This window comes from Benincasa hispida, chromosome 2, assembly GCF_009727055.1.
Source record: "Benincasa hispida cultivar B227 chromosome 2, ASM972705v1, whole genome shotgun sequence".
In the NCBI taxonomy this organism is placed as follows: domain Eukaryota; kingdom Viridiplantae; phylum Streptophyta; class Magnoliopsida; order Cucurbitales; family Cucurbitaceae; genus Benincasa; species Benincasa hispida.
Window position 1 is genome coordinate 53,119,991 of NC_052350.1, and position 72,089 is coordinate 53,192,079.

The 72,089-nt window shown below is 35.0% G+C and overlaps 1 protein-coding gene across 1 annotated transcript; it reads right to left on the bottom strand.

Moving 5' to 3' along the window:
• Window positions 1–3,011: 3,011 nt before the first annotated feature.
• LOC120071550 (probable RNA-dependent RNA polymerase 5) lies at window positions 3,012–38,281 on the bottom strand. Its single transcript, XM_039023879.1, is given in 21 exon segments — window positions 3,012–3,597; window positions 4,075–4,238; window positions 4,343–4,481; window positions 5,434–5,599; window positions 5,751–5,896; window positions 6,319–6,544; window positions 11,773–11,995; window positions 12,087–12,235; window positions 12,867–12,973; window positions 13,891–13,962; window positions 14,061–14,135; window positions 18,750–18,890; window positions 19,063–19,150; window positions 19,247–19,445; window positions 25,552–25,741; window positions 27,008–27,082; window positions 36,405–36,534; window positions 36,627–36,676; window positions 36,678–36,787; window positions 37,134–37,977; window positions 38,145–38,281. Coding segments are annotated over 20 exon segments (3,051 nt in total). The 5' UTR covers window positions 37,498–37,977; window positions 38,145–38,281; the 3' UTR covers window positions 3,012–3,360.
• Window positions 38,282–72,089: the final 33,808 nt, after the last annotated feature.

The window sequence follows — 72,089 nt, forward strand, 5'->3', positions numbered from 1 at the left end:
AATATTCGAAGGCTAAGAGAAGGAACTTTATTTTTTTCCACCTTCTTCATGCTCTTGTTGTTGTGGAAGATTTTCTAATGGAAGTCTATAATTCAGGCTTTCTTCTTGAATTTGTTCATTCTTTTCCTGGTTCATTTGTCTCTCTTTCTCCTTCTCTTTTTTCCTTTCTTTCTCCTCCTCTGCCTCAACTTCTATGAAATATTTGAAAATTGATTGATATTCTTCTTCTGTTGGATGCAGTGGTGTCATGCAAAACTACAAATGAACAAAAGTTAGATTATTAGAGAAAAAAAAAACTAACACCATCTGTTATAGACAGTGATAGTAGTCTATCAGTGTTTATCAGTGATAAACAGAGATAGAACACTATCACCATCTATCTTTAGAGTGATAGACATTGAAAATGTTCTCATTTAAGAAATTACTTACATATTAGGTTTCAAAAATATTCTCATTAAAGTTCTTCATTCGTCTGACTCCAAGCACTCACATGTGATGATTCTTGGACCTTTAGTTCCAAGTTTCCTTCCAAAATCAACATCTAAATCATAAAATTTTGGGATTGTCTCAAAAACCCAATAAACTAATGCTAATGGGAATCCTTAAAGGTAGACAATATCCTTCTCAGTATACGATGCTCTCTTAAAAATTGATAGGTTAAGTTGTAAGACAATTTTCCCCAATGATAGTTTTTGAAGACTTGTTCATCATCTAAAATGTCTAGATATTTGAAATTGACATGGTTGTGTTATTGCTTAGGGATTAAAAGAGCTTCTATGATGTAGAGATTGGCTAGTTTAACTTTCAACGACTCTTCCTCCTCATTGTGCAATGCTTTGAAAGTTCTCTCTATATCTCTCCTATTATATGATCGCCATGAAGAAAAAAAGTATTCCTAAGTTCATACACTTTTCTTTGGCCTAAATCTAATTGAGAGAATTTGTGGCCCTTCAATCCAGTTACTAAGCAAAATTCCTTCAACCCAAATTCTACTATATGGCCATTGAAGTTAAATACAAGGACATTTGGTTTCTTTGTATAGCATTGTTTTCTTACTAAGTAGTTGAAGAATTGGTTGGGTGTTTTGGTCATTTTAATATTAAAAAAGTGTCCAAATAGATCATTTAAAACTTTTGGAAAGATTGTGTCATCTAATTTTGTTCTTATCAAATTTAAGACCTCTACACTAAAGTAAACTGTAACTCTTAAGTATATGTTCTCATTTTCCATGATCAATTTATGTTTTCCCTATTGAAAAGATGTATTTAACAATATATTAGAAAGTAAAATTTGAATAAGACCAACAACAATTAAGATAACTATCAATAATATTTAACAATATTTATCAGTCTATCTGAGATAGAAAGAAGATAAAGCACTATCTCTGTCTACTTGAGATATAAATTTATCAATAATAGATGCATTGATGTTAAAGTTTTTGCTAAAGTTTCTAAGATAGATAGTTTGCATAATGCACAACAAGTATGTATTGATGTTAAAGTTCTATTGATAGTTTACTGTCTTCTTCTCTTTAGCTTTGTTTGCTTTTACTCTGATTATTGATGATTTAGCTTTAATTATTTTCTTTCTTTTATCTTTGCTTTCATCAACTTTGATTATTTTTTTTACTTACCATCTAGTTAAACAAAATTAGGTTCAATAATGTTTAACAAGTATGATTAAATAGAAGAATTAATGAAATGAAAAGAAAAGAGAATGATTATTACCTTAAAGGATATGATGATAGATTGTAACCTTGAAAAATTGAAAGCAGCAACGAAGAAAATGAAAATGAAGCAACGTGGGTATTGGTAGAAACCGACATAGATCTTTTGTCGTTGAGGTACAGAAAGCGACGAGAGAAAAAATAAGGAATGGAGGTAGAAGCAGCGAGATAGAGAACGATAGACAGAGATCTTTTGCCGTTGCATGAAGATGTGGAAGACGGACGCAGGTATCGGGCGAATTGGATAGTCCGATTTAATCATTATCGGGTCGCAATTTTTTGTGTGGGTAGGGATAGTTTCGATATTTCACTCTTTGAGGTAGGCTTTCTTCCACTAGTTTTAGGTTCTTTTTAAATTTTGCTATCCACGATAAATTATTTGGGCATTTTTATTAAATTTGAAAAGACCCCGTTAATTTAATTATTTTTTATTTTATTAATTAAATAATTAATATAACAATAAATTAAGTAATGTTAAATTTGTATTGATCTCTTACATTTAATTAAGTAATTATTTGCTTTTAATTTCTATATATAAATTATTGAATTGAACCCAAATATTTAATTTCTAGATATTAATTATCTTACCCATCTAAACACAAATATTAATTATTCAAGACATTTAAAATCTAAACATTCAAATCCCAAATTTTAATGTCCATGGAGATCTAAAAGACTCCTTAATTAACTTTAATTAAATAATAGAGATAAGCAAATTTGGAATTCCAGAAGGAATCTTTAAACCTTCGGCCCTTTTCGCTAATAAAGTCATCACTCTAGATACTTTTGATCATTTCAACTAATCTATTCAACAAATACAAAAAGAATGTATTTTTTTAGAGAATAGTTTTCCCAACATTAACTTTACAACAAAGCACACAACTGTGGACCGCCGCTCGAAGTTGAGTCACTTCTTGCTTTGGCTGTCACTAATCAATATAACAAAAATTCCCATTTATAAAAAAGCTTATAGTTTCATACATTTCTTTTATATTTTTCCTCTTCGGCTTTAGGATTCGCACCACTGATTGAAGAAAAAAGCATTTCTGGAGCCAAAGATAGAACCAAACTCACCCGTGCTGATTTCAATCTACGTCTTTGACTAGTTGATCATAACAGAATTCCATCTAGTACTCAACCAAAATGTACGTGCATGCAAATTGTTATGATCGACTATAAAAGATAAATAGAAAACGTAAAATAAAAAAAAAATCGATACACAGATTTACGTGATTCACTAACAATATGTTAACTACGTCTACAAGGTAGAGGAAGCATAGTTTTACTAGAGCAAATACTACAGATATCAGAGTTGATACACCTCTATGATTAAAAAGTTAATATAGTATATTTCTCTAAACCATACGGTCATAAACGTAAAGATGGTAAATACAAAAATAATTTGGGCTTACACATTTGGTCGTTCGAAGGCATTCCAACACAGGCCATGTTCGTGCGCACGTGGAAGGGGTAAGAAAGAGAGAAATTGGAGTTTAGATACATATTGCTAAAGGAAAAGGCTAGGACATGTTAAATATTTAGGTTAAAACATGTTTCTATGAACCCCTAAGATTTTACATTACATTATTTACATCTTGAGAATATGTACATATGTGCTTACAATATTACGGAATTTAACTAAAAATCTCACGCATAACTGAAGGGAGACAAAGAAAGCTCCTCTCAGAATGTTCTCTAGCACAAAGCTTGAAGAGAGCCGAACCTGCAACTCTCCATGCAAAGCCGCAATAGCTCACACAGTTATAGTTCATGGCATACTCATATGTAACCTGATAAATTGCAAGAGCCTCCTGGTATACATCCTCAATCGACCTCGGGCTCCCCTCGAGCTCTTCGGCACCATACAATATCTATATGCCCAAAAATAAAGAACAATTATGATAGCAAGAGATGCTCTTTATTCGGTATTTGATCTTGAAAGCCAAGAATGACAATAATCCAAAAACTCCGAACCCTTTTTTTTTAAAGCTTAAATTTGTTTGTCATTTACTTAAGATGCAGTAGATTCCATAAAGAGAAAAAAATAATAATAATTAATGAAGCTACCACAATTAACCAGTAGAAATTTAACGTGTTTTTTTTTCCTGAAACAAAAACAACAGTTTTCATTGATGAAATAAAAAGAGATTAATGCTCGAATTAAGCAAGGAAACTAGAAGACTAGGAGATCAACAGGTGCACTCGGATATCTCAACTGGATTGACACACCCATACGTCCTCATCACTTCCCAAAAGAAAATATTACTAATAAAAAGTAATACAAAATGACATAAAGTCTAAGCCATACAGAAATTTAACACGTGATGATCACTGGATTTTGAAGTTACCTCCTTGTACTTTTTAATGGTGGCTTCAGCAGCTACGTTTTTGGCATCAGGGTCAAGATGCATGGCATCTTTCATGTCGCGTCTATACAACTCATAAAGAAACTTCCATTTCATGAAGATATAGTCAGGCACTTCCTCTTCAAAGCAAGGAAGTTTTTGAACCTCTGAATAATGCAGTACAGATGCATTAGGAGCCTTGAAAGAGATTTTTTTTTCCCATGTTATTAAGTGAATAAAAACATTGTAATCATGATACGAAAACACTAACCAATGTTTGGCACTTCTTCTTGATACATGTTAACGGTATCGAAAATTTATCCAAGAATTGAAGTTGAAACATATGAATTTTTTCCCCTTTCCATGAAATGAGGTAAAGTTCCCGCCTTTTGGTGTTTTGGAACTTCAATCTATCAAGTGGGAAGAAAAATGTCACTCGATAGAAGGAATTATTCAGTTAACAAAGGAATTATTCAGGAACAAGTCCACATGAAGGCCCTTGATTCAAAATTATCATTCGATCCTTGTTCTAACATATCAACTGTCAAAAATGTGGAGGATAACAGCCATGGCTTTAAGAGCAACGTGGCTTATGCTAGAAATATATATCAATACAAAACAATTCCATTGTGGACGAAATTTAAAACAAGGGGAGGACAAGCCTTGAACCTAGGGATGTTGCGAGAACAATGGACGGGAGGTACACTTCAGGTGGAAAAAAACTCTTTCCCGATGAACCTACTATTGTTTTCTCTCATTTATTAGAGATGATAAGAAAGCTCTCTCTATTGGAGTGGGAAGTTTTCGTTCCATGCTTAAAGAGATGCCCCCTTTTTGGAGATTAGAAGGGTGCTTCAAAGACTATTGATATTGTAATCTATTCATTGACATTGGGATAGTTATCTAGCGTTACGGGATCCGAACACAGTCTTGGAAGAGAACCAAGCGTCTTGGATGTGCTTAGTAACCTTCTATAATTTCCTTTGAAAAAGTATTACATTTCTATTTCTGTTTCTTTTTTTCTTTTTTTTTTTTTTAATTTCAATCTCATTATCGAATTTTTATCACCTTATTTCCCTTATAAAAATAAAAAACAGTATATTCCTTATTATTTTAAATAATTTTTTTTAAAAAAAACAGATCAGTTGCAATTACCAAGGCAGATTTGAACAAGTTCCATGTAAGGTAATTCGAGAAATAAGTGCTGACCACGACGGACCTCCTAGTTATTGTCTGTTTAATAACAAATTCCAAATCATGTATTGTTTCCTAGGAAATCTATGGAGAACATAAATTGTATCACAATTTACAATATCATAAAGAAGAAACAGAAAACCTTCAATAGGTAGACGTAGAACTGACCTTTCTCCCGCATTTTTTAGGTGCATCTAAAGCATCATAATATATATTGATCAACTGGAGAATCTTTGCCCTTACACGATTTCTTTCTTCTTTACGATCTTCACCCAGCATTAGAAACTGATCCATCAATGCCAGCCAGTTATCAGCTGCAACACTCTTCGCATAACTGAACGTACCAGAGGATAATTATTGGAAAACTTCGTCTCAGTCAAACATCAAAAGAATGAAACAACACACCTACTGCTTAAAAAACATAACCAGGAAATTTCAACAAACCAAAAATAAAAACACATGGACAGATATACTTCACCACAGACCTTGGATGAAACCTAGTAGACAAGAATAGTTTAAATAGCTCGTTCTCCAATTCCTCAGGAGAAAATTCTTTTGGCTTTTTATTTGTAACTCCTTCCATTGAAGGACTTGGCCTCCATGGTTCACCTGGTCTAAAATACTCTAACAACTGAAAAAACCTCAAAAAACAAAAAAGAAACTCAGAATGTGTACGCAGGGACTCTGAATTAATTTATTTTCCAGAAAATATAGTTTGAAGACGTGAAATCAAAAAACATCATCATAATAAATGCAGACGATCCAGAAATAGACAACACTGACAAAAAAAACCATAGAACTAATTAAGCATAACTCTAAGCTTAAAAGGCATGCGTGAACATCAAACCAAAATGTGAATGCATGCATCCACTCCACAATAAATGAAGGCAAAACAGTTTTTAACCAAACCCTGAGCAGAAAATTATGACAAAACATCCCCAAAAAATAAAATATCCATGAAACCATTGAACTAATAGGTTCATATTTGAAAGTTGAAGAAACCAAATTCAGGTTAAACTTTGAGGCCCGAAGTTTGAGGGTGGAATGTGTTACCTGCGAATTTCTCGAAACCCAGTACATATCACCATCAAAATCACCACCCGCTATTTCATCAGCTACTGAACGGGGACCCTTAGAGGAAAAGAATATAGCATATTTTGCATTTCCCACGACAGGAACCAAGGCCTCCACATATTTAGCTGTTAAAACATGGATATCACCAAAATGTAGTCCAGGATTGCGATAAACAAGAACCTTCCCATTGATTTGTCCATTATCACTAGTTGAAGGAAGAAAACAGAGCACATTGATACCAAATACATGTGTGAAAAGGGGAACAAAACAACAGAATAAAGAATAAAATTAAAAAAAAAAAACAAAACAAAAACAAAAACAAAAACAAAAAACAACAAAAAAACAAAAAACAAAAAAGTAAAAGCAGGGATTTCATGTAACACAAGTAAATTGAGTCTTATAATCCTATCCTATTTCTTGGATGTTTGTTTGTCAATCGATTGAATAGCAATATGAACTTGAATGAGATTTTTAAAAATCTTTTGAGGTCTACATTTACTATTTTGAGAACCATGAAAATATATTCTCCTATACTTGTATTGTCGAAAAACAGCTTGTAACCCTAAGAGTATTTTAGTAATTATATGTACCCTAGGGCTTCCCACTAGTCTATTTATTTGGCTTATTCTCTTGTACTTTGTGTATCAGAATTAATGATAAAAATCAATCTCTATCGTGGTTTTTTTCCCTATACTAGAGTTTCCACGTAACTGTGTTGTTATTCTCTTCCCTACTCTTTTATTTTTAATATGGTATCAGAGCAAGGCGATGAAACCCTAGCCGCCATTGATGAGTCCCCGTCAACAACCAATTCCGAGATAGCTGTCACAATTAAGGAAGCTGTCCAACAATACCTAGAGGCTGCCTTACCGCATCTTCTTCAACAAATGAGGGCCAGACCGGCAACCCAATCTGTCGACGGACAGATTAGGTCGTGCCCAACCATAGAGGATCGCACCCAACCCAGAACCATCGACAGCGCTCCGATTGCGCGCGAAAAGAACCCTATCGACGGCGGCGTCCAGACCCACTTCAGATCTGTCGAAATCCCGAGTTTCGATGACCATCAGAGTCCGATCGAAGCCCTTACCATTCTTTCCGATCGAGTACAGCGGACTAATCCGTCGGGTGCAAACGAAAATCAACGTCCGTTCGAAGCCCAGCCAGCCATGCAACAGACCCATTTCATGGCGAACTCTTGGGTGCTCGGCTACTTAGTGGATCCGTCGGGTGCTCGAGCACAGCAGACTAGTCGTGGCTTTGGGTTTGACCAGTAGCCACCGGTGGATCAGCCTGCCCAGTCCGACTACAGTGGCGCAGGTCCCATTCTTTTTCCGGTAAGTTCTCCAGCAGCCGCAAGTAAGGTTTTTCCCGGAGAGATTCAGAAAAGATTTGTTCTTCAGCAACAACTCGCGAATTTTGGTACGATTCTTGGCACGAACTCACCAAGTGCTCAACCAGAGCCATCCAATCTTCAGTTGTACTATGAAAACCCGGTAAATTCTTTCCCTATTTTACCCACTACAAATATTTTGCCTGCGTTTCCCTCAGCAGACAATACGACCTGCCTGAGTATGATTGGAATCAGTACCATCGCCCAGTCAGGCAATATATAGTCTTTTGGTCTTATTAGTGTTCACGGTAAAAAACCTTGGATTGTTGACTCAGGGGCGACAAATCATCTTACTGGTACCTCTGATCAGTTTCTCTCATATTATCCAAGTGCTGGTAACAAACGAATTAGGATTGCAGATGGGTCGTTCGCACCTGTTGCAAGAAAAGGGCATTTATCTCCGTTTGAGGGTTTGGTTTTGCAGGATGTTTTGCATGTTCCTAAAATTTCGTATAATTTGTTATCCATCAATAAGATTACAAGAGATCTGAATTGTCAAGCAGTATTTTCACCGACTTTGTTTTATTTCAGGATCTAAGCTCGGGGATGACGATTGGCACTGTCCGGCACGATAGGGGACTCTACTTCCTGACTGATGATGCTTCCTCTAGGAATGAATATAGGACTAGCCTCGTCTCCTTAAATTTTTCTGCTCTGAGAATGATTTTCTGTTTATGGCATTACCGCTTAGGACATCCAAACTTTCAATACATGAAATACTTATTTCCGCATTTATTTCGCTATATTAATATGTCTTCTTTAAGTGTGAAGTGTGTTCGTGCCAAACAGAGTCGTGTCTCCTTCCACTCCCAACCCTATAAACCACCCAAACTCTTCACCTTAGTCCACAATGATGTTTTGGGTCCCTCACCAACCACAACCTCCACAGGGAAACGCTGGTTTGTCACTTTTATAGATGACCACACTCGGCTTATTTGGGTCTTTCTTCTCACTGATAAGTCCGAGGTGTTATCTGTATTCCAGCAATTTTATGCCACTGTAGAAACACAGTTTAATGCTAGGATTGGTATTTTAAGAAGTGACAATGGGTGGGAATTCTTTAACGCTTCCTTCCAGGAGTTCCTTGCATCCAAAGGGATTATCCACCAGAGTTCGTGTGCCTATACTCCCCAGCAAAATGGGGTAGCCGAGAGGAAAAATCGTTATTTGGTGGAAGTTGCCAGGTCCTTAATGCTATCCACATCACTCCGACTTACCTATGGGGTGATGCCATCCTTCCTGCTACTCACCTAATCAACTGAATACCTTCCCGAGTCCTCAATTTTCAAAACCCATTAGACTGTTTGAAAGAGTCCTACCCTACTACTCGTTTAGTCTCTGATGTATCACTTCGAGTTTTTGGCTGTGTTGCCTTTGTTCACTCCCATGATCCAAACCACACGATTACCCCCCATGCTAAAAAATGCGTCTTTGTTGGGTATCCACTCCACCAGCGTGGGTATAAATGTTACCACCCATCCTCTCGCACATATTTTGTTTCCATGGATATCACCTTCCTTGAGGATCAGCCCTTCTTCCCTATTGGCCATCTTCAGGGGGAGACCTCTAGTGAAGAGACTAACTGGTCCACATAATACAGTTCCCTTTGAGTCATCTCCTATTCCTGAACATGTCGGTCCTATCCTCCCTACCAATTAAGTCCCATGGATAACATACTATAGGAAGAATCTCAGGAAGGAAGCAGCGTCACCTGTTGCATCTCAAGCTCCGGTCCATGAGTCAAACCCGACATTAGGTACGTGTATTCTTGAAATTAATGAGATTGATACTTGTACTAAGACTAACGAGTGCAGAGAGGAAAAATGAGGAAAAGGAGCTAACAACACCACTATAGCAGATGGGAAGACAACAGTGAATGACGATTCAGACACAACTCTAGAAAATGTGAGTGATACTAGAGATAATGGTGAAAAGGTGGTGATTTCTGAAGATGAAACCCAGGCAGAGGAGACTAGTGATCACAGTGGAAACTCTGACAGTCTGAAGGAGTATGATGCTTCTCTTGATCTTCCAATAGCCCTGAAAAAGGTATTCGGTCATGTACAAGGTACCCTATGCATAGTTACATGACATACAGTAACCTGTCATCTGAATTTAGGGCCTTTACCACTAGTTTAAATACAGGGGTGATACCGAGTAACATACAGGAAGCAATGGGAACTGAAGTTTGGAAGGCTGCTGTTATGGAATAGATGAGGGCTCTGGAGAAAAATGGAACATGGGACCAGGTGATCCTACCCAAAGGGCACAAGACAGTTGGATGCAAATGGGTTTTCACTATAAAGTACAAGTCAGATGGGACTGTTGATCGGTACAAGGCCAGGTTAGTTGCCAAAAGGTTTACTTAAACCTTTGAGGTAGATTACTCCGAGACATTCTCTCCCGTAGCTAAACTCAATACTATCCGAATATTGCTATTAGTTGCAATTAACAGAGCCTTTACATCAACTGGATGTAAAGAATGCCTTTCTCAATGGAGAACTTGAAGAGGAAGTCTACATGAATCCTCATCCCGGATTTGAAGATCAGTTCAAGCAGCGAGTCTGCCAGCTGAGAGTCGCTATATGGGTTGAAACAGTCTCCGAGAGCCTGGTTTGACAGATTTGTCATCTTTGTCAAAGGACAAGGGTATACCCAAGGGTACTCAGGTCACACACTTTTTACAAAGAAGTCAACTCAGGGAAGGTAGCAGTTCTCATTATGTACATTGACGATATTGTGCTCTCCAATGATGATGATGATGAAATTATGAAACTCAAAGCAAAGATGGCCAAAGAATTTGAAATTAAAGATCTTGGGAAGTTAAGATACTTTCTCGAAATGGAAGTAGCCCGGTCAAGGGATGGAATCTCAGTGTCCCAACAGAAATACACAATTGATCTCCTAACGGAAACAGGAATGACTGGGTGCAAACCTGCTGACACCCCGGTTGAATATAATTCAAAGCTTAGCAATACTAGTAACAGTGTCCTGGTCAATAAAGAAAGGTATCAGCAGTTAGTTGGGAAATTGATATACTTATCTCATACGAGACCCGATATTTCATATGTAGTGAGTGTTGTCAGTCAGTTTATGCAGGTCCCTTGTGAGGAACACATGACAGCTGTTGAGCGCATCCTATGATATCTGAAAAGTACACCAGGTAAGGGGTTAATGTTCAAGAAGTCTGATAAACGTTGCATTGAAGCCTACACTAATTCTGATTGGGCAGGGTCTATTGTTGATAGAAAATCAACATCTAGGTATTGCACATTTGTTTGGGGTAATCTGGTGACCTGGAGGAGCAAGAAACAGGGAGTTGTGGCCAGAAGTAGTGCGGAAGCTGAGTATCGGGCTATGAGTTTAGGGCTATGTGAAGAAATCTGGTTGATGAAAGTGTTGTCAGATCTTCATCAAGACAATGACCTTCCAATGAAACTGTTTTGTGATAATAAGGCAACAATAAGTATTGCAAATAATCCTGTTCAGCATGACAGAACAAATCACATTGAGATCGACCAACACTTCATCAAGGAGAGACTTGACAACGGAAGTATATGCATTCCTTATGTTCCCTCAAATCAGCAAAGTGCAGATGTGCTCACAAAAAGGTTACTGAGACAAAGCTTTGATTACTGTATCAGCAAGTTGGGCCTTATTGATATTTACGCTCCAACTTGAGGGGAGTGTTGAAAAACAGCTTGTAACCCTAGGGGTATTTTAGTAATTATATGTACCCTAGGGCTTCCCACTAGTCTATTTATTTGGCTTATTCTCTTGTACTTTATGTATCAGAATTAATAATAAAAATTAGTCTCTATCATGGTTTTTCTCCCTGTACCAGGGTTTCCACGTAACTGTATTATTATTCTCTTCCCTACTCTTTTATTTTTAACATGTATATTTATCGTCATTCCATTTCTCCTCCCCTAGCTATGAAGCTGACTAGAGGGTTAACACATATTACAACGCTTACCTCAATGCTTCAATGGAATCAACTAAAACTAATTGAAATATCATGCATGTAATGTAATACGTACAGGATAACACAGACTTCACTGCTTTCAAGTGTACAGGTGGGATCGGCTGTCCCCATTAAATAATAACAATCAGGCACGTGAAGCCTTCCACTTTTCAAGCTCTTTTTCTCCTCCCTCAGTAGCATAGACAGCCGATATTGCAAGTATGATTCATCAAGAGGAATTCCAGATAAAATCATCCTTGCAACTAGAAAGTCATCCATATCACCATTGTTAATGGATACTGCAAGAGATCAACCGAGAGAGAGTAACAATAAATAAGTCGCGTTAGTTTGAAAGAGATGAAAAGAAACCAGGTCAGTTACGACTAATACCTCTTAAAGCCGCACGCTTACTAGAGTAAACACCCTGAACATCTTTCAAAGAATCCACAAGGATATTCATGAAATACTCTCTCGGGACACCTCCATAGTTCAAGAGTGCTATTAAATTTCTTGAAAGAAATGTCCTCTTCGGGGGATTGCTGACAGATGATTAGAGAAAGGAAACTGCCACATTATTCAGAAACTCTTTGAAGGTAAATACAAGTAAAAGGCCATTGCAGGGGAACTTGCAATAAGACCTTTAAAGAGATTAGCAACCATCATTGGTTGTTATGTCCAACAAAAAAGCCCACAGAACCATTTTGTTAAAATTAAATAATTAATTATAATAATAATTCTTTGTAAGCAGAATCAATTGCTTTTTCTAAATTATCCTCAAACATAAATTTCCTATTTCCAATGGTAAAAAATGTCGATGCAGCAACAGTTATAATACAAAATAATAACAAAACTATCATCTTCTCTCATAAGAAGATCACGTCCCTAGAGCTGCAGGTAGCAGAATTTAGAAATCTTATGGAACTTAATTTAAAAATTTTAAAAATAAAAAAATTGCAACTCTCTAGAAATTGATACACAATTGGTAACTATATCAAAGATTCCATACCCTCAAAATCAAGATACTTTCATCTGAAACAAGAGTAAAGAAAAATCATGAACCATTCCAATTTGCACTGGGCATGTAAATAAGGCAAATTGAAAGGAAAATGACATTTAACAATTAGCATGCCAAACGCAAAATAGGGGAAAATAAAATAAAATGATGGATACCTGGTCCCTACTAACTCCAGTGAATTCTCTGTTTCAGCATTTTCAAGATCCGGATCGTTTTCAACTTTGATCATAGAATTGCGAATTTGAATTGTTCTAGAAGGAAGCTGAAAATTTTATGTTAACTAACAATGAGTAACAAGAAACAGTAGAATTAAACATAGCAGAAACATTGATTCTATCAGAAAATTACAGCAATACAAATAGGAGGGGAATTCTCTAATTGCATAAATCTTATAAAATCATACGATAATCAGATTTCACGTTATGATATTGGTAACTTGAAGGCCTCTCTATTTATCTCTTTATTTGTGAGACTTGCACACAAAAGTTCCAAACAAAAGATACTGATGTTGCATTCAATTATACAATGGTTTGAAAAAAACATGAAGACATCAGGAAATCCAACTCATTGGTAAACATGTATTCACAAACTGATTGGCATAAGCCGCATGATCAACACATAACCCCACTGTTGTATGTCTTATTATACTCCAGATGTAACTCAACACTCACTTCTGAAAATAAATATAGATATTAGATATAGCCACCACAATTTATCAAAAAATAAAGATAAAACAAAATGATTATCCTCCACACAAAGAATGGCCATCTTTTCTCAGCCCAAATAAATTATTAGCAATGAATAATGATAGAGCCGAAGTAGGTTTTCTAAATGGAAACACCAATTATATGTGTCAATATATTTACAAATCCCAGTCATCACATTTTCATGGATCATGACTTTTTAAAATGCTCTGTAATAGTAGAAGAGTAACCGTGAATATGATATTGGAATATAAAGCATCATGATCACTTCTTCTGGGTACAGAAATGGATAATCATACTCGATGGAGAAAATTTTAGAACCTAAATAAAGAAGGCAATACATACATATGCGGTTAATTACCTACAAGCGTAGCTTATAATTAAGGAGTAATCGTTACTACAAAACTCAGGAGCAAAATGGATATTAAAAAAAAAAGCATATAATTCATGCTCCTCTTGTACCAGAAAACTATACCTGTTTATTCACTAGAAATGTTCCTTTAACTGCAAGGCCGTTGTAAAAAAGTCGGAACTGAATTAGCAAGGGCTTCCAACAGAAACAGAATCAAATAAAAGTAAGTGTCCACATAAAAATAAACTCCACACATTCGATGAAAACTAAACAGAAAATCAAGATACACCTACTGGTTCTCGCAGTTCAAGTCCTGGAAGCGTTAGTTGCAAAGTCTTATTCTGAAATCCTTCAAAAGCAGGAATTCTCTACCGAATTTACATACTTTAGAAAAATATAACCAGTAAAAAATGCGAGAAGGTAAAAAAAAAAAAAAAAAACATTATGCAAAGAAGACAAGGTAGCAGAGGGAAGTGACAAATTCCAAAAAAAACAAACAGACATCATATCCTGGGACTCGACTAAACAATATAGATTTTCTCAGATTCACATGCAAAGATTTAAACCGATGCATTGTAACACATTTGCTAAGATATACATGAAGTTATGTGCATATTCCAAGTCCTTTTCAGTCAAAATTAGGTTATCTGGATATTAAATATATTTTTTTGGGCCATGCTACTGGCCAAAAAGGATATAGATTTTTTGATCTTCAGACAAAAAAAATATTTGAGTATGGAAAGTGTCTTTTCTAGAAAATCAACCTTTCCAAGTTTCATGAAGTGTGTGATGACAAAGCAACATTGACCACTTTAAAGAAGAAGCTTGCAAGTGTTTTTCGAATCAACAACCCAAGACCAGTAAAGTACTTCCTGGGAATGAAGTTCGTGAGTTCCAAAAAAAGTATCTTTGTGAGTCCAAGAAAATATATTATAGAATTACTTGGAGAAAAAGGGTTTACTTGGATGCAAAATAACTAAGACATCTACTGAACCAAACTTGAAATTGGAAGTGCAAAAGATGAAGCATCAAAAAATAAGGAACGATACCAAACCCATGTTGGAAAAACTTATCCATGTCTCTCACACATCCAAATATTGTCTTCACAGTAAAGGACGTCCAAAAGTACAATTTAGAAGAATGATCAACTAACGAGCAATGGAAGATATAATTAATCCGAGAGTATTGGTTTAATATGTGAATCATCAATGATTTAATGTTATCCTTAGTTTCATTTTCCTTTTATGTATTGGGTCCCTCTCCCATATTAGAAGCCATACATCTTAGTAGTGTATAGAGGGGGAAAAGGGAACCAACGTATCTCATCCCATTAAAACTTAGGTAAACTATTTCAAGAAATATATAAGGAATAAAATTCTGTAACTGCCCAGGTAGCCAATCTTTCGTCCAACAGTGATGCTTCTTTTTGGTGGTGATGTAGCCTAAAGGAAATAAAAGGAGAATTCTCTCCAAGGATCAAGATTGTTGATCTTTTATTAGAATGAATAATGTGTTTCATACCAGAGGGGGAAGTTCCTATTTATAGAGTTTTACTACAAGTTGGGATAAAAAGAGAATTAATCTAGAATATTACTTAATTACCCAATTAACCCCTATTCTTATATTAGGTGGGGTGGGAAGTTGCCCTATCTGAATAGGTCAGCAGTAGATTTTAGACAAGGTTACAGTGAATGTGGTTCAACAAATAAATTGAATATGCTGAATACTTCTTGAGTTACTTTTCAAAGGAAATAAAACTTCATATCGAGGAAAATATAAAATAAAATAAAGAAAATGGGATAATAGATCTCAAGGTCAGTTGTTGACTTTGTTAGCTAATCATTCCTAACATGTTTGTAGGTAATATAGATGATATTCTTGTCAAAATATTGATGAAAACTTCTACTTAGGATATTATGGTCGCGTGGAATTACGACTCTATTCATGAGCTGGAGTCAAGAAAAAATTAATTGACATTTCAAGCAGCCTTCTAGCCTCAAGGTTAACCTTATGTCAAGAGAGGTAATTGGCATGTGTGTAGGTAAAAAAATATTTGTCTGCGGTATCAAAATATTTAGTACATTGAGCTGTAACTCAAAGTATAATAAAAAAAGATTTCACTCTTATCAACACCACTTGTACATTTGAACAAGATAATCGAGAACGTCAGTGAGCTTAATTGGTGTAGCGAGAGTTTGTAAGTGAGCTAAGAGTGAGTTAGTTAAAATAGGTAGTTAGTTAGTTTGTTATTCTACAAGCTTTTAATCATTTCATCTATAAATAAAGCATCTCCCCCTCATTTTGAGGAAGAGAATACATTCATTCAAATTCAGTCCTTTGGTATAACATCAACTTGGTATCAGAGCACTTCAAGAATCCGGGCTAATGGTGGGAAGGACTGCCCACTCGAGAGGAGGAGACAACCTGTGCCAAGATCAAGAGGTGGAAGAAACCCCCACCCTCTCTCCAAGAACAACAACACAACACTTGCTGTCCGTTGAGAACTTTTGGGGGGAATTCATGGAACAGTGACTAGCATTCAAGAAAGTATGGAAACCCTCGCTCTAGAGTTGAGAGACTGGCTGCAACACCTCAAAATCGGGAGAACGCTCAACCATTCGTGCAAGAACGGGGAAGAAGAGGTAAGCGTGGTGCTGGACAACCAAGAAATTTCCAATTTCAGCAAGAAATTCATCAAGAAAGAACTCCAAGATTGCATGGGTAGCTCCAAGAAGATCCCAGAAGACGTTTGAATGTGCAAGAATGACAACAAGAATTCCAAGATTGGGATGCTTCGAGTGAGTATGATCAAGAAGAAGAGTTATATGCTCCAAGGAGGCAATGAGAAGAGAGGTATGGAGGTCGAGGTGACTCATATGATTACAAAGTGAAGATTGACTTGCCGACTTTCAATGGGAAGCGTGACATCGATACATTCCTCCATTGGATCAAGAACACTGAGAATTTTTTCAATTATATGAACACGTTGGATCACAAAAAGGTACGTTTGGTAACCTTCAAGTTAAAAGGGGGAGCTTCCACTTGGTGGGATCAATTGGAGATCAATCAGCAATGGCAAGGCAAAGAGACCAATTCGACGTGGGGAAAAATGAAGTGGTTAATGAAACAGAGGTCCCTTCCTCCCAATTATGAGCAGACCCTTTACAAACAATACCAAAACTGTAGACAAGGGCAGTGGCAAATTATGTGGAAGGATTCCACCGATTGGGAGCAAGAACAAATTTGGTGGATTCATTAGCGACTTACGGGTGGACATCAAAGAGAAGGTAAAATTACAACACTATTTTTTTTGGATGATGCAATTTGTTATGCTGAAACAGTAGAGGAGTTGAATGATTTACGCTCCAAGAAAACTTCAAGAAAAGTTCATTGGGATGCTTCTGTAAGTAAAAGAGTAAACAATACCTTGGACCATCCTACTCCACCAATTTCATCCAAGGAAAAGAATAAAGAAAAGCAAAAATAGGTTGGTGAGAAGGAAACTGGCTTACATTGGGAAAATATTTAAGGTGCGGCCAAGTGGGGTACTTGTCTAATGAGTGTCCCCAACAAAAAACAGCAGCATATGTGGATAAAGAAGAGGATTCATTGGCTGGATGCAGCGAAGATAATGAAGAAGAAGACAATTATATTGATACGGATGAAGGTAATAGGGTGTCTTGTGTTCTCCAAACGGTGCCAATTGCTCCAAAAGGAGATTTTAATCCTCAAATACATTGCAAAATGTTTATTAAAGAGAGAGACTGATATATTAGGTCTTTGTAGTTGCTGAAGAGACAAAAAATACAAAAACACCCTGACTTGGTTCCGGGTGCTGCAATCCCTCATCTTCCTCACTATAGGATGAGTCTTAAAGAGTATGAGATCCTCCACCAACATATTGAAGAATTGTTGAAAAGGGGCACATTCAATCAAGCCCTAGCATATGTGCGGTGCTAACCCTTCTTACCCCTAAAAAAGATAGTAGTTGGAGGATGTGTGTGGATAGTAGAGCCATCAATCGAATCACTGTGAAATACCACTTTCCAATTCCTCGAATAAGTGATCTACTTGATCAACTTGGAGGAGCCTTGAGTTTTTAAAAAGAGAACTTGAAGAGTGAACACCACCAGATTCGAATAAGGTCGAGGGATAAGTGGAAGACTACATTTAAGCTCTACTTCTCATTCGCAGACCGATGGCAAACTAAGTTATCGCATTGAGTTACCTTATGACCTACATATTAATCCAATATTCAATGTTGTCGATCTCAAATCTTATTTTCCCCCGACGACTACCAATTGGCGTCCTAATTGTCATCCTCAAGGTTGAGTATGATTTTAGGAGGGTGGAATTTGAACGAGAGTTTGAAAGTAATACTGAGTTAGTTAAAATAGGTAGTTAGTTAGTTTGTTATTCTACAAGCTTATAATCATTTCATCTATAAATAAAGCATCTCCGCTCATTTTGAGGAAGAGAATTACATTCATTCAAATTCAGTCATTTGGTATTACATCACTAACCTTAAGATATAAATAATAATTGACACTAATGCTACTTATACAGGTATAAAACCTTGATTCTAAGAGGCAAAAGATAATCAATTCTCCCGCAAAAACTTGGCAATGGGGCTTCAAAAGAAAACCATAGAGCTTGATCCTTGTTGAAATTTATAATTTTTTAGAGATTTTTTCAGTGGTCAGCATTGCACATTACCAAGCATAATTTTGTGGAAGGCTTGATTTTGGTTAATAGTAAAATGCTTGATTTTTAGTGGTTTTTTTTTCTTTATATATTTTTACTTATGCTTTTTTTCCCAAAGAAAAAAGTAAGGAAATTTCGTGGAAATGAAAGATATGGTAAAAATTGCAAACTTAATTTATTTCTAGGTTCAAGTTGAAAACTTGAAATATCATATCAAGTTAGGAAAAAATTTTATTTTTATTTTTTGTCTAATTTTTTATAAACATGAAATCACAAACCTTAAGATCAGCATCATGCTTTGCCTGCCCTTTAAATACATTCATAGGGCACTCCAAAGCCAAGTCCACCGATATAAATCCCGTTCCGTCTGTATGTATAAGAGGTTTTCCATCTCTATAGATGACATTACCATAGACATCCTACAGCTTGGAAAAAACCAAAATAAGTAGCCATAAATAGAATGTGCAGCAAAAAAGTCCATAATCATTACGACGAGAAGGATGGAGTAAGAGGGATTTGAATTTTCAACTGTACGCCCCCTCCCCCTCCCCATCCCCTCCACCAAAAGGCAGGAGTGGTAGAGTATCGTACTTTGCAGGGTATATCCCTGATTCTTTGAACATTTACAGTAGATAAATCAATTTTGAGGTTTAGGGTCTTCGACAAAATGAGTGAAAACCTATATAACACAAATAAGATTACTAATTAAGAACATTCAGGACAATGGCATAGAAGTTGCCAAGAAAAACATATGAAATCTCTATCACCAGCATACCTAGCCATGTAGCTTGCTACACTAGACACCATATGTGCATGCATGAAAAGATTCCGAGCTTCAAAAACTGTTCTATTTGATAATTTATAAGGTTCAATCTTATCAATATACACATCTGACTCCATTCTGACAAAATAGCATTTCACAGCTGATGTGGTTGGATTCTTCTTTTTTTCCTCCTTCCCACCATCTTTGAAAACTATTTCATAAACATAACCATCGTAATAAAAATTACCCCATAATGCATACACGAAAACATAAGAAAATGGCTAAAAAGTCAGTAATGGCAAAAAAAAGAACCTAGAATTCTGAATCTTAATCATTTGTCTGATGAAAATATCACATGCAGACTGCAGCTAAAATACTGTGTAGTCTGTGAAGATAGAATAGCTAGAAGGTATTGTCTCAAAGACCTAGGACCATTCTACTAATGTACTGCGGTGATTACACGTGTATTGAATTTTGGATGACAATATAACGTTAGGGAGAACATAACTACGTAAATGCCCAAAAATATTACTACATGAGCAATGAAAACAAAAAACACAACCAGGCATAAGATAACAGATTTAACTAGCCAAGTATCGATACACTTGGACCAATGTGCTGAACAAAGGTCTTTCATGCATCCATACTAACCATTGAACCCAAAATCCGATTATTTGTGAAGAAAGTCATCATGCACTGTTGAATATGGGAAATCACCTCTTACCTTATACATATGATTTTATTCCCTGTAATTTGGGTTTACTTTTATTCTTTCCATATGTACATTTTTTTACTGTTATAATGTTTTCCTTAATTAGTTATCATAGGTGTATATATAAGGGATGCTCCCTCTTGTAAAATCATCATAAGAAATATAAGAAAAGTTTTGTATTCAACATGGTATCGTATAAGAAAAGTTCTATATTCAACATGGTATCAGAGCCAACCCTATGAATCTTTTCTATAGGTTTCACGTCCGAAACCCTAGAAAAGAAAACAGAAAACCTCAAACATACCTAGTAGCTCCATCGATTCCTTGCGTGAAGCTTCACGCCCAAAGAAAAACGCATTAAACCCAACCAACAATCCGAAAATCTGAAGAACAAAGTCTTCGACCGATGATTCACAGCCCAAACACATTCTCTAAAGCAAAAACGTTCATCCGACGACCACAAACACGTTCATCAACCGGAAGTCATCGACCGTGGGTGCCGATTCCCAAAAGTCTCGTCTCCGATCATGAGTAGTCGCGGATCGTGGGTGGAGATTGCCGAAAACGAAATCGCGGCAGCATCATCGACGAAATCTCGAGGGAACGGGTTAAGTTGAGCTGGGTCGAGCAAACGAAGTCGGGTCAGCGTCTTCTGGGTCAGGTCGGGTTGACGGAACCGCAAGTGAATGTGTCAGAAACTGCACGGGTCGCGTGAACGGAGTCGAGTCAAACCGGGTCGAAGTCTTCTGGGTCAGATCGGGTGAAATCTCGGGTCTGGCCGATTTTTTTTATCAGTTTTGACGATTTTTTATCAGTTTTTCATCGTTTTTTTTTTCCTTTTTCCTATTTCCTGCTTAATTAATTATTTTGCCAATCAACAATCTTTTATGACATCCATAAATTCTAACAATACTGAAAGGACCGTACTTCCAATTACTAATCACAAATTAAATGGAAGGAATTACTTGCATTGGTCACAATCAGTTATGATGTTCATATGTGGAGAAGGAAAGGAAGATTACCTGTCAAGCAAAAATCATATCCCAGACCAAGCTAATCAAAGATACAAGACATGGAAAGCGGAAAATAATATGGTTATGTCATGGCTAATCAACTCCATGACGACAGAGATTGGTAAAGGTTTTTTACTCTTCTCAACTGCAAGCGAAATCTGGGAAGCAGGTCGTGAAACTTATTCTGACCAAGAAAATACTGCAGAGTCATTTGACATTGAAGTCATGAGCTATGGCAAGGGGATATGCAAGTCACTCACTATTTTACTCAACTATCTCGACTTTGGCAACAACTGGATGTATTTGAAAGCCATGAGTGGGAATGCGCTGCAGATGAAGTTACATTCAAAAAGATAGTTACGAGTGTTCAAATTTCTGCTTGGCCTTAATGAAGAACTCGATGAGGTACGTGGTAGAATCTTAGCTATTAAACCATTACCTAACATCAGAGAAGTTTTTGCAGAAGTGAGAAGAGAAGAAAGCAGGAAGAAACTAATGTTAGGAGTGACTGCCAATTCAGAACCTGAAAGATCAGCCTTACTTGCTCGAAACCTTGGTAATGAGGTACATACAAATATTCATGATAACCGTTACAATCGAAACCAGAACTACACAGGAATTGAGAATCGACAACGAAAACCAAGACCATGGTGTGAACACTGAAAAAAACCAGGACACACTAAAGAAGTGTGTTGGAATATTCATGGAAAACCTCCAGATTGGAAGCCCAACAAAGGTACAGGAGACAGACGTGGAAAGGCCTATCAAGCAAGTACATCATCAAAAGGTAACGTCAACCCTAAATATAATGTGTTTACTAAGGAGCAGTTGGACCTTCTCCAAAAACTATTCGGCCAACCGAAACCTACTCAAAAAACATCAGAAACCAGCATAGCAACAATGATACAATCAGGTAACTTACTTTGGGCCCTTAATGCAACCAAAGAAAATTGTAGTACTTGGATTATTGACTCTGGTGCATCAGATCATATGACAGGTGACATCTCACTTTTAACTAACTACACACATTGTAACAGTCAAATTACTGTAAAGATTGTCGATGGTACCTATTCTAAAGTAATGGGAACTGGAAATGTGTTTGTATCTAAAGATCTAGTATTAGAAAATGTGTTGCATGTCCCAAATCTTAAATGCAATCTTCTTTCCATAAGCAAACTAACGTATATGAAAAACTGCAGTGCAACTTTCTACTCACATAATTGCATATTTCAGGATTTGAATTCGGGGAAGATGATTGGCAATGCTAAGGAAACCTCGGGTCTCTACATACTAAATGCTCTTAAACCTCAAGTCAAGGAGTTAGGTCTTAGCAAATCTCCTTTTATTTCTAAAGACTATTATGATAGTACATCTAGTTCATCTAATTTTGTTGTCTCTAAAGATGATTATGTTAGTACGTCTACTTTTGTTGCTTCTAAAGACAATTATGATAGTACAATAATGTTATGGCATAATCGTTTAGGACATCCCAATTTTCTATATTTAAAACGAATGTTTCCAAATATTTTCAATAAAAGTTCTCAGCTGTTTCAATGTGAGTCTTGTGAAATGGAAAAGTTGGCTCGATCCTCATATCCCGTAAGCGCATATAAACCCTCTTATCCCTTTTCTATGATGCATAGTGATGTTTGGGGACCTGATAGAGTTCAAAATGTAACAGGAGCTAAATGGTTTGTTTCATTTATCGATGATCACACTAGACTTACTTGGGTATTTTTAAAGAAAGAAAAATCTGAAGTTACTTCCATATTCCAGAATCTGTTTGCCATGATTTTCAATCTCTTTAACACCAAAATCTAAATTCTTCACACTAACAATGCTAAGGATTATTTTAACACTTCCTTGAAAAATTTTCTAAACAAAAAAAGTATTGCCCACCTGAGTACATGTCCTAACACTCCCCAACAAAATGGAATTGCGGAGAGAAAACAAACACCTCCTAGAAGTTTCTAGAGCTTTAACGTATCACGCTAACACCCCCCACCTCTTTTGGGGAGAAGCGGTTCTAACAGCCACCTACCTTATTAATAGAATGCCCTCTCAAATATTAGGCTTCAAAACTCCCTTACAAAAACTTAAGGAAGTATTTCCACATGATAGACTATTTACTCAAGTCCCTTTAAAAATATTTGGTTGCATAGTCTTTGTCCAAGATCATAGACCCAATAGGAGTAAGTTAGATCCTAAGACAATAAAATGCATCTTTCTCGGTTATGCTCCAAGCCAAATGGGATACAAATAATACTCACCAACTACAAAAAGGTTCTATACATCCATGGATGTAACCTTCTTTGAAACTCAACCTTACTTCAAAAAGCAAGACACCATTGAACCTTCCACCCTCATAGAAAACAGAAAACTTCTGGAAAGCAAAGAAACCCAAAAACTAGATCTCTTTGAAGAGAGTGCTCCATATGTTCCTTATATACATGAAATAGATATTCCCAATCAAGGTCCACCAGAAAGTAGGAAAGACCCTATAGTCTATACTAGAAGGAAGAACACCCTTGAACATGCACCAGTACTCAATCAAAACCCAACCGAAATACAAGAAAATCATGTCTCCAACTCCACAGCTGAAACACTTAATGAAGATTGATCTTCCTATTGCAAAACGGAAAGGGGTAAGAACCTATACGATGCATCCCATACAAAACTACCTGTCCTACAAAAACCTCTCTCCCAAGTTTAAAGCATTCACAACCACACTATCCCAAGTTTACATTCCGAACAATGTCTATGAAGCCCTCAATGACATCAATTGGAAGCAAGTTGTATTAGACGAAATAAAGGCCTTGGAAAAGAACCACACATGGGAAATAATAGACCTACCTCCAGGAAAGAAAACAGTAGGATGCAAATGGATCTTCACCATCAAGTACAAGACTAATGGAGAAATAGATAGGTTCAAAGCTAGACTCGTCGTCAAAGGATTCACCCAGTCCTATGGCATTGACTATCAAGAAACATTTACCCCCGTAGCAAAATTAAATACTATTCGTGTCCTGTTTTCCCTAGCTATGAATAATGATTGGATTCTTCACCAATTAGACATAAAGAATGCCTTCCTTAATGGAGACTTAGAAGAAGAAGTGTATATGGATATACCGGCCGGTGTAGAATCTACTCAAACCATAAATAAGGTATGCAAACTCAAAAAATCCCTATATGGCCTAAAACAATCCCCTAGGGCGTGGTTTGATAAATTCTCAAGAGCGGTAAAGGAAAACGAGTACTCACAATGTCAATCTGACCATACTCTCTTCGTCAAACATTCTTGCACAAGTAAAATAGCAATTATCATTGTCTATGTAGATGACATTATCCTTACTAGAGACCATGAAGAAGAAATAAGAAATCTAAAACTTCTTTTAGTCAAGGAATTCGAAGTAAAGAACTTAGGCAACCTTAAATACCTCCTAGGAATGGAAGTAGCCCGCTCAAAAACAGGCTTGAGCATTTCTCAAAGAAAATATGTCCTTGACCTGTTAAAAGAAACTGGAATGCTTGGATGCAAGCCTGCTAATACTCCAATTGACACTAACAATCACATAATCAAAGAAAACAATCACAAACTGGTTAACAAAGATCAGTATCAAAGGCTAGTTGGAAAATTGATTTACCTAACTCACACAAGACCTGATATCTGTTTTGCAGTTAGCTTTGTAAGTCAATTTATGAATAGTCCAACAGAAGACAATATACAAGCTGTATACAGAATACTCAGGTACTTGAAAGGAACTCCAGGAGAGGGATTATACTTCAAGAAATCTAAGAGAAGAAACATCAAAATCTTCACAGATGCCGATTGGGCAAGCTCAAAAATAGACAGAAGGTCAACTTCCGGATATTGCACCTTTGTTTGAGGAAATTTAGTCACCTGGCGAAGCAAGAAACAATCTGTAGTATCCAGAAGCAGTGCCGAAGCAGAACTAAGAGCTCTAGCTCAAGGAATATGTGAAGGAATGTGGCTTAAAAGCATTCTATCTGAACTTAAAATCAAATCAGAAGAACCAATGGAGATACACTGTGATAATCAAGCTACTATTAGGATCGCCAAAAACCCAGCCCATCATGATCGTATAAAACATGTGGACATTGATCGGCACTTTATTAAAGAAAAAATTGAAAACAAAAGCATCTCACTCAACTACATACCTACCAAGAGGCAAATTGTTGACATACTAACAAAGGCCCTTTCCAAGAATATGTTTGAAGACTTAAAAATCAAGCTGGACTTAATCAACATATATTGCCCAGCTTGAAGGGGAGTGTTGAATATGAGAAATCACCTCTTACCTTATACATATGATTTTATTCCCTGTAATTTGGGTTTACTTTTATTCTTTCCATATGTACATTTTTTTTATTGTTATAATGTTTTCCTTAATTAGCTATCATAGGTGTATATATAAGGGATGCTCCCTCTTGTAAAATCATCATAAGAAATATAAGAAAAGTTTTGTATTCAACATGCACAATGAAACAAATACAACAATGGTGACTGTCAATGCTGCCGGTAGAGACAAGCACAACAAAAGAATCCATTAAAAAGAATCATAAAAACTCACCAAAAAAACGATATCGACGCAATCCAACAACAATGCCATCTCTAGCAATCTTATTATAAGCATAAAAAGAACCACCAGAATGGCTTATTGAATATCTATCAGCTACGTCTTCAGCAAACTTGACCATCAAAACATTGTCATCGCCTAAAACCCTTTGCAGATGAGTTCTAGTATCGTTCAAAAATGGACCCTGAACAAAGATTCCATGTGAAACTGCAACTCAGAAACTTCTTCAACAGTGAATGACATTGCCAAGAAGATTGAACTCACACAATTGCAAATAATTGTTTATTGTATACAGCACGTATAAATATAGAGATTTTGCACGTAAAGTCATTCCCCTCTGGAAAAAAAAAAGTTGAACACACCTACAATGTTGATTGCTAAATTTTGGTTTGGGATGCTGGGTAAGTTGGCTTATTTATTTCAATATTGTCCATCCATCAAAATCGGCAATGCTAAAGGACAAAAGAGGAAGATAAAAGAACACCTTCATAAAAGAATAATTAAACATCAATTTAGTGTCAGCCAAATTCCATGCAGGTTAGGTTAAAAGCTTAAGCTTAGTAAAGCAAAGGCCTCCTATTTCACCTTTACAAATGCAGGTATCGTAGTCAATTAGTAATCAAGCACGCATGGAGGAAATATGAGAGAGAGAGAGAGAGAGAGAGAGAGAGTCTATGCAAAAGTTGGGTAGAACCACTAAGATTAATTTGACGCCTGACATTAAACACAAATACAATTATTTTCACGACAAAGTTCAACATTTCCTTGCGACTGTCAAATTTACGTTTTTTGGGCAAAAACCAAAAAAGGCACGTGGAAAAATAAAGTTTAATGGTTCAAGTCTCAATTTATTATCCGCATGGTTGCTGTCTGTACTGTAAAATCACCATTGAACCAAAGACCAAGGCTCAATTTCATGGTAAATTTAATCTTTTAATGATACTATAAAACTCTTTACGTGTGAGCTTAAAAATTTGCATAAGATCCAACTATTTGGGAAGGAAAAGAAATGTTTGAATATAAAAGATCTGTTCCATTACCATGTAGTAAAATTATTCTGATCATTACTTTAAAAGTTGTAGCATTGTGCTGGAAAAAATCTGAAAGGAAAATTGAAAATTTATAGTTCATCATTTCAGAATATTATCTGGGGTATACAACGATCTTTTTGAGTAATACTAAGATCTAGGATTGAGAACTGAATTTCTGTGATTCGAGGTATTTTTAAAACTGAGTATATCTTTTCAACTCAACCTATCAATGTATCTTCAGAAGAGGGGGGATTATCTGGGATAGATAGAACAGCAACTAAGACATGGCATTTATACACTAACTATAAAAGTTGACAGCAAACATAAAAAAAAGAGAGTCAAACTTGAAGCCAAATTGGTGGATAAGTCATCATATGTGCAATATTATCCATGGTTAAATACTACTGGCGTACACTGACCTTGAACATGTACCTCCCATCCAAAGCAACATAACAGTGGTAAATGTGTGTTTTCCTACGATCCCAATCAACATACTGCACGAGAGAGATAGAGAGAGAGAGAGAGAGAGTACATAAGAACAACAAGTGCCACCTCAGAATGTGTCACAGAAACAAGTTCCCAGTATAACCAACTGACAAGTGAACGGTAGATTTATTCCAATAATCAAGTTCAAGCTCTATAACAGCTAGAAACTCACAAAACAAAAGGTTCATCAAAATTTAGGTTCAGATAATTAAAAAAGCGGTACCGTTCAGCATGGTTCCCATAAAATAGCAATGTGCTCCTTTTTGTACAATGCAATCTAGCAATAAAATCACAACATCACGACCTAGTAGGTTGTGTTCAGGCTTTTCTTTTTTCATTATAGACCCAGCTATTTTTCATACTTTCATTCATCTTAATGGAAGCTGCTTTATTATTTAAAATAGCCTAGAATAACAGTTAGTTGTGTAATGTTATATAATGATTAACTCTAATTTTTGGCTGAGGATCTGTGCTGGATTTGTATCTACAATGCTAAAGATGAGCTATGTTCAATTGCTCAACATATCAGAATCCATCAAAAAATGCTCATAGTAGAATGACATCAACATAAACTTTATTTGTCCAGAAGCTTATAATAGGTCATCCTAATAGCAAATTCATAGATGTTCCTTGAATAGATTTTGAAGTGAAATCATACGAAGCTACTTATATATTAAAAAATCTTCAAGTAAGATCACAGTTTCAAGCTGATATGCATTGGACATCGAAAATAGCAATGACCATTCTGAGTTAAAGAATTCTCACTTTGAACCCATGGAAAATAACCCTCAGCTCAAGGGGGTTTGAGTTAAAGAAGAGCCACTTCCAAATGAAATGGAAAGTAAGATAAGCTATTAGGAACCAAGGTAGTATGGGCTACCTTTGTCCCACATTGGTTAGAATGGGATGATCAATGTGGTACTTAAGTGGCTTGGTTCTCTCACACTTCAATAGCTGGCTTTTCTCCAAGGTGTACTTCAGAGCCGGCGTCGACGTGCCAGAGAATAGCACCAGCGGAGGGTTCTGACCGGGTGTTTCTGAGTGAAGTACTATCGGTCTAGCCATCGGAACGTCAGCTTTCCAGGGATGGGGTATTGTTAGGAACTAAGGTAGGCTACCTTTGTCCCACATTGGTAGTATGAGATGACTAATGTGGTAAATCTTTAGACATATATATATAGTCTTTAGACACATATATATATAGTCTTCCACTTGAGAGTTCTCATGAGATGACCAATGTGGTAAATCTTTAGACATATATATAGTCTCTATAATATCTAGTACATACCTTCCCTTCACCAACTATTTGGTTCTCTAGGGAATGAAAATAGAGGAGTTTTATCAGCAGAAAAATTACACTCCAACTAAAGGTACTTGTTGAAATTATATTTTAGCCCTAAGGGCGTTTTTGTCTTTTATCAGTCTAGGGTTTCTCATTGTATGGTTATTTATACCTGTTCCTGTATTGTGTATTGTGTATCTGAATTAAAAATAAAAAACTCTTATCGTGGTTTTTTCTACCTAGTCTAGAGTTTTCCACGAAACTCTGGTGTTTTCTTTTTCTTCCCTAACTTTTCAAGATGGTATCAGAGCATGGTGATGAGAACGTCGCTAGAATAGAAGAGATTCAGTCTTCGACTCTAGTAGGGGATGGAACTCCAAGAGAAAATTCTAACAGTGCTGAAATTAGGGCTACCATCGACCAATATCTACGGTCTTTACTTGGATCAATTCAGATCCAACCAGCCCTAATCGATCCAGCCATCACTGCCGTCGGAGGACCCCCACCGCTGCTGTCGACGACTTCAACCACACTATCGCCGCTGCCGTCGAGACTCGACCACACGCTGCTAGTCCAGCCCAGATACAAGCGTCTGCCTTCAACGTCCTCTGTATTCCAGCCGTCGGGTTTTACAGATCGCAAACCCGATTCCACTCCAAATCCCGTCGGCGGAAATTTCCCAGGTCAGTCATCTTCCCTTTCTCCGGTTTTTTCCCTTCCGACATTACCCAGCTCTTCCTACCCTCCGAACACACCCGATCTCCTAATCTACCAGAGCCATCGTGTCTTCCGAACCCTCCGAATATGCCCAATATGTCGGTCTACCAGAACCCACAACACCACTTGAACCAGCCGGTCCAACCGAACCCCTTACAGCAAATTCTTGTCTCCCGCTATTTGCCCTCTGGTCAGCCGACTCCTCCCATTGGTTTTCCCACACCGACAGAAACGATATCTTCAGGGGTTATAGGCAGAAACAACCTACAACGATTCATGGTGGGATTGTTAGTGTTCAACAGCAACTGGCAAACCTTCAGCAGCAAATTTCTGCACTTGGGGCAGCCGTTAGATCTTCGACCAATCTATCAACAGAGTTTCTACCAGATACATACCCGGGGGTTCCGTTATGTTCAGAAACTCCGGTAACTACTTACTCTACTTTACCTTTCACAAACATTATGTATGGGTCTGTAGGCAATTCTGCAGGAATTTCTATTGGCGAAAAACTTAATGAACAGAATTACTTATCTTGGTCACAATCTGTGAGGATGGTTCTCGAGGGGCGACACAAGTTTGGATACCTAACAGGAGAAATACCCAAACCAAACCCTGGGGATCCTCAGGAACAGATATGGAAGAGGGAGGATTCTCTCCTTCGCTCAATTTTAATAAATAGTATAGAGCCTCAGATCGGGAAGCCTCTTCTTTACTCAGCTTCTGCTCGGGATATCTAGGAAGCTGTCCAGAAACTTTATTCGAAGAGGCAGAATGCTTCACATCTGTATACCTTGAGAAAACAGGTACATAAGTGCAAGCAAGGGACACTCGACGTAACATCCTATTTCAATAAATTATCACTGTTGTGGCAAGAGAAGGATCTATGTCGGGAAATAGTTTGGAATTGCCCAGTTGATGGGGGTTCAGTATTCGAAGATTGAGGAGGCTGACCGTGTTTATGATTTTCTGGCTGGCTTAAACTCGAAGTTTGATGGTGGTTGGAGCCGAATTTTGGGACAAAAACCAATGTCGTCCCTAATGGAAGTTTGCTCAGAGGTCAGATTAGAAGATGATCAAACCAGCGCTATGAATGGTACAACGCTTAATACCCTGGACTCTGCTGCGTTTGGAGTCAAGTCATCGGGTTCAGAAAATGACAAATAGAATGGAAAGACCCCTCCAATATGTGAGCATTGCAAGAAACCATGGCATACGAAAGATCAGTGCTGGAAATTACATGGCCGACCTCCAAATGGCAAGCGGCGTCCTCCGAACGACAAATCTAAGTCCGGTCGCGCCTTCGTTAGTGAAGCTGTTGATGGTGCCCCTCCAGGGACGAGCCAGGTGGATCCAGGTACGGTCGGAATCGGCAATATTGCACAGTCAGGTACCTGTCTCTTATACACATCTAGATGTGTATAAGAGACAGGTCAGGTACTCCCCATTCCTTTTGTTTCTTTGTTGAGGGAGATAAATCGTGGATCCTTGATTCCGGAGCAACGGACCATCTAACTGGATCATCTGACCACCAATTCCTCTCCTATTATCCAAGTGCTGGAAATGAGAGAATAAGAATTGCAGATGGGTCATTTGCCCCCGTTCCAGGAAAGGGTCACTTATCCCCAATTCAAGGACTGATTTTGCATAATGTCTTACATGTGCCAAAAATGTCATATAATTTGCTATCAATCAGTAAGTTAACCAGAGATTTAAACTACAAAGTTGTGTTCTCACCAGATAATGTTTCATTTCAAGACCTGAGCTCGGGGAAGATGGTTGGCACCGCCCAACACAATATGGGGCTCTATTTTCTTTCCAAAGATGCTTCTTTTAGGAGTTTATCTGTTTACTGTCTTCTCTTACTATTACTGAAACTGATTTCTTATTATGGCATTTTCGTCTTGGACATCCAAACTTTCATTATATGAAATATCTATTTCCCCATTTATTTCGTAATGTGAATATGTGTCATCTTTGTCATGTGATGTTTGTATCCGTGTTAAGCAGCCTAAGGCGTCTTTTACCTCACAACCCTACAAACTTTCCCGACCCTTCCACCTGATACATAGTGACGTTTGGGGCCCTTCGAATGTCACAACGGTATCAAGTAAACGGTGGTTCGTTACCTTCATCAATGATCACACTCGTCTTACATGGGTGTTTCTTCTTACAAACAAGTCTGAAGTGACGACGGTCTTTCAACAGTTTTACACCACCGTCGAAACCCAGTTCAATACCAAAATCGCCATTCTTCGAAGTGACAATGGGCGTGAATTTGTTAATCAGACCCTTCGTGAGTTCTTAAACTCTACAGGAAGCGTCCACCAAAATTCTTGTGCCTATACACTTCAGCAAAATAGAGTGGCCGACCGGAAAAATCGCCACCTCATTGAAGTAGCCCGATCCCTCATGATACCTGCACCCTTACCCTCGTATCTATGGGGGGATGCTGTTCTTACTGCAACTCATCTCATAAATCGAATGCCCTCCCGTGTGCTCAAATTCCAAACCCCCTTAGAACATTTTAAAGAATCCATCTCGTCCACTCACCTTTTCCCTGATGTTCCTCTTAGAGTTTTTGGGTGCACCGTGTTCATCCATAATCATGGTCCTCACCAAAGTAAATTTGCTCCTAGGGCCCAAAAATGTGTCTTTGTTGGGTATCTGCTCCATCAACAGGGATGATGGCAGTAATGAAGCACCAAGTGGTGCTCAGGGGACTGAAAATGAACAACAGTTGGGTACAGATCAACAAGTTGACAAGACCAATGAGATTGAGGTTGATACTACCTTGGATTTGTCGATAGCTCTGCGAAAAGGTACTAGGTCGTGCACCAAACACTCTATGACAAGCTTTTGTCTTACAGTAACCTGTCTACGAGATTTAGAGCTTTCACCACCAACCTAGATAATGTGATAATTCCAAGCAACGTGCACAAGGCTCTGAAAATTCCTGAATGGCGAGGTGCAATTATGGAGGAAATGCGGGCCCTTGAGACTAACAAAACGTAGGATCTGGTTAGTCTTCCGAGAGGTCACAAAACCGTAGGGTGTAAGTGGGTTTTTACTATCTAATACAAGTCAGATGGAACTCTCGACAGATATAAGGCCAGATTGGTTGCAAAAGGATTCACTCAGACGTATGGAGTGGATTACTCATAAACCTTCTCACCTGTGACAAAACTTAACACTATTCGTGTCCTCCTTTCTGTGGCTGTTAATCAAGACTGGCCTCTCCATCAATTGGATGTGAAAAATGCATTCCTGAATGGTGAACTAGAAGAAGAAGTTTATATGAACCCACCTCCAAGTTTTGAAGCACAATTTGGCAATCAGGTGTGCAAATTAAAAAAATCCTTGTATGGCCTGAAGCAGTCCCCTAGAGCTTGGTTCGATCGATTCACCACCTTTGTTAAATCTTAGGGGTTTGTTCAAGGGCATTCAGATCACACCTTGTTCACTAAGAAGTCAGCACAAGGAAAAATAGCGGTCTTGATTGTCTATGTTGACGATATTATACTGTCAGGAGATGATTCAGCAGAGATTGACAGGTTAAAACGACGAATGGTAGATGAGTTTGAGATAAAAGATCTCGGTACCTTGAGATATTTCCTAGGAATGGAGGTAGCAAGATCAGTAGAAGGGATCTCAGTGTCTCAGAGGAAGTACACACTCGATTTGTTAAAAGAGACTGGAATGACAGGGTGTAAACCTACAGATACACCTGTAGAAGCCAACCACAATCTGATAGAGTCAGCAGATGATGTTCCTGTAAACAAAGAGAGAGATCAACGGCTTGTGGGGAAACTGATATATCTGTCACATACCAGACCTGATATATCATATACAGTTAGCTTAGTCAGTCAGTTCATGCAGGCTTCGTATGAAAGACACATGGAGGCAGTCACACGGATCCTAAGGTATCTTTAGTCTTCTCCTGGAAATGGCTTGGTTTTCAGAAAGCATGATAAAAGGTGTATCGAGGCCTACACAGATTCTGACTGGGTTGGTTCTGTTACAGATAGGAAATCTACCTCAGGATACTGTACCTTTGTGTGGGGAAACTTAGTTACCTAGAGAAGTAAGAAGCAAGGCATCGTGGCTAGAAGCAGTGCCGAAGCCGAATACAGGGCTATGAGCTTGGGTATATGTGAAGAGATTTGGTTGAAGAAGGATCTGGTAGATCTACATCAAGAAAGTCATGACCCGATGAGACTTTACTGCGATAATAAGGCGGCCATTAATATTACAAACAATCCTGTTCAACATGACAGAACCAAACACGTTGAGATTGACCGACACTTCATCAAAGAAAAACTGGATAACAGTAGCATTTGCATTCCTTATGTTCCGTCCAGTCAACAAGTTGCAGATGTTCTCACCAAAAGGTTACCCAGACAGACTTTTGACACCTGTGTTAGCAAGTTGGGTCTCATTGACATCTACGCCCAACTTGAGGGGGAGTGTTGAAATTATATTTTAGCTCTAAGGGCGTTTTTGTCTTTTATCAGTCTAGGGTTTCTCATTGTTTGGTTATTTATACATGTTCCTGTATTGTGTACTGTGTATCTGAATTAAAAATAAAAAACTCTTATCGTGGTTTTTTCTCCCTGGTCTAGGATTTTCCACGCAACTCTGGTGTTTTCTTTTTCTTCCCTAACTTTTCAAGAGTACTCTTTAGACATACATATGATGTACCTCTATATATTTGGTCTATAATATTTAGTACACACACCTCACCTCCCTTTTTAGACATATAAGATTAGGGGTTCTCTACCAAAAGTTATGAATTCGGAGATGTCACATGTAGTTTTATGATTTGATTGCTTCGACTTCTTCATACGTCGATGTACCCACAACGATATTGATGATCTTATACAAGAGGTGAAGAAAGCAAAAAAGGTTATGATATGTAATCATCTACTGCACCAGTCTAGCAGTTTTATGATTTGATTACTTCAACTTCTTCATACAGTCAATGTACCCACTACTATATTGATGATCTTATACAAGAGTGGTGCTTCACTTCTAAGAATCCTTGCTGCTTCCTTCACACTAGAATATCCCATCATCCACCAATTCCCCAGGGAGGACTCGTGAGGAAGCCAAAAATATAGTTGTTCATACAAAAAAAATAATACATAACAAAAAGTTTTCATGAAATAGGACTTCATGGTCAAAAAGTTTCATTCCAAAGTCACCCAAGGACTTTCATAGGACTTCAATGAAATAATCATGCTTCGATGCTAGTCAGTTCATAGAATGGCTCAGAGGCATAGGATCTGCAAAGCAATGAGGCATGCAACCACTACACTGATAGTCTAAAGATTACATGTAACTCGACATGCATTTCTCTATGATGACGTCTTGTGGGCCCATGAGAATATTATTAGTTAAGGGACCAGGAGTCTATTATGCTTTGCTTTATTTATATTGGGGGCAGGGGAATATCTTTTTGCATTGATCTTGTAATTGGGTCTCTTTAGAGAATTGAGGAGAGATTGGGAAGCTCTCGAGTCCTTCCTCCATTGTTGATAAATAAAATTGAGGCTGAAGCCTACCAGTTGACTTTTCTTGACTTGATATTGCTTTAAGATACGTATCGGCAACAAAACATTAAACTTGGTCAGAATTCACACCTCCTCAGGACTATTCATACCTTTAAAAATTTTGTTGTCCATAATGGATGATGAAAACACTTTCTCCAACATCGAGAAACACAATCAATTACAAACCAAAGGCCCTAATGGTCTCCAAAAAGAAATCGTCCCAAACAAATGTTATAATATTAAATTTCCAAAGCATGTGGTTTAAATTCTCAGAAGGATGTTTCCACAAAACACAAGTGAGGACGTAGCAAGCATAGAAGAAGTTCTTTGTATAGAATATATAGTGTTCTCCCTTGTACTACCTACCAGACACATAAAATTACCTTATTGGGTACTCTAACTTTCTTTCCACAATGAAGAAAACAAATAGGGATTGAGAGTAAAAAACCACGCAGGAGGGAGAGAGGGAAAAACACCAACAAGAGAATTGGAACTCCACAAATAGACATCCTTGAGCCTATGGTAAAAACAAAACTAGTGACAAAAAAAGATCAACAAAGAGACATGTGAAGCTTCTCTATCAGTAAGCAAAGATCAACAAAGATCAACAAAGAGACATGTGAAGCTTCTCTATCAGTAAGAAGACACTTGAATGGAAAGCAAAGTAATATGGAATCAAATCCCCAAAAGGAGGGAGGGCCAAGGGCCTACAAAAGTGGATTCCAAAATTGGAAGACAGGTAATAAAAGGGAAAAAATGACAGGGGGATGATAGGAATCAAGTAGAACTTGTTATTGAATTCAAAGGATACCTGAAGATATTACAAACTAATCTTCTACCACCTAACAAGAGTACTCAAGAACACAAAGAACAACAAAGAACGGTAAGAATAAAAATATATATTGCAATAACAATGAAAAAACTACAATATACCATAGTCTTTCGAGAGGGCTACTCTCTCCAAAATTTCCAACAAAGAAATCACTACAAAATTCTTCACACCTTGCTCTCAACCCCACTCCCTCTATTTATAACTCAAAGCCCTAACACTTTTACTATCTAATTAATAACATGCCCCTTCTAGTAACCATACTAATATTTATTAATAATCCTACTATTTCCATAACTAAGGGTCTACATCTTCCTCCCACTCTTGAGAGAAGATTCCCACACTAACTTCCAAAAGCAAGATGACCCACTATACCACACGTACAACTATATACACTCCCTACTCTAATTGTCTGTGGTCCCACTGGACGATGCCTCCCCTCCTCTAACTAACTCTTTTCCTTTTCTATCGCTCCTCTGATATTTGTATATAACTGGTGGCTTATCAGGGGACTCCATGCCATACCCAATTCAAAATTTGAAAAAATAAGCGAGAAGGAAAACAAGACAACGGCCTTCGATTTGTCTGACATTCTAAGTTACCAAAATATTTATCACGTGGTTGGCAATCTTTATTGTAATCCAGAATTAGTGATCTATCCATTTTATTTATCAATGAGACTCTTGCGTCCCTAAAAAAATTACCATTAAATTGATTTTTATAAGTGGAATTCCATGCAGTCTATTAAAAGCCTCGACCTTCTGACTTCATTTCAGTAGTTAGACCATTGATCAATTAGCACCAACTCGAGGTATCTTCAGTGCTCACGCTGATTTGAAAGCTAAAAGCACCTCTTTTAGAAAGAAAAGGCAGATTTTACTTTTAACCCTTCATGCTGTTTTGGCATAAACGAAAATGATCGTGCAGCAATTAGAAGTGATAATCAAATTTACCACTCGTCTGTCTTCCTTCTTAATGTATTTTTCACCAAATGTTTTCCAAACTACAGCCTCAAACTTTTCCATGGACAACTGACTCAGACTTTGAATTTGATCTGCTGTTGTGACCCTTTCAAGGCTTTCTCTGCAAGAATTAAGGGGTGAAACCACTTCATTTTCCGCATAAAAGGATGTAAATTAACAACAAAATAAATATAAATGCAAGAAATTGTGTACCCTCCAATGTAACTCAGTATTAAAAATGCCTTTCTAAACTCAAGTTCCCCCCAAAGCCACAAATTGTAGAACCTTTGCTCTATCTAAAACCGAAGATGAAAAGCTTCTGGATTTTTCTGGCATTGCCGGCTGAATGCTTGCTTGCTCAGCAGTTCCTAGCCCTACAGAAAGTATTCTCTAAAAATAACTGGCACAACATTCCAATATCTGGGGACCAAACAAATAAAAGCATGTATCTTCATACAGCAAGACTCTTGTACACAGACTCTGTGTTCCTGAATGCTAACTACCAATCTGAAAGAAAGACTAGACAAAGCGACAGATTTCCTAGTTTTGGTGATGCCTGTTTTAAAGGTAATGATTTTAACAGGAGCTCAATACAGGCAGACACGTCATATCATCCAGAATATGTCTCAACCTCGACCCTTAAAAATAAACATACACGTACGAAGAATGCTTATTTCAGAAAAGCGAAAACAGGGGCACGAAAAAGGGAAAACAAAGAACCTTGGGGGCAATAGACGGAGCAAGTTGAAGGACTTTGAAGCGTAGAAACAGAGCAAGTCGGAGGACTCTGAAGCTGAGAAACGTGGCAACTGGAAGGACTCTGGTGTGGAGAAACATGAACCATCTTCTTCTGAGGAGAAGTATAAGGATCATTACGAACCATATCCAGAATAAAACCACTAAGGTTCCAAACAGGGCCGCAGGAGATCCTATTGAGGGCATGGAGAGCCGCTTCTTCCTCCACTGAAGCTAACGCCCATCGCACTTCGGCATCAGGTAGTGGCTGATTCTGTTGCTTACATATTTGAAAAAGAAACTGCTCAATGGACGGTGGGAGAGCCACTTCCAGAAAATGATCAGCCATCCCCAATGCTAAACTTGAAGCAAAGACGCTGCCAGTGCATATCAGTATATTTCCATAAACCCCATTTTGAATAACAGTTCATTTTTTCTCCCGCGGGCAACGTTGGGTAGGATACGACAATTCAAACCCATTTATTAACCATTTTTCAATGTCTAATCAATTAAAAGCTTCCGCAATTTCCGAATGTTCTGAAGATTCTTTCCTCTGTCATGAGATATTCAAAGTACACAATCCAACGGCTAAATATGATACTGAAAACTTAAAACTGATGGCTTTCGCCTAATTAGTGATTACTTTATAAAGAAAGCTCAAAAGCGTCTTTATGAAGAAACAGACATACACGGGACTGTAGAAAAATGAAGACCAAAGTCTTCGTCACCTTTCACATCGAGAAGACACTTTAGCCTTACAAACCTAGCGGCACAGTGACTCCAATGCAATGCAAGCGGCCGAAAACCACGGTTCCCAAATGCAAGCGACCTGTGAAATAGGAAACAAATTTCCCAAGTAAGGCGAACGATTAGGTCTTACTTCTAAGTAGTGTACATTCTTGAATAGAGTTCAATTTTCTACTTCTGAGATCGATTGTCTTCATTCGCATGATTTTTATGTAGTGAATTAGAGAATTTGCTCGTCGAAAACGATACCTAAATTATGATCACAGAGAGTTTGTCTTCAACTTCAAAAGGAGAGGAAGAAGAAGAAGCGTTCATTTTCTCTAGCATGCTGGTTTCAGTGTCGTATCACTCACTTCAGGTTTGAAAAATGTGATACGTCGAAATACTGGTATCAATCGTAAGAGCAAGTTCACTTGTGTGATAAATATAATTTCAACGACATGTCGTTTTGAGTTCTAAGGGGCGATTGGGACCAGAATTATTATAAGATTATGATAACCAACTCTTGTTACGCTAAATACTATTTCAAAACTCCAAATTAATTATGAGTTGAGAGTGTTTTATAGACCAACCCAAAAATTTGGATTTAGATGGGTTGGATTGGCAACTCAAAATCCAAATAAAGTTTTGAACCCAACCTAACCCTTAAAATTCGTGTTGGGTTGGGTCGGGATGTCAGATTATAACTTATTTTTTATTTTTAATAAAAAATATGTAAATTTATATGCAACACATAATTAATAATTAAAATCTTATAAAATTCAAATGTGAAATATCAAATATCTATGATATTTATTACAAACTTTAACAAAAACAAATATCATAATAATTTTTTAAAAAATATTAAAAATTCAAAAACTAATCAATACAAAGTAATCAAATCTTAAACAAATAGACAAAATATATATTTATATATATATATATATAATGTTGGGATTGATGCCTTAAATCTCGTAACATTCTATAGTTTGTAAATGTTGTATGAACAAACTATTTTTTGCAGAACCTCCATTAGAAATTCATACCTTTGATATGATGGAAGATTAATGAAGTAATCAATCTGGGATTGATCTTTGGTGATAGTCTTACCAACACGAACTCTTTGTCAAAAACTCAATCCATCTACCTTTCTAATTTCACTAACTAATAGGTTTCGACATTCCTCTATTAGAAACTCTCTTTCAGTTACTTATTGATAAAATAAAGCAATTTCTTGAATATTTTCATTAGCATTTATAAGATGACTGCTCATAACATTCTCAAGACTACTTATTGCCACTATCAAATGGGTCCACATTCTTTCTTTTCCTACCGAACCTATGTGATATATGTATAGTAGATTGTTTATTTACTGGTCCATCCACTTCTTCACCTCCGACTTATGATTTTTTATTGTAAAAATCGAATTGTGGGATACAAGGCACACATGAGATGCTTCCGTTGCAGTCTCTCTTATTAGTTTGTAGTAAAATTTCATATTCGGCCTCGAGACACCTTTGCTTGTGTCACTTATGGATGACATTTGCATGAAATTTTACTCAAACTTTAGAAATGGATAGGATTGCTTTAGTTTTTGCCCTAATCGATTTTTTCCTATGGTTGACTCATTGGGGCAGAGCTCTAAAGACTCAAATGAAGAGTTACACTTCTAAGTCTGTCTCTTATACACATCTAGATGTGTATAAGAGACAGGGTCAATATCAAGGTAAACTTCAGAAATGGATAGGATTGCTTTAGTTTTTGTCCCAATCGATTTTTTCCTATGGTTGACTCATTGGGGCAGAGCTCTAAAGACTCAAATGAAGAGTTACACTTCTAAGAAAATGCTAAACAAGCTAACAATTTATAGACCAAATGATGGTGACTAATAATTATAGGAACAATAGTTATTCTGGTGTAATTATTAGATGAGATAGTCTCAACTTGGTGAGGAGGTAACTAATCACCCTACAGTGGCTTTTACTCTGGCTCACTGAAGTATTATTACAAAATAGATGTCACTTAGGGTACATTAGTTTTTTTTGCTAAATTGATTGGTTATTTAAACTGGGTAATGCACGTATAACTAATATAAGTAAATTATATGTTTTCAGCAATTTCAAATATGACATATGCTACATTAAATTTGCTTGTCACTGACAAACTTAATAGCGATAACTATGCTACATGGGAAAATACTATCAACATTGTGCTTATAATCGATGGCTTGTGATTCGTCCTCATTGAGGAGTGTCCTCAAGTCTTAACTGCTAATGCCACCTGAAATGTTTAGGAGGCATATGAGCGATGGTTCAGGGGGAATGAAAAGTCTCGAGCGTATATCTTGGCAAGTTTATCCGAAGTCTCGACGAAGAAGCATGAGCTCATGCTCACTACCCGTGAGATCATGGAGTCCCTGGGGGGAATTATTGGACAACCGTCCACTCAATCCAGGTACGACGCTCTCAAATACATTTTCAATGCCCGTATGCAAGAGGGGGCCTCTGTTCGTTAACATGTTTTGAACATGATGGTCCACTTTAACGTGGCGAAGATGAATGGGTCTGTCATTGATGAAGTCAGTCGATTAGCTTCATCTTGGAAACTTTACATGAAAGTTTCCTGCAGTACCATAACAATGCTGTTATAAAAAACAGTAGACTACAACTTGACCACCCTACACAATGAGTTGCAAAATTATCAATCAAGTGAGAGTCAATATAAGCCCTATCTTCTTCTACTATTTCTTGGGATATTAGGAAGCACATAGTTGAAATTGAACTCGGGGACTTGAGATAATGTTTGATGTGGATCTCTTGTTAAGATTTATAATTAAAAATAAAAATTTTTGGATTGATGTTTGTTTCATTTAGGAAGAGGAAATAAGGATTGGAGGAATAATTTGAGGAACCTAGTTAAGCATGTAAAGCAAATTCGATGATGAATTTGGCATGCTCGGGACAGGTCAAAGTCAATTGTGAAAGTCAATTATCAATTTTTTGGTAATTTTTTAGTTTTAAAAGGAACCTAGTAAAAAAAAGTCAACATTTTAAGACTCATTGGGCAAAACTGAGCTGAAAATTGAAGGAAATTAAGGGGAAAAAACATGATGAGAACTGAGAAGAAGAGGAAAAAAGAGAATTTTAGAGATTTTGGAAAAATTGAGGTGTTTTCTATTGAAATTTCCAATTGGATGCCTTCGAGGTTAAAGGCTAATCATCTGGACACGTGTTAAACTGGAAATTGAAGCTGGAAAACAAAGAGAGAAAGGGAATTACGAATTTTCTGAGTTTGGCCGGCCGAAGAAGGGGAAAGAGTTGTTTTCGAATTAGGGTTGTTCTTGTGAAGGAAAATTGGGCAAAATGAAAGAAAAATAAAAAGGAAGTAAAGAAGAAGCTCGTAAGAGGCTTGATTTGAAGAAATTTGGCAGAAGAAGTAAGGAAAACGAAGAAAAACAGTGGCGTTAGAGTTATCGCGAAAACAGAGGATGCTTCGGTTTTTGTGAATTCGTGGAGTTAGAGGCTATTCGAAGCTCCAATTTTAAAGGTAAGTTATTTATAAGGTCCTTCTAGAGTTCTATGGTCTTTAATTTGATCGTTATTGGCTGGAATTTCTGATTTTAAGCTCTAAAAGTTATGCAACTTCTCGCGGGAAAAACAGGGCACCATGGAGAGTTTGACCGATTTCGGGAGTTCTAGGATAATTCGGACGTCCAACTTTGAGGTAAGTTAATTAAGAGGATGGGTAAAAGGTTTTTATAGGTTAATTAAGCTTTAAATGGTCGAAAAATGATGAATTTAAGTCTGAAACACTCACCGGAAAAATATAGACCAAATATGGTAATTTCTGGGCTAGAGGTTGAAGAAAGCATTGACTTTCCTGGTTTGACTCCTGTTTGTCATCTATTGTCCGTCATTAAAAGTTGGAAAATCAATTTTAAGTTAATTGAGGTATTCTCAAGCATAATTAGGGACCCAGTTGGTATTATTATGATACCTTAAACCTGAAATTAGAAGAATTTAGGATCCTAAGTCAACTTTTAATTGATTAAGGGGATAATTTAAAGTAAAACCTAATTAGGGTTAATGAGAAAAATTAAGGAAATTTGGAATATAATTAGTTTTTATTGAAGATTAATATTAAGGTCTTGAGTTAATTTTAGAGCAATTGAAGGACCAAATAATAAAGCAAACTCCACCTTGGATCAAATTAGGGATTTGGCAAAAGTTTAAGTGAAATTAGTTGTACTTAAAGACTAATTTTCAAATAATTGGATTATGGTCGTGTGGAGGATAACTAGAGGTTTATCAATATAATTTCAGGATAAACGGGAGATGGAGAAACCAAAATTATGAGGAGGAGCTGGTTAACAGTGAGTGGTTTATTTCGAATGTTTTGATATAGAAAGTAATTATATATGATAGTATGCTATGATTTATGAAATATGATGGTATGATCTGTTTTACTTGACTAATATTTCAAAAATATTTAAATCAGGATTTCTGAACTCTCGTTGGTTTATATGACCTTGATTTATGACAATGTAGTTTGGAACCAGAGTTTAGACAATTGTAACTTGTATAGTTTTATATGAAAACCTATTGATGTTGAATTTAAAAATGCTGAATGTTTGTGAAAATGGTTTCAAACTACTAATTATTGTACCCGAGAGAAATTTATTTTCCAGTGCTACTTGAATGTGTTTCGATAGCATCACTCAGGCGATCAGGGGGCTACCAGGGTCAGATGTGGCTAGAGTATACCGGGAAGTCCAGAGGAACCTGCGCCTGTAGCGCTACCCAGGCTATTAGGGGGCTACCACTGGGGTCAGATGTGGCCAGAGTATACCGGAGAATCTAGAGTAACCTGGGCCTATGGGGTGTATCTATGCTTAGCCTTGAGGCAGCTCTATGTGCACGTATGACCTTGTGATTTGGTTTACACCATGGGGGCATTCTTTGTCTAGAGTAACCCGCCAATGTAAACGAGTATTTGGGTACAGAGTTGGTGTAGTTTTCTGATGACGCCTGAATGTTTTATAATGTGATTTATATGAAATATGATCATGCCATTGTCTAAGTAATACAAGTTTGAGCTATTAATGAATCTTATATACGTTTCCAACAATTTATATAATGTTTTTTTTTTTTTTTTATAATTCATTGATGTTTGGAAAGAGAAAATCTATGTTTATACTAAATTACCACTCACTGGGCTTTAGCTCATGCTTTCCATATTTTATGTTTTTCCTCCACCCCCAGGTAGCAATAAGTTCCTGGTTCAGCTAAGCCATCAAACGCCACCGGTGTTGTTAAACATTTGTTGTATTGTTTGTGCACGTATTTGAAACTATTCCAAAATAGCTAAAACTTATGAGTTACATGTCATGGGAGGTTTTGTTCAAAATAACTCTTACTGTTGGTCTGTAAATCTTCTTAAACAGTATTGTGATTTAAACTGAATCGAATTCCTAAACTCTGTCAATTAATATAGATTGTGTTTTGAAAATGGGTTTGGAAGTATGGGTTTGATCTTGAGTACAGGATATGTTAAGAGTTAGGACGTTAGTTGTCATAGAGAGAACTGATATTTAACGTCTTCATGCTTCGTTCTAGGTTAAAAGGGAAATCTGGAACAGGGTGTGACAGTCAATGAACAAAAAAACAAAGGTGAGGCAAATGTTGTCTCGTCCTCCAAGAAGTTCTACAGAGGTTCGACCTCTGGACCTAAGTCTGCAACTTCTTCTTCCAACACCAAAGAGTGAAGGAAAAAGAATGGAGACTAGGGGAAGGCTAACCCCGTTGCTCCCCAAAAAGGCAAGAAGGCCAAAGCTGCAAAGGAAATTTGTTTTCATTGTAACCAAAAGAGACATTGGAAGTGGAACTGTCCTAAATACTTGGCAGAAAAGAAGAAAGCCAAACAAGATAAATATGATTTACTCATATTGAAAACTTGTTTAGTGAAGAATGATGATTTAGCCTAGATAATTGGTTCAAGTGCCACTAACCATGTTTGTTATTCATTTATGGGAATTAGTTCCTAGCAACAGCTGGAGACTAGTGAGATGATGATGCGTATTGGAATTGGACAAGTCGTCTCAACTAAGGTAGTGGAAAGACTCCGACTTTGTTTACAAAATCATTTTTATTAGAAAATGTATATATTGTTCTTGATTTAAAAAAGGAACTTGATTTCTGTAAAGTGTTTGTTAGAACAACACTATTCCTTAAATTTCAAAGTAAATAAAGTGTTTATTTACAATAATGGTGTACAAATTTGTTATGCAAGTCTCGAAGATAATCTTTATGTGCTAAGATCGTTAGCATCAAAGGTCCTTATAAATATTGAACTGTTTAAAACTATGGTAACTCAAAACAAAAAAACAGAAAATTTCTCCTAAAGAAAATGCCCAACTTTGGCACCTAATGTTAGGTTACATAAATCTCAATAAGATTGAAAGATTGGTTAAGAATGAGCTTTTAACTGAGTTAGAAGAAAATTCTATATCTGTATGTGAGTCATGCCTTGAAGGAAAAATGACTAAAGGACTGTTTACTAGAAAAGGTCACATAGTCAATGAACCTTTGGAACTTATACATTCAGACCTTTGTGGTCCTATGAATGTTAAGGCAAGAGGAAGGTTTGAATATTTCATCACCTTCACTAATGATTATTCAAGGTATGAGTGCGTTTACTTAATGCAACATAAGTCTGAAGCCCTTGAAATACTCAAGGTGTATAAGGTTGAAGTTGAAAATGCATTGGATCGGATCGAGATGGAGAGTATATGGATTTGAAATTCTAAGAGTATTTGATAGAACATAGAATTGTATCCCAACTCTCAGCACCTGGTATACCTCAGCATAATGATGTATCATAAAAGAGAAATTGAACCTTGTTGGACATGGGTCGGTCTATGAATGAGTTACTTACTTGACTCATTATGAGGTTACACAGTACAGACTACAACCTATATTGAATTGTGTTCCATCCAAGAGTGTTTCTAGAACACCTTTTGAGTTATGGAATGGATGTAAAGGTAATTTACGCTATTTTAGAATCTAGGTTGCCCAGCATAATCCTAAAAAGTTTGAATATCGTTCAAAATTATGCCTATTTGTAGGCTATTCCAAAGGAATGAGAGGTGGATACTTCTACGATCTTAAAGATAATAAAGTCTTTGTGTCAACAAATGCTAATTTTTAGAAGAAGACACATTAAGCAGTACAAACCATGCAGAAAGATAGTACTGAATAAACTTTTCAGGGAAACTACTGAACCTTTAATAAAAGTTGTTGAAGAGCTAAGTACATCAACAAGAGTTATTGATGTTGATTCATCTAGTAGGTCACATCCAGCTTAACCATTGAGGGAGCCTTAACGTAGTGGGGGGGTTTCGAACTCATCTATTCATTATATGGGTCTAACAAAAACCTTAACTGTCATATTTGATTATGACGTTAAGGATCCATTGTCCTACAAGAAGGTAATGGAAGATGTAAACAAAAATGAATGATCAAAACTATGGATCTTGAAATGGAGTCAATGTACTTCAATTCGGTATGGGATCTTGTAGACTAACCCGATGGTGGCATAATGTATGCGAAGTTATGTACTTGAGTTGACATTTGCTATGTAGTAAGGGTAATCAGTAGATATCAGTCTAATCCAGGATTAGATCACTAGACTACAATTAAAACCATCTTCAAGTATCTTCAGAGAATGAGGGACTACATAAGTGTGTATGGGTCTAAGAATTTGATTCTTACAAGATATACAGACTCTGATTTTCAAACTGATAGGGATTCAAGGAAATCTACTTCAGGATTTGTGTTCATTCTTCATGGAGGAGCTATAATTTGGAGAAACGCCAAGCAAGGGTACATTGCTGACTCCATCATAGAGGTAGAATATGTAGCAGCTTGTGAAGTTGCCAAGGAGGCTGCCTGGCTCAAGAAATTCTTGACTGATTTGGAAATTGTTCCAGATATGTCAAAGCCCATCACCTTATATTGTGATAATAGTAGCTAATGTTGGGTTTTATATCATAAAACTCACAGTTTGTAAAATGATAAACATTTTCTATAATCAATAAACTTATTATTGATTTCGTAAATTGTATGAAAATCTAAATTCAATAAACTAAGTCACATGACTATTATATAAGTACTTGAACTTTATGTGGAGACATAAGAGTAGATCAGGTTCGAGTAAATAGTCAAAATGTTCTGGTACATGAATAAGATTGGGTACCTTATTCTGGTAACACCATTGGATGCAGCCTACTCTATAGTTGTTACAAAGAGTTGTAAAGTGCTACGTACGATGTGATCCTAATTCGAACATGTTATGATATAAAAAGTGGGGGTGTCCTATGCAATGAATTTACATAAGATCAGATCAATAAATAAGTCACTCTTACTTTATAATGTTGTTTACTGTATAAGAGTGACTATTTCACCTAGATGACCTATAACTCGATCTTAATCCTGAGCTAACTATGAACTTCTGTTTATTCGGGATTGCCCTTAGATTTGCATTGGTAAGGGTTGGCTCAACAATGTCGGCTCAATAAGACTCTCATTTCAGAGGTAAGACCGAATAGATATCTGAGGACATAGGGTGCAAGACAAAGTTCATGCCTACCCGATTTAGGGATAGGAGAAATGTTGTTCTCTTAAATACTGAATCTAGGTCTTGAACAAGGGGCCCTACCCTCTCACTGGGCTGAGAGAGTTTGATTTGGTGATTGGATCACAAACCAGTTGTTCATTAGAGGATCGGTAGGAACTTGAGGAATAAGACGTAATCTTAAGGGTAAAACAGATATTTGACCCAGGCGTTATTACGAACAACCTGTGAAAGTTCGACTTGCTAATTATGGTTAAATCATGTGGACATAATATATCTACAGTGAGGGGAGTGCAACTATGGGCTTTAGTGGAGTGACACATTAGTTAACGAATGAGAATTAATCTAGTCTAATGAGTTCAGCCAATTAATCTCGGATCGTTGGAGTCCATGATCTGTAGGTCCGCGAGGTACCCCTACTAGCTCGTAACATACTAGCTCTAGAATAGCGTGATAAGTTATTTTGAAACGTTCAAATTAGAATTAAGGGAATTAGTAATTATATGAGATATAATTACATGTTTAATTTGAGAATTAAACGAAATAAGAGAATTTATATTTAAATATTATTTAAATATATAAAGATGGATGTGTGTTAAAATTAATTTAATATTTGATATTAAATTAATTAAGTTTTATTTAAAAATTAATTAATGAAATTAATTAATTTTATTTTTTCAATTTTTAAAATCAAAATAGATTTTGTAAAAACCAAGTTTTGATTTTTGGTAAAATTGGAAAATTAGAAACACAAAACACAAAATGGAAAACTTGGTTTTCCATTATCCATCTTCTAACTTGCTCACACAAAAAGCATCATCTTTGCCTTGTCTTACTCCAAGCATAAGCTGCAACTCATGCAACTCTCTCCCTTGCATGTTGATCTGCAATATAATGAAGAGTTTGAAGTGAATTTCGAGCATGCAATCAAGAGAGAATTTTAGAGAAAATTTGGGTTGAAGAAAGGGTTCTTCAACAAGATTGTTGTTGTGAGTTTTTTTCCTTCATCCATTGATTCAAGCTTGTTTTGAGTCCCACAACTCAATCTAGAGTACCAAAAGAATAGTAAGAAAGATCTTGAGGTGGTCTACAACAAGATTTGGAGAAGATTGCAGCTGGAGAATAAGCTTTGAAGAAGTTCTACAAGAGGTATGTCTTGAAACTCACTTGTTTTCTGCAAGAGCATGCTTTATATTTTGCCAAAATTAATGAATTAGAGTGTTTTAATGATCCTTGTGCTTCCGCTGTTGCTGATACAATTCTACAGCTAATTCCAAGGAGCCCAGAAGCCACGAACATGGGAAGCAGATTGATCGCAAATATCATCTGATGCAAGAGATTGTGCATCGAAGGGACGTGATCGTCACGCAGATAGCTTTCAAGTACAACGTTGTTGATCCATTTACAAAAGCCCTCGCGTCTTGAGGGTCACCTGGAGAGTCTGGGTCTACAAGATAAGCCGCATCTAGTCTAGGGCAAGTGGGAGATTTTGTACTGGACGCATATTGTATGCCTTAGTTTCTTGTGTTTGTGTACTGTTGTAATAGTTTGACATTTATGATGTACACCCCACTAGTTTTAGGACAAGTGGGAGATTGTTGGGTCGATGCCCTAAATCTCATGGGCATATAGTTTGTAATTGTACTATACACATAATTTACTTATCCAATAAAATAAGAGGTACTTTATTTGACATTTAGTTGCATTAACCCACAAAACCAATAAACTAATATCCAAGGTTATCTTTTATAACTTAAACATGTATGTAGAGACATACAGATGAATCATGTTTAAGTGATAGCCTAAATGGTTTGTAGTAGAGGGATAAGGCTGAGTATCTTATCTTGGTGACACAACGACTACGACCAACTTTGTAGTTATTACAATTGTTGTAAAGTGCTACAGATGACCTGATCTTTATCACTCATGTGGAGACTTGTGAGAGAGAGTGTTCTATACAAAGAGTTTGTATAAAATCGAACCACAAAGTGAATAGTCTCTCTATATACATCATTGATAGAAGAGACTTACATTTCACCAGGATGATCATAGACGACTTGACCTGAATCCTGAGTGAGTTGTGAACTCCTGCCTATGATGGCGATCATTTGATCTGCATGGGTGAGAGTGACTAGTTTTGCCAACTCAATATGCATATCATTTTGGGAATTTGTCTGATTGGAGAGCTGGGAACGCATCTACACAATAAGAAATTCAGTCATGCTCTATAGTTAGAGTAAATAGAGAAATTGTTACTTTAAGGGTTGATTTTGAGGCTTGAACAATGTGGCGTCACACCCTTTCTTGGCTTGAGAGGGTTTCAGTCGTAGTTGGACTATGACTTATTGTTCATTAGAGGGATCAATGATACTTAAGGAGTTAGATGTAACTACAGGAGAAAAAACGGTAATTATGGCACAACCGTATTACGAGCAATTTGTAAATGGTCAACGCACCGTTGGTTGGTTATATCCAATGAACACAAAAATATATATGTAGTGCGAAGAGTGCAATTGTCCATCTTTAGTGGAGTGATCGACAGTTAATGGAAGTTGGTTAATTTAATGAAAGAGTTTAATTAATTAATCAAATATCATTAGAGCTTCAATACATAGGTTCATAAGGTCCCCTCGGTAGCTCACTTGGTATAAATGAGAATCAAATTAATTTTGGATTAATTTGAATAATCTAAATTAATCGAGAAAATTAATTATATGTGATATAATTAATATAATGTATATGATACATTATAATATAAAGTTTTATTTGAGATGAAATAAATATTTGAATTTGATTCAAATATTAATTATATGAATGTGATTCATATATATAAAACTATAGCTATATGAATTTGATTCATGTTAAATACTATACGTTAAATGAGAGAATAATAAACTAAGGTTATATTATATGTGGTATAATATAAACTATAGGTTATTTGTTATATTTGATATAACATAAGGTTTATTATACATATATATTAAAATAGTTAATATGTATTTATATTAATTTAAATTAATCTAAATTTGGGGAAGGAGTTATCTAACACCCTCCCTAACTTCTCTCATTTATCGTGATACAGGTAGAAAAAGAAAGTGTGGTTTTTCATCTTCTTTTTCTTCTTCATAGAAGGATATTCTCCCTACAAAACTGACAGTGAGAACTCTCTACATCTTCACTCTCAAATCAAAAGCTCTCCCTTTCCTTCCAAAATTCAAGCGAAGCCTACCACTCTTGTTGATTCTCACCCTACCAAGGATACTAAGGTTTCATTGTGGTGGTGTCCACATTGGGTTTTCGTGTTGTTGTCCCTGGAGAGCATGTTCGTTGCATTCCAATAGTACCAAAGAGGAAACGCGAAGATTAATCGGTCTTCAAGGGAATGTGTGACTCTCCCTTACTTTCTCTCAATATTTTGTATAAAACATGCTAGATATATGAATATTTATCATTAAAGTTTTTGACTTTTTCGATTTACTATTGTTCTGTAAAATTAAATTAAGAGACACGATGTCTTTCACGCTTCTCCTTCAGTTTTCCAAACCTTCAGAAAGATACCCTTAGGGAAGGATGTTGGCCACTTCGCGTCACGTTGACATTGCAAATCAACATTTAGTAGCATTACCCACAAACCAATAAACTAACATCTAAGGTTATCTTCTGTAGCTTAAATATGTATGTAGAGACATACAGGTGGATCATGTTTAAGTGATAATCTAAATGGTCTGTAATAGATGGATAAGACTAGATACCTTATCCTGGTGACACTACGAATACGTCCCCTTTGTAGATATTATAATTGTTGTAAAGTGTTACAAATGATCTGATCTAATAATTCATGTAGAGACACGTGAGCGGAGGTATTCTATATAAAGGAGTTTTTATAAGACCGGACCACAAAATGATTAGTCTCATTATATAACATCGTTAATAATAAAGATTTACATTTCACTAGGATGACCATAGGTGACATGAACTAAATTTTGATGAGTTGTGAACTCCTGCCTATGAAGACAACCTTTTGATTTGTATGAGTGAGAGTGGCCAGTTCGCCGACTCAATAAGCCTACCATTTGGATATTCATCTGATTAGAGAGCTGGGAACACAGCTACACAAGACAAAATTCACTCATTCTCAAACGTATGGATAAGTAGATAAATTGCTCTCTTAAGGGCTGATTTCAGGGCTTGAACAATATGACACCACACTCTCTCTTGGCTTGAGAGGGTTTGGTCATAGTTGGACGATGACTTATTATTCATTAGAGGGATCAATGGATGTAAGGAGTTAAATGTAACTATAGGAGCAAAATGGTAATTTTGGCTAAACTGTACTTACAAGCAATTTTTGAACTGTTGACATGTTATATCCAATGGTCATAGAAATATATCTGTAATGCAAAGAGTGTAGCTGTCTGTTTTTAGTGGAGTGACTGATTGTTATGGATGTTGAATAATTTAATCAAGGGAGTTTAATTAATTATTCAATTACCATTGGAGCTTCAATTTACAAGTCCATAAGGTCTCATCTGTAGCTCAACATGGATTATTGAAAATTAATTTTGGATTAATTTGAATTGTTTGAATTAATTGAGAGAATTAATTATATGTGATATAATTAATTTAACTTAATTATATATGATATAATTAATATAATGTATTTGATACATTATAATATAAAATTTATTTGGGAGGAAATATTGGAATATGATTCAAATATTAATTATGTGGATGACAATTCATATAATTAAATTTTGTATAAATATTATTTATGTTAAATGCCATGTATTATCGAGAAATAAACAAACTATAGAATATGTTATATTTGATATAACATATAGTTTGACAAGGTGGTTATCATATATATAATAATAATAATAATAATTTATTAAATTATTTTAAATTTAATTAATTATTTTTGAATTAATGAAGGAAGGAGTTGTAACTCCCTCCCTCTCTTTTCTCTCTCGATTGATCATGGTAAAGGGAGATTGGGGTGTCTTCATCTTCCTCACAGAAGATTCAGAGAGCATCAGTTCAATCTCTCTGTTACATTGAAGTGTTAGCATAATTACTTTATATCTATATTGAATAGATAAACCCTAAGATCATTCATACCACATTGTTAAGAATATATACGTACCATATTCCATTGACGAATTGATAATGACTCCAAATTGAATCCAAATTAATAATATCTCTAAATGGCTATTGTCTTCCTCAACCAAAACTCCGAATGCCCTAAGATCTTTCTCTAGATGAGATTCAAGAAAGATTTATTGTTTATTATTTTGATATATTAGGGACCATAGCCTAAGGTCTTTTTATATACTAGTTTAATTAGGGTTTCCATTAAACCCTAATTAACTAGGAATGGACTTCTACCCATTAAGTCCATACTCAATTAGGAATCTAGGGCTATCACATAATATGGTCCAATCTAATAAAATAACCCAATATGATAAATTATTAATCTACATATATAGCCCACAATTTAATTAAATATATCTAACAAGAAGAACATACAAAAATCCTCTCTAATTTTTTTTTTTTTGTTTTTAAAATCTGTCCATCTCCTAAAAGTTTTTCAGAGCCCACAACTTCTGAGATTCTCAAACCCAAAAAATAATACATAACGAATTTCTTATGGTGGAGCTCTTCTTGGATTACTGTAGATTTTGGAAGATTGGTTATTCGTAACCGAAGAGGGGATTTTGTGAAGGTCGTGAGTTCTTCAAGGGTAAGTGATTTCTAAACTCTAATTCCTTTTCTCTTTTCTCAGCATGTTGTAAATTATTTGATTTTATGCATATTTTGGTTCTGTAAGTTTCTATTATGTGAAAATTAAAAAATTGAGACAATCCCCGGTTCCGCAATGAAACTTCACCGTTCCTTCATAATTGATATATACAACACAACACTATACATTTGATTTTTTTTAAGATATAAACAAGGGTAAATATTTGATACATAATTTTCAGTGTATCTATAAAATACCGAAAAATTCAAATAGACATAGGTAAGGAAAGTTTATTCAAAAATTCAAAAATCGTTGCCCTCATAAATGAAAGCAAAAATTGACAAGAAGTTTCATAGAAGAAAACAAGGTATATTCAATATATACAACACTACATATCTGAATTTTCTAGAAATAAATCGTGGTGTATTTGATACATGCATGAGCATGACAATTTGTACAATATATCGTCTTATATACCCAACAATGTATGTGATGTATATTTACATTTTCAAATATATTTCTAAACACATCCAGAAAATAAACCATTATATATGAACTGAAAATTTACATCTTTCAGTATATTTCCAATATGTTAGATAGATCTCAATGGAGAGATGATCATTTTTTTTTTTTAGAATAGATGATATTATTATACAACAACAAAGGGAGTCTCACAGATCAGGATCAAGGCATTTCAATTAGGAATATAGAATAAAATAAATGCAATCTCCTAAAATGAGAGAACACTAAATTTAAACGCATTAAATTAATATAGAGTGAAATTAATAAATAACAAAAATAAAGTCAAAATTAAAAAATAATGTTAATATAGAAAAAATTAAATATTTAAAAAATTTATTGATGAGAAATAATGTAATGAATGATATTTCAAAAATAAAATCATTATATAATTTATAGTATATCCGTAAATTATATTTTTTATTTTAAAATATTACAAAATTAAAAGATGAGTGATAATTTATCAAAATGTTAAAAATTTCCAACACATCCAAAAAATAAACTATTGTATATGAAACGTAAATTTACATTTTTTTTTCAGTATATTGCCAATATGTTAGATATATGCCTAAGATCTTAATGGAGAGATGATCGACTAGGAATAAAGAATAAAATAAACGCAATCTCCTAAAAGAGAACACTAAATTTAAATATTCCCATTAAATGAATATAAACTTAAATTAATAAATAGCAAAAACAAAGGCAAAATCTTAGAAATAATGTTAATATAGAAAAAATTAAATATTTTAAAAATTTATTGATGAGAAATAATGTAATTACTAATATGTCCAAAAATAAAATCATTATATAATTAATAGTAAATCCGTAAATGATATATTTTTTATTTTAAAATATATTACTAAACTTTAGGACATTTGTGAAGTATTAGTTATGTAGTAGGCTAATTCCCTAAGTTATCTATTTATTTATTTTTAAGAACTTGAAATAATAAGGGGTCGTTTGGGTTTGTTATTATAGTCATTTAGTTATAATAGTCAGTTGGTTATAATAGTTAATATTTGGGATGTGGACTATTTTAGTATGGGTTATAATAGTTAGTGTTTAGAGTGTAAACTATTTTTGTTTGGATAGGAAATAATAAACATTGTAGCAAATAGTAAATACTATAGCAAATAATGTTTTGAAATAGTATTTACTATACTTAATTGTAGGTTATAAATTTGGTGCCCAAATATGGAGTGGGCTATAATAACCCATTCAACTAACTTCTAGTTGGTGTCCCAAACCACCCCTGATATATTTGATAATAACTTCCGTTTCTTGTTTTTTGAAAGAAAAAACATAAATAGATACTTAGATAACTATTTACTGTTTTTGTTTGTTTCTTTTTCTCTTTTTAAGGTTTAAATTAAATATAATATAGTTATATAATAAAATATAAAAGTACATAATATGCATTAAAATGTATTAAAAATAAATTATCAAAATTTTACATTATCTAATACAAATCAATCTTGATGCAAAATTAACACCAATAATAAAATTGTTTCTATTGCCCAAATTTGAATTGCAATGTTTTATATCACTCGAATCCTATATCTTAAATAATATTAATTCAGGTCTGACTTAATTATATTGCTCTATAAATATTGTGGTACAAAATATTAAAGTATACATACTGTAACTTTTAGTAACTTTAATTATATATAAAAAAAATAGTTCGATTGACATAAACTTACAGTATTGACTTAGAGGTCATAAATTCGATTCTTCTTCCACCCTACCTATTATCAAAGAAAATTGAAAATTAATAATAGAAATGATATATATGTGTGTGTGTGTAAATAAATGTATTCTTTATTTTAATTTAATCTAGAAATGTTTTATACATAATGATATAATTTTTTTTATAATTCAATTGTGAAATAGCATGAGAAATTGGGACCGAAATATACAAATGCTCTAAATGACTATTGTCTTCCTCAACCAAAACTCCAAATGCCCTAAGTGGGATCTTTCTCTAGATGAGATTCAAGAAAGATTGATTGTTTATTGTTTTGGTACATTGGGGACCATAATCTAAGGTCTTATTATATACTAGTTCAATTAGAGTTCCCATTAAATCCTAATTAACTAGGAATGAGCTCCTACCTATTAAGTTCATACTTAATTAAGAATCTAGGGCCTTGATTAATTAGATCACATAATATGACCCATCTAATAAAATAACATAATGTGATAAATTATTAATTCACATACATAGCCCATTCTTTAATTAAATATATTATTATTTAAATATATCTAACAATCTTCTACTTGGACTATGTCTGTGTGCCTGATATAATTAAATCACAAAAACCTTAGGTGCGCATAAACAAGTTATTTCAATAATAGAATTCCCCTTTAGTACAATCTGGTCCATCTCCTGTATTAACACAGAATCAATGCGGCTTTTGTCATTACCCTCGTAGCTAAACCTTTCTTCATCACCAATTCCATACATTTAAAGACATAGATCAAGTATGGATGGATAGCAAGGAAAGTACATGCAAGGTGATTTAGATCATGACTGTTTCCAATTGGTCCAAATTCATTAATGAGATCATTTTTAAAACTTTATGCAAAACCACATGCATGATAAACAAGTTCAGATAAGAAAACTTAAACCATCAAGTTTATTCTATATAGAAAATAAACAAATTAATGTCAAATAACATCCTTCATAACAAACTCCCACTAAACCATGGAATCATAATAGTGCCTAACACCCATGCGAGCAGCATGCTCATGAAAAACTTTAGGTGGTAAACCTTTTTGTCAATGGATCTACCTATCACCATAGAGTTTGTTATTATATATTCTATTGAAATTTGACCATTTTGAACTCTTTTTTTAACAATAAAAAACTTTACGTCTACATGCTTTGACTTTGTATTGCTTTTATTGTTATTGGAATACATTACTGTCGACTTATCGTCACAAAATAATTTTAGTGGTATTTCTATGCCAACCACCATCCGCAGCCTAGTGATAAAATTTCGCAACCATTTTCCATGATTGGATGCCTCATAACATACTATAAACTCCACAACCATGGTATAAGAAGCCATAAGTGTTTCTTTAACACTTTTCTAAGATAAAACTCGTCCAGCCAACATGAAGATATAACCTGAAGTGGATCGCAAAGTGTCTTGGAATTCTACATAATCGAAATCAGAATACCCAATGATCTCCAAAACTTTGGATCTACGATAAGTGAGCATATAATATTTTGTTCTCTGTAAATACCTCAAAACCCATTTGATTGCTTTCCAATGATCCATCCCCTGGTTGCTTAAATAACTGCCCAATACTCCAACTATGAACACAATATCTGGACGCGTACACACTTGAATGTACATTAGACTTCTAACAACCGATGCATAGGGAACTTTCTGCATCTCCTTAGTCTCGAGTGTGGTCTTGGGGCATTGAACTAAATGAAATTTATCAACTTTAGCGATCGGGGTATCTTATGATGCACAATCTTTCATGCCAAATCTACTCAAAATCTTTTCCATGTAGTTTTATTATGACAATCTCAAAATACCTTGAGAACGATCTTGCAGTATTTCATACAAAAGAAGCATCACCAAGATCTTTCATCTCAAAATTTCTTTTGAGAAATCTCTTAGTGTCATGTAATAAATCTACACCATTACTTGCTATAAGTATGTCATAAACATACAACACCAGAAAGATTAACTTACTCCCACTAAACTTATGATATACACAATCTTCCACTATATTCACCTCAAAACCAAATGAGGTTATGATTTTATGGAATTTTTGATACCATTGACGAAAGGCTTGCTTGAGACCATAGATAGATTTCTTCAATTTGCACACCAGACTTTGAATTACTAGACACAAAGTTTTCTTATTGCACCATATAAATCATCTCATTAATGTTCCTGTTGAGAAGTGCAGTTTTTACATCCATCTAGTGTAGCTCTAAATCAAAATGAGCTACCAGTGACATGATTATCCTGAAAGAGTCTTTTGATGAAACCGGAGAGAAGATCTCTTTGTAATCAATGCCTTCCTTTTGAGTAAAACCCTTTGCAACAAGACGAGCCTTATATCCTTCAATATTGCCATGTGAATCCCTTTACAACCTATGAGTTTCACTCCTGATGGCAATTCGACAAGTTCCAAAACGTCATTATTTTTCATGCATTTTATTTCCTCTTCCATAGCATTTATCCACTTTTGAGAGTTAGAACTTTGTAGAGCTTGTGGGAAGTTGATTGGATCATCTTCCATTATGCCCACATCATCCTAATGTTCTTGAAGAAACATAATATAATCATTTGAAATTTCACTTCTTCTCTCTCTAGTAGATTTTCTTAATGGCACTTTTTGAAGGTTGTTGAGTTTGAATATTAGGTTCAACACTGGGGACTTCAATGTTGTCTTGATCTATAATTGGTTCAATAGTGATTTCAGGAATTGGAGCCTAAACATCATCTATAACCACATTAGGAAAAGAAACTAATTCCTCTTCAAAGACAACTTTCCTTATGTTACCTCCCCCCCAGACTCAACATCCTTAAGGAATTTAGCATTTCCTGTCTCAAACAATGATCTAAAATAGTAGCTAATAGTTATTGAGTCCAATTTTCTGTTATTAGATCTGTAAGGCCTAACTTCAGTTGGACAACCCCATATGTGAAGATGCCTAATACTAGGCTTCTTTCGTGTCCACGGTTCGTAAAAGGTTTTAACTATGGCTTTACTAGGTACCCTATTGAGGATATATGTTGCAGTCTTTAGTACCTCACTCTAGAGAGATTCTGATAAAAAAGAATGGCTAATCATACTTCTTATCATATTCTTAAATGTTTTATTTCGTCTTTTTGCCACACCATTCATGTTGGGTTTGACACACATAGTGTAATGTGGGACGATTCCACGTTTCTTTAAGTATTTGGCAAAGGGCCTTGGGCGTTGTTCACCTGATCCATCATATTTATTGTAGTATTCACCACCACAATCAAATTTGACAACCTTAATTTTCTTTCCAAGTTGAAATTCAACTTTAGCTTAGAAAGGTTTGAAAACGTCCAAAGAGTGTTACCCATATTTTGAATAGTCTTCTATGAATGTTATAAAATATCGTTCTTCATTACAAGAAACCATAGGAAATGGACCACAAATGTCTGTATGTATTAGTTCTAAGATGTCTGAGCATCTGTTGGCACCTAAATTTATCTCGATATCAAATACCTTTAATTTACGTATGAGATTGAACATTTCCATAATGTACTACCTTATGTTCCCATTTCCCTTATACCTCATGGAAGTTAAAGTAGTAAAAACACTACTTGCTTCCCCTTTTCCATTTTTAGCAAAATATTTCTCAATTTGAGCTAGGAACTTATTGGCATTTTCACTTTTCGTGATAGAGCCTCGAAAAGATTTCATAATGGAGTGCCTAATGATCATTAGAGAAATGCGATTTGACCGTTCCTGCTTCTTTATATGAGTCGTATTCGGTTGTTCCTCAGTAGAAGTAGGTTTATTGGTCTTTAATGCAAGGTCTAAATCCATACACTCGAAAAGTATCTCTAGACTTTCCTTCCAAATCTCGAAGTTCGATCCATTCAACTTAGGGATTGAACTCAGATTTCCAGATATTTGAGTAAAACCAACTGAAACAATAAACAACAAAACATATGCTCACATTTAAAATATAACAAAATAATTTCACATATGTAATGGGCCCCTTTAACAAGATACCTAGCAAAACATTGATGTCCAATCTTTGGACAAAAACACCAACTGAAAATAGTACTCTCAATGTAGTAATCAAAGTACTGACAATAAACTCTGTAAAAAAAACAGCCTTTCTTTGGATTGACTATTTTCACATAAGCAATCCTTATAATTGCCACATACTTATTATCACATGCATACCCACAATTTGACCAAATAATTATCTTCCTTTCGGCCAATAATTATCTGCATAAATTCATGAATATGCACATCTTATATTTCATAATTAAACTGATCTAGATAATAGAGGCTACTTTGATAACATATTATTTTTGATCAATTCAATCTAAAATATAAGACACAATAATATAATAATATTATTGTACAAAAATAAAGGAGGAAGAACACCAAATAGTCTTTACCAAAATTCACTTAATAATTGCATACACATAATACAATTAAAGCAACATAAACATGTGAATTAGTTGAGAATCAAATTGTAGATTTTAATTCACAAACTTATCAATCAAGAACTAAAAACCCTTTTCAAGAATTTCACCAAATTATTATTCAAGAAAACTTAGAAACGTAGGCAAGAAATTCAATAAGTAATTAATTCAAATGGTTGACAAATCCAATATTATCAAACTATTAAAAAATAAATTCACTGAATTCAATCAATTTTTTTAAACCTTTAAAAAAAAAAAACCATTAGTGTCCAAAATTATCAATCACAATTGAGTTTTAGAAACTCATATTCATCAATTAAGTATTAACATAACTTTTTAGTTAAAAAAATGCGACAACATTAACTTTTCCATTATTAATCAAATTTAAAACCAAATTCATAAAGTCATTCGTTAAGAATCAAAGAATAAAAAAACTGATAATTAAAATCAAGAACTAAGAACTCTTTTCAAGAATTAAACCAAATTCATAAACTCATATTCATCAATTGAGCTTCAGTACCTTCTCCGTGTACTTCAGTACTGAGCCACTCATACTCAACTTGTATATTCTTATTTCTCAATGACTTAGTTGCCCAAAACATTCTTACTAACGCATCCTCATGGTTATTGTAAAACATGGCATAAATACAACATTAATGTGAGGTGCGTTGCTTGGTAAATATTTGAGAACAATTGTTATAAATAGCTTTCAGTAAACATACATTGCTAAACATTCATAAGCTTTAGAAATTTACTTAAAACATTTAAAGCATCTAGAGTCATTCACTCCTGTTGCTGGAACCATATGACCAAGAAATAATACTCGGTCTCACCAGAAATCACATTTGCTGAACGTGGCATGCAGTTGCTTCTTTCGCAATGTCTGCAAAACTATCCTCAAATGATTCTCGTGATCATCCCTACTGCTTGAATACACCAATATGTCATCAAGGTGACACACTGGATCTGTTGTAACCCTTACTTATTAATTCCTGTAACTGAACTTTCAACTCCTTAAGTTCTTCTGGCACCATGCTTAATGGTACCTGAAAAATAGGTGTTGTATCTGGAATTAAATCGATAGTAAACTCAACTTCCTTGTCAGATTGTAAATCTGATAACTTTTCAGGGAAAACATCTTGGAACTCTTGTACAACTGGTACATCCTCAGGTTTCATCTTCTCGTCCTATAAAACCGTCACATGAGCTAAATAAGTTTCCCATCTTTTACTTAGCAGCTTCCTAGCCTTCACTGCTGATATTAGGCTTTCTGAAAGTATTCCTTTGCTTCCTACAATTTCTGTCTCTTGCCTACCAAATCTCTCGAACATCATCCATCCTTAAAACAATTCATACGGTTGTAACATTTATTCAGAAAATCCATGCTCTAGAGTGACATCAATTCCAGGAATTCTAATGGAATCACTTTATAACTATACTTATCAATAACTACTCCAGAGCTTGTAAAACTATACAACCTTTCTACAGCATAATAATAATTACTTAGGGACATGCTCTCTACAATCTTTCCTACAAACGGTGCAACATATCAGATAACACCATAGGCAACTAGTTCATGAATGTACTGGTACATAAAGTTACTTTACCATTCACAACGTTAGGTGACTCCTTCATAAAGTTACTTTACCATTCATAACGTTAGGTGACTCCTTCATCAAGTTACTTTACCATTCACAACGTTAGGTAACTCCTTCATAAAGTTACTTTACCATTCACAACGTTAGGTGACTTCTTTACCTCCCGGTAGGATACTTCGTAAAACCTGCCCTGATGTTATGGTCGTCCTGCTTTCTTTCTCATTTTCTTTCTTTTGAATTCCTTCCTCGGCTTCTGAGCCACTAGGCTTATCTATCATATGTAGAGTCATATTGTGTTCTATCTGAACTCCTCGAACTAGCTGGCCATTCCTTCTTGAAATGTCCTGCCTGTCCGTACTGGAAACATACGTTTTTCACTTAATAACATGTCCCTCGATGATGCTTACCACAATTCGTGCATAAGGGTTTCCGACCCGAACTAACTACCTCGGTAAGATGCCAAAACCTTGATCTATCACCCATACTAACCACAAGTCCTGGCTTCTTCCTACCTACACTATGCTGACTTGTAGCTCTCTGTCCTTTATCAATTCCTATTAGGTCATTCTCAATATCATACTTCCTTTTCGAATCCGCCAGAATGGATTCAACACTTTCTGCCAACCTTTTGGCGATCTTGTTAAATATTTTGTTCTCTAACTGAGGATCTGTTCCTCTTTGCAGAATCCTTGTCTCCCCGTCAGAAGTCATTTTCTGATTTACCGGGTCTTTACCTCTCCGTTCACTAACATTTGAATTCCCTCGAATCTCAGAACTTCTAAAGGTAGGGTCAAGGTTCCCGTTGTCTGTCTGCCTGCTCTACTTACCACTTTTCTTGACATCTTCCTTTTTCTTAGGTAGTACACATGCTAAGGACTCAGGACTCAGACTTATATATATAAACTTTTTCCCCCTCTTCCCAAAATCTTTTGCTCTGATACCAACTTGTCACACCCCACCCCAGATTACCCTCTTAACCTGAATGGAATGGTGACTATAGCAATTACCAACCCTTTTGTTGGCAATAAATAGTAATAAGTATAATAAGGATAGTAGTTGTAGTAGAACGTTAATGACAATAGAAATAATAATAACAACAGTAACAGTAATAATGATAATAATAATAATAGTAGTCGTAGAATGATAATAATAGTAATTGTAGTAGTAGTGGTAGTAATAATAATAATAATAATATCAATAGTAGTAATTGCGTAGTACTGGTAGTATTTAATTCTAAAAGTAGTAATAGTTGCAATAATAGTGAAACCTCAAACTTTGTTAAAGGAATAATATTAATTCAATGTATGTACCTTATAAATTAAAAGGTTGTTTATCATTAAATTTTAATTTCAATTTAGCTTATAAATAATATTGTACTACAACTTACTAAAATTGTGTGTTACTACTATAATACTATTTAATTTAGATAAGTTTTGTTTTATAAATCACTTATCAACATATTTATAGTCTAAAAGTTGAGAATAAAATTGTAACATTCAAGTATTAACAAATTTGTCAAGTTAACAAAAACTTTTCAATAGATTATTCTTTCCAATTACTAAGGTTGAATTCTTAAAATCATGTTGAAAGAAGTTAATTTAACTAAAAGTAGTGAAGGAATAAAAGGGAAACGAAATAACTTACTTTACAATAACTCTAACTCCATGATGCACCCCACCATTTTATCTCTAAAAAAAACTACTTATGCCTATATATAGGCAAATTCCACCGACATTCCTATTAATTTTTTTCATTATTTAATTCTTTAATTTCCACCGACTTACTCCCTCTTTATCACCTTATTTTATTATTTTATTATTATTATTTTTTAATCTATTCAAATTGTCTTTTTTTTATTATTATTTTATTCTATTTATTTACTTTTTTTTTGCCAACATAATGGATTTCATTTGTTATTATTATTTTTACTCTAGTTGACTTACTTGTGTATATATATTGTATTATTTTACTTTTTGTTTAATTAAGTTACATATATTTTTATTTCTCCATCTTTAGGTTTTTCTTCTTTAAAATATATTATTTTATTTCTTAAATGACTTCTTGCTTAGATATTTATTGATTTACTTAGTTAATATTTTGTTTGCTACTTATTTAGTAGGCAATAAGATTTATAGAACAATGTAACTTTAGTGTATTCATTCAATATATGGTACTTGGAACATGTTAATGTAGGATCATAATATATAATTTCCTAAAATATTTTCATATAAACTTAGGATGTTACATTTTGGAAGATTGGTTGTTCGTGACCGAGGAGCGGATTTCGTGAAGGATGTGAGTTCTTCAAGGGTAAGTGATTTCTAAACCCTAATTCCTTTTCTCTTCTCTCAACATATTGTAAATTAGTTGATTTTATACATATTTTAGTTCTGTAAGTTTCTATTATGTGAAAATTAAAAAACTGGGACGATCCCCAGTTCCACAATGAAACTTTACCGTTCCTTCATAATTGATATATACAATACTATATATTTGATTTATTTTTAGATATAAACAAGGGTAAATATTTTATACATACATTTTTCAGTATATTTGTAAAATACCGAAAAATTCAAATCTACACAAGTAAGGAAAGTTTATCCAAAAATTAAAAAATCTTTGCCCTCATAAATGAAAGCAAAAATTGACAATAAGTTTCAAAGAAGAAAACAAGATATATTTAATATATACAACACTACATATTTGAATTTTCTAGAAATAAATCGTGGCGTATTTGATAAATGCATGAGCAAAATAATTTGTACAATATATCGTCTTATATACCAAACAATATATGCGCATTTTCAAATATATTTCTAAACACGTCCAAAAAATAAACCATTGTATATGAAATGGAAATTTACATCTTTCAGTATATTTTCAATATGTTAGATATATACCTGAGATCTCAGTGGAGAGATGATCGATTTTCAATTAGGAATATATAATAAAATAAATGCAATCTCCTAAAATGAGAGAACACTAAATTTAAATATTCACATGAAATGAATATTGAGTGAAATTAAAAAAAACAAGAACAAAGTCAAAATTAAAAAATAATATTAATATAAAAAAATTAAATATTTAAAAAAATTATTGATGAGAAATAATGTAATTAATAATATTTCAAAAAATAAAATCATCATATATTTTATAGTAAATCTATAAATGATATATCTTTTAAAATATTACAAAATTAAAAGATGAGAGATAATTTATCAAAACATTAAAAATTTACATCACATCAAAAAAATAAACCATTGTATATGAAACGTAAATTTACATTTTTTAGTATATTGCCAATGTGTTAGATATATACTTGAGATTTTAATGGAGAGATGATCGACTAGGAATAAAGAATAAAATAAACGCAATCTCCTAAAATGAGATAACACTAAATTTAAATATTCATATTAAATGAATATCAACTGAAATTAATAAATGCAAAAACAAAGTTAAAATTTAAAAAATAATGTTAATATTGAAAAAATTAAATATTTAAAAAATTTATTGGTGGGAAATAATATAATTAGTGATATGTCTAAAAATAAAATCATTATATAATTAATAGTAAATCCGTAAATGATATATTTTTTATTTTAAAATATATTACAAAATTTTAGCACATTTGTGAAGTATTAGATATGTAATAGGCTAATTCCCTAGGTTATTTATTTATTTATTTTTAAGAACTTGGAATAATAAGGGGTCGTTTGGGTTTGTTATTATAGTCAGTTAGTTATAATAGTCAGTTGGTTATAATAGTTAATATTTGTGATGTAGACTATTCTAGTATGGGTTATAATAGTTAGTATTTGAAGTGTAAACTATTTTTGTTTGGGTAGGAAATAATAAACATTTGCAACCATATTCCATGATTGGATGCCTCATAATATGCTATAAACTCGATAACCATGGTATAAGAAGCCATAAGTGTTTTTTTTAACACTTTTCTAGGATAAAACTCCTCCAGCCAACATGAAGATATAACCGAAGTGGATCACATAGTGTCTTGGCATTTTACATAATCGAAATCAGAATACCCAATGATCTCCAAAACTTTTGATATACGATAAGTGAGTATATAATATTTTGTTATCTGTAAATACTTCAAAACTCGTTTGGCTGTTTTCTAATGATCCATCCCCCAATTGCTCAAATATTTGCCCAACACTCCAACTATGAACGCAATATCTGGACGCGTACACACTTGTGTACATTAGACTTCCAACAACCGATGCATAGAGAACTTTTTGTATCTCCTTAGTCTCGAGTGTGGTCTTGGGGCATTGACCTAAATGAAATTTATCACCTTTAGTGATCGGGGTATCTTGTGGTGCACAATCTTTCATGTCAGATCTACTCAAAATCTTGTCAATGTAGTTCTATTGTGACAATCTCAAAATACCTTGAGAACGATCTCACAGTATTTCAATTCCTAATACAAAAGAAGTATCATCAAGATCCTTCATCTCAAAATTTCTTTTGAGAAATCTCTTAGTGCCATGAAATAAACCTACATTATTACTTGCTATGAGTATGTCATAAACATATAACACCAGAAAGATTGACTTACTCCCACTGAACTTATGATACACACAATCTTTCACTATATTCACCTTAAAACCAAAGGAGGTTATGACTTTATGGGATTTTTGATACCATTGACGAGAAGCTTACTTGAGACCGTAGATAGATTTCTTCAATTTGCACACTAGAATTTAAATTACTAGACACAAAATTTTCTTGTTACACCATATAAATCGTCTCATCAATGTTCCTATTGAGAAATGTAATTTTTATGTCCAAATCAAAATGAGCTATCAGTGACATGATTACTCTGAAAGAGCCTTTCGATGAAACCAGAGAGAAGGTCTCTTTCTAATCAATGTCTTCCTTTTGAGTAAAACCATTTGCAACAAGATGAGCCTTATATCTTTCAATATTGCCATGTGAATCCCTTTTGTTTAAATATTCATTTACAACCTATGAGTTTCACTCTCGATGACTATTCGAAAAGTTCCCAAACGTCATTATCTTTCATGGATTTTATTTCCTCTTCCATAGCATTTATCCACTTTTGAGAGTTAGAACTTTGTAGAGCTTGTTGGAACTTGATTGGATCATCTTCCATTATGCCGACACCATCCTGATATTCTTGAAGAAACACAATATAATCATTTGGAATTGCACTTCTTCTCTCTCTAGTAGATTTCCTTAATGGCACATCTTGAGGTTGTTGAGTTTGAATCTCAGGTTCAACAAAGGGGACTTCAATGTTATCTTGATTTATAATTGGTTCAATAGTGATGTTAGGAATTAGAGCCTGAACATCATCTATAACCACATTAGGAAAAGAAACTAATTCCTCTTTAAAGACAATGGAGTGCCTAATGATCATCAGACACATGCAATTTAACCGTTCCCACTTCTCTATATGTATTAATTCAAATGGTTGACAAATTCAATATTATCAAACTATTAAAAAATAAATTCACTTAATTCAATTAGTTTTTTTTAAACCTTAAGAAAAAACCACTGGTGTCCAAAATTATTAATCACAATTGAGTTTTAGAAACTCATATTCATCAATTAAGTATTAACATAAATTTTCAGTTAAAAAATGGCGATAACATTAACTTTTCCATTATTAATCAAATTTAAAACCGAATTCATAAAGTCATCCGTTAAAAATTAAAGAATAAAAAAAACTGATAATTAAAACTAAGAACCGCTGGCAAGACTTTAATCGGTAATTGATCGATATCTTCGTCCGACAACAGCTCCATTTGGTCATTGATCGAAAGTCTTGATAGGCAAAACTTGCAGCGGCAAGAGACTCAACTCCTTCAATCGATCTTTAACCTTTTCCAGTGAATTTCATCACATTGGTGCATTTTTGTCAAGAATGTTGAACTAAACATCCTCAATTTTGACATTAATAGAACTAAATTCTTTTGTTTTAAACTTTAGGAATCCACGTTTAATCAAAATAATCGAAAAAAAAGAACTTTAATCCACTACTAGCACATCATTCATAATTGGTGATGGGTATGCCAAATACCACCAACAAGAACACGGGTTGCAAGAATACATATTGCCGAAGAAAAAAAATGGTTGCAGAGATTTCCGACCTATTGCCGGTGAGATTTACACTGTTGCTATAGTAAGTCGAATTTTTTTTTAAATTATTTAAATTCTTTACCGAAACCAAAATTTAATCAACGATACCAATGGGAAATGCATAAAACTAACAATCCAACATGAAATTCATGCTCTGATATCACTTGTTAGCATAATTACTTTATATCTATATTGAATAGATAAACCCTAGGACCATTCATGCCAAATTGTCAATAATATATACGTACCATATTCCTTGATGAATTGATAATGACTCCAAATTGAATCTGAATTGATAATGGCTCTAAATGACCATTGTCTTCCTCAATCAAAACTCCGAATGCCCTAAGTGGGATCTTTTTCTCAATGAGATTCAAGAAAGATTGATTGCTTATTGTTTTGGTATATTGGGGACCATAGCCTAAGGTCTTTTTATATACTAGTTCAATTAGGGCTCTCATTAAACCCTAATTAACTAGGAATGGGCTTCTACCCATTAAGTCCATACAATTAGGAATCTAGGGCCTTGATTAATTAGATCACATAATATGACCCAATCTAATAAAATAACCCAATGTGATAAATTATTAATCCACATATATAGCCCATACTTTAATTAAATATATTATTATTTAAATATATCTTGCAAGAAGAACACACAGAAATCCTCTCTAATTTGTTTTTTTATAAAAAAATTATCCCTTTCCCAAAAAATTTTCAGAGCTCACAACTCTTGAGATTCTCAAGCCCAAAAGATAATACAAAAGGAATTTCTTGTGGTGGTGCCCTTCTTGGATTACTATAGGTTTTGTGTAACGCCCAGACCCTTACATAATAAGGTTCGACCATTACGACATGCATACTTAGACTTTTCTATCATGAGATGAGTTTTGGTGAAAATTTCAAAAGAACATATCTAAAATTTTATTAATTAGTAGCAAGACTATACAAAAAAGTTTATTTTACAAAATACTAGGATCCATAAAACATTAGCGTAGTGGAACAAAATACATATATGACCAAAATAGTGAGTTTGATGGTTGGCCCTTTGAGCGACGCCCAATTATGCCTTCTATGTTGTGTCCTTACCTACAAAATCTGTAAAAATAGGATGAGTAGTAAGTAGCTCTCACTTAAGGTAGTGACCAAATGCACAATCACATGCAACATGTGATGAAAACATATGATTGGAACCCAAAAACATAAACTTAATAACATGAGGTGGCTAGTTATGCTTCCAATGTAAGTTCCTCCGCCCTGGTAGGAAGATGAGGACTTAAGCGGGAACTAACCCATCTAATGATTAGTGGATCATGTAATCAATAGGGTTAGAGTTGCATCCAACATCAACCATTAGCATAAACATGGGCCTAAAGGGGTGCAACCATGCATGCCCTGCCAGTCCTTGAAGCATAACCTATACCTAATTAAAACTTGATCTTATCATAATCATGAACAAACATAATGCATGTGGTCCCTTGTAGAGAAACGTGTTTTAAACATGTAATGCATCATAACAATAATAATATAGTAATGCAACATAGCAACGGTACACTACCATAAAATACTTAAAGAGAGGGTGAGATAAACTACTTACATCGACTGTGATTCTTAATTATTCATAATTATTCCTTATGGTTTGATCCTATAAAGTTTGTAAAACATTTATAATTAAAACTAATTTTAGGACTATTGTATTAAAGAACTTGATGAATGTAGCTTATTTATTTAGGGAATTATAACTATTAAGTCTTTAAAGTATAGTATAATTACACTTAATTCTTTAACAATGACATTACTAATATTGATGTTGATAATAATGATAATAGTATTAGTATAATACTAATAGTAGTAGTACTAGTGGTATAATAATAATAATAGTAATAATAATAACAATATTAAAATAATAACGACAACAAAAATAAATAGTAATAAGTATAATAAGGATAGTAGTTGTAGTATAATAAGGTTAATAGTTGTAGTAGTTGCCCATTATGACTTCAATGATAAAATATATGCTTCTTTTTTTATCACATGAACTATTGTCAGATTAATTTCAGGATAATCGATTCACAAAACATTTTAAAAATTTAGTGCTCTACCAACTTTACTTCAAAACTATTTTTACAAAATTCTTTGAGTCCATCGCATGAATTATTTCGTCTTCAGCGATGAGGACATTGTTACATTTTAAAAGGGGTTATTTTTAGATTTTCATTTCAATTTAAATAAATAAATAAGTATATATATATATATATATATATATATATATATATTATATAACGTTGAGATCAGATCCTGTTCTTAGTTGGATGTCCGCATGACACCCATGGAGGCAAGCCAAAACGAAGGTGGGAATCGTGATCAACACAGAAGTTAGTGATCGCAACTCCGCTGCCAAGTAAAAAATGGGCATGAGTTTTGACTGAAAGAACGCCTCGTTCATAGTTGGATGTCCGCATGACACTCGTGGGGGCAAGCCCAAACGAAGCTTGGACACTCGGATCAGTGCAAGATCACAGAACGAACATCTGAATCATGTAAAGGCCGAAACCGCTTGAACACTCTAGTTTGATAAAATTTGAAATAAATCATGCGAAGTCTTGGGAAATGAGTAAAGATTTTTTTAAGATTAAGCTCGCGGTCCCTAAAGGTTAGAAATATTTTAGGAAGAGATTAGGATAGAAATTAATAAGGCATTGGTTCAGCGATTTGAATAAGGCATCATGAGAAGCTTAGGCAGGGTGAAGGCGATTAAAATTGTGAGAAATCTTTAGTTTTATGCTTGAGGGCAAACATTGTTTTAAATTTGGGGGTGTGATAACTGGTAGAAATACAAGTTATTAAAACTCAAATTATTAAAATAATGGGAGAAAGCGATGTTGAAATAGGCAATATTATGATTGGATGCGCCAAACTAAAAAGAAAATTGCGATCGCTAATGCTCATCACATAAAAGCAGTTAAATTGCGTTATTCTGTGCAGGTACAATGTGATAGTGCGCTTGAGTTATCGATCCAAGGGCACGATGCGATGGCATGTTTGAGTTTGCAATCCAAGGGTACCTCAAAGATGATCGCATGATGACTTTACATAAAGGCGATAGCCTAATGTAATGAAACATTATGGGGTATAAAGTTGATAACGGTTAAATCAGAAATTCAGTTGATGGCCGTTGAAGACCATACCGTAGTAAATACATTGAACTTCCGGTGACTAGCAGACGACGCAACAGGGTATGAAAATTAATGCTGCCCATCCGCGCAATCATTAGTGAGAAGAACTACTTTGCCTAGAAGTCTATAAATACCCAATGTTACCAAGCTAGAAGGAGCGCGCGAGGAAGCGAGGCGAAGTCGAAGGAAGGGAATTCTTGAGAAGAAGTTACTTTTCAGAGAGGTCGAGAGACTTCCGGAAACAACACAGAAGAGAGACACCCAACCCTTGTGAGAGCAAGATTCTACAATTAGGAAAAGAGTTAAAGTGATAAGAGCAGTGTAAAAAGTTAGAGGAAGCAAGACATTGTTTACCTGGTTTGATACTCTTTACACCATTTATTATTTTGTTCTAAAAAATTTATTCGCAAAAATGGAAACTTCATTTCAATTTATGATCTGTCTTTCCACACCATGCATGAGTAACTAAATTTGTGAATGGGTTGAGAAGTACTTAGCTGGCATGACTTAAGCTATGCACTTTATATGACCATCTTGTCTTATATATGCTTCATTCATCATTTGGAGTAATTGAGAGAGTAGTCTAAAGACGAAATCTAGACTTGAGAGAGTCGGATTAGATTAGATCGCATAAGCAAGAGTAGAGACTTAGAAATAAGTTCTATCTGCTACATTCCATATACATCGCATGCATCCTAGAAATAGGACATGTGGCCTTATGCATTGAGAAATGTAGTGCTTAATATTTATGTATAGCATGATCGCATGACTTGTACAATATCTTAAGAAATGCTAGCAAAACATCTTTTCAACCCCTTCATCGCATACTTGTTACAACATCACCCTTTCATCGTTGCGCATTTAATTCCATTGCGTTAGAAAATCTAAGTTAAATCACCATATACTTCTTAATCACCATTGCAATAGGATCAGAGAGTCCTTCGCATATCTATTTAGTAATCCATGCATTCGACCTTAGACTTACCAGGACCCTAAGAAGGCTTATACTTGGGCTTTGTTAGGAAAACTTGCATGATCATCGCATCCATACATCTTTTCATAGCATGATAAATCAATGCATCAAAATTGTACACAGAGAAGACATAATCATCACCCAGATTGCTTCTAAAGATAACTTGTTGATCCATTTACGAAGGCCCTCTCGGCTAAAGTGGTCAAGGGTCACCTAATAGGACTAGGTCTACAAGTTTTGTATCACTAGGGCAAGTGGGAGAATTTATTGGTATTGTAATGCCCTAGTTTATTATATTTATACATTTTATTCTCTCCATGTAAACTCAACATTGTATATATTTTTATATATTGATCCACTAGAGTTTTAGTCCAAGTGGGAGTATTGTTGGGTTTTATGTCCTAAAACTCGCAGTTTGTAAAATGATAAACATTTTCTATAATCAATAAACTTATTATTGATTTCATAAATTGAATGAACTTCTAAATCCAATAAACTAAGACCCATGACTATTCTATGAATACTTGAACTTTATGTGGAGACACAAGAGTGAATCAAGTTCGAGTAAATAGTCAAAATGATCTATGGTACATGAATAAGGTTGGGCACCTTATTCTGGTAACATCATTGCATGCGCTATACTCTGTAGTTGTTACAAAGAGTTGTAAAGTGCTACATACAATGTGATCCTAATTTGTACATGTTATGACATGATGAGGGGGGCGTCATATGCAATGAGTTTGCATTAAATCAAGACCAAGAAATAAGTCACTCTTACTTTATAACGCTGTTTACTGTTTAAGACTGACTATTTTGCCTAGATGACCTAGGTAAATCGATCTTAATCCTGAGCTAACTATGAACTCCTGTTTATTCAGGATTGCCCTTAGATTTGCATAGGTGAGGGTTGGCTCAACAGCACCAGCTCAATAAGACTCCCATTTCAGGGGTAAGACCAGATAGATAGCTAGGGACATAAAGTGCAAGACGGAGTTCACACCTACCTGTTTTAGGGATAGGAGAAAGGTTGTTCTCTCAAGTACTGAATCCAGGTCTTGAACAAGGGGCCCTACCCTCTCACTGGACTGAGAGAGTTTGGTTTAGTGATTGGCTCACAAACCAGTTGTTCGCTAGAGGATCAGTAGGGACTTGAGAAATAAGACGTAATCATGGGGGTAAAAAAAATATTTGACCCAACCGTTATTATGAACAACCTGTAAAGGGTCAACTTGCTGATTATGATTAAATCATGTGGACATAATATATTTACAGTGAGGGGAGTGCAACT